The sequence below is a fragment of the Heterodontus francisci genome, chromosome 39 (assembly GCF_036365525.1).
Source record: "Heterodontus francisci isolate sHetFra1 chromosome 39, sHetFra1.hap1, whole genome shotgun sequence".
NCBI classification, from domain to species: domain Eukaryota; kingdom Metazoa; phylum Chordata; class Chondrichthyes; order Heterodontiformes; family Heterodontidae; genus Heterodontus; species Heterodontus francisci.
The window spans coordinates 11,250,120-11,320,735 of NC_090409.1; positions in this window are offsets into that span (position 1 = coordinate 11,250,120).

Below are 70,616 nucleotides of genomic sequence, written 5' to 3' on the forward strand. Positions count from 1 at the left end.
CCCTACCACGTACCTATACTAGGGGCAATTTATGATGGCCAATTAACCTATCAACCTGCAAGTCTTTGGCATGTGGGAGGAAACCGGAGCAACGGGAGGAAACCCACGCAGACACAGGGAGAACTTGCAAACTCCGCACAGGCACGACCCAGAATCGAACCCGGTTCCCTGGAGCTGTGAGGCTGCGGTGCTAACCACTGCGACAATGAGCCCACCCCCCAGTGTGTGCCTGTGTTACTGGGTATCAGTGTATGTCTCTGTTACTTGGTGTCAGTGTATGTCTGTGTTACTTGATGTAAGTGTGTGTCTGTGTTACTGGGTGTCAGTGTGTGTCTGTGTTACTTGGTGTAAGTCTGTGTCTTTGTTACTTGGTGTCCGTGTGTGTCTGTGTTACCTGGTGTCAGTGTATGTCTTTGTTACTTGATGTCAGTGGATGTCAAAATACTTGGTGTAAGTGGATGTCTTTGTTACTTGGTGTAATTGACTGTCTTTGTTACTTGGTGTCAGTGTATGTCTGTGTTACTTGGTGTAAGTGTGTGTCTTTTTTACCTGGTGTAAGTGTATGTCTTTGTTACTTGGTGTCAGTGGATGTCAAAATACTTGGTGTAAGTGTATGTCTTTGTTACTTGGTGTAATTGTCTGTCTTTGTTACTTGGTGTCAGTGTATGTCTGTGTTACTAGGTGTAAGTGTGTGTCTTTGTTCCTGGGCATCAGTGTATGTCTTTGTGACTTGGTATTAGTGTATGTCTTTGTGACTTGGTGTCAGTGTATGTCTGTGTTACTTGGTGTAAGTGTGTGTCTTTGTTACCTGGTGTAAGTGCATGTCTTTGTTACTTGGTGTCAGTGTATGTCTTTGTTGCTTGGTGTCAGTGTGTGTCAGTATTACTGGGCATCAGTGTATGTCTTTGTGACTTGGTATCAGTGCTTGTCTTTGTGACTTGGTGTCAGTGTATGTCTTTTTTACTGGGTGTCAGTGGATGTCAAAATACTTGGTGTAAGTGTATGTCTTTGTTACTTGATGTAATTGTCAGTCTTTGTTACTTGGTGTCAGTGTATGTCTGTGTTCCTCGGTGTAAGTGTGTTTCTTTGTTACTGGGCATCAGTGTATGTCTTTGTGACTTGGTATCAGTGAATGTCTTTGTGACTTGGTGTCAGTGTATGTCTTTTTTACTGGGTGTCAGTGGATGTCAAAATACTTGGTGTAAGTGTATGTCTTTGTTACTTGATGTAATTGTCAGTCTTTGTTACTTGGTGTCAGTGTATGTCTGTGTTCCTCGGTGTAAGTGTGTTTCTTTGTTACTGGGCATCAGTGTATGTCTTTGTGACTTGGTATCAGTGAATGTCTTTGTGACTTGGTGTCAGTGTATGTCTTTTTTACTGTGTGTCAGTGGATGTCAAAATACTTGGTGTAAGTGTATGTCTTTGTTACTTGATGTAATTGTCTGTCTTTGTTACTTGGTGTCAGTGTATGTCTGTGTTACTAGGTGTAAGTGCGTGTCTTTGTTACTGGGCATCAGTGTATGTCTTTGTGACTTGGTATTAGTGTATGTCTTTGTGACTTGGTGTCAGTGTATGTCTTTGTTACTGTGTATCAGTGTTTCTCTCTGTTACTGGGTCTCAGTGTGTGTTTGTTTGTGTTGCTGGGTGTCAGTGTGTGTCTGTGACACTAGGTGTCAGTATTTAGTTTTGTTTGGAGATACAGCACTTAAATAGGCCCTTCGGCCCACTGAGTCTGTGCCGATCAACAACCACCCATTTATACTAATCCTACACTGATCCCGTATTCCTATCACATCCCCACCTATCCCTATATATTTCCCTACCACGTACCTATACTAGGGGCAATTTATGATGGCCAATTAACCTATCAACCTGCAAGTCTTTGGCATGTGGGAGGAAACCGGAGCACCGGGAGGAAACCCACGCAGACACAGGGAGAACTTGCAAACTCCGCACAGGCAGGACCCAGAATCGAACCCGGTTCCCTGGAGCTGTGAGGCTGCGGTGCTAACCACTGCGCCAATGTGCCCACCCCCCAGTGTGTGCCTGTGTTACTGGGTATCAATGTATGTCTCTGTTACTTGGTGTCAGTGTATGTCTGTGTTACTTGGTGTAAGTGTGTGTCTTTGTTACCTGGTGTAAGTGTATGTCTTTGTGACTTGGTATCAGTGCATGTCTTTGTGACTGGGTATCAGTGTATGTCTCTGTTACTTGGTGTCAGTGTTTGTCTGTGTTACTTGGTGTAAGTGTGTGTCTTTGTTACCTGGTGTAAGTGTATGTCTTTGTTACTTGGTGTCAGTGTATGTCTTTGTTACTTGGTGTCAGTGTGTGTCTGTGTTACTGGGCATCAGTGTATGTCTTTGTGACTTGGGATCAGTGCATGTCTTTGTGACTTGGTGTCAGTGTATGTCTTTTTTACTGGGTGTAAGTGTTTGTCTGCGTTACTGGGTATCAGTGTATGTCTTTGTTACTTGGTGTCAGTGGATGTCAAAATACTTGGTGTCAGTGTATGTCTTTGTTACTTGGTGTAATTGTCTGTCTTTGTTACTTGGTGTAAGTGTGTGTCTTTGTTCTTGGGCATCAGTGTATGTCTTTGTGACTTGGTGTCAGTGTATGTCTTTGTTACTGTGTATCAGTGGTTCTCTGTGTTACTGGTGTCAGTGTGTGTTTGTTTGTGTTACTGGGTGTCAGTGTGTGTCTGTGACACTAGGTGTCAGTATGTAGTTTAGTTTAGAGATACAGCACTTAAACAGGCCCTTCGGCCCACCGAGTCTGTGCCGACCATCAACAACCCGCTTATACTAATCCTACACTACTCCCGTATTCCTATCACATCCCCACCTATCCCTATATATTTCCCTACCACCTACCTATACTAGGGGCAATTTATGATGGCCAATTAACCTATCAACCTGCAAGTCTTTGGCATGTGGGAGGAAACCGGAGCACCGGGAGGAAACCCACGCAGACACAGGGAGAAATTGCAAACTCCGCACAGGCAGGACCCAGAATCGAACGCGGTTCCCTGGAGCTGTGAGGCTGCGGTGCTAAACACTGCGCCAATGTGCCCACCCCCCAGTGTGTGCCTGTGTTACTGGGTATCAGTGTATGTCTCTGTTACTTGGTGTCAGTGTATGTCTGTGTTACTTGGTGTCAGTGTATGTCTTTGTTACTGTGTATCAGTGTTTCTCTCTGTTACTGGGTCTCAGTGTGTGTTTGTTTGTGTTGCTGGGTGTCAGTGTGTGTCTGTGACACTAGGTGTCAGTATTTAGTTTTGTTTGGAGATACAGCACTTAAATAGGCCCTTCGGCCCACTGAGTCTGTGCCGATCAACAACCACCCATTTATACTAATCCTACACTGATCCCGTATTCCTATCACATCCCCACCTATCCCTATATATTTCCCTACCACGTACCTATACTAGGGGCAATTTAAGATGGCCAATTAACCTATCAACCTGCAAGTCTTTGGCATGTGGGAGGAAACCGGAGCACCGGGAGGAAACCCACGCAGACACAGGGAGAACTTGCAAACTCCGCACAGGCAGGACCCAGAATCGAACCCGGTTCCCTGGAGCTGTGAGGCTGCGGTGCTAACCACTGCGCCAATGTGCCCACCCCCCAGTGTGTGCCTGTGTTACTGGGTATCAATGTATGTCTCTGTTACTTGGTGTCAGTGTATGTCTGTGTTACTTGGTGTAAGTGTGTGTCTTTGTTACCTGGTGTAAGTGTATGTCTTTGTGACTTGGTATCAGTGCATGTCTTTGTGACTGGGTATCAGTGTATGTCTCTGTTACTTGGTGTCAGTGTTTGTCTGTGTTACTTGGTGTAAGTGTGTGTCTTTGTTACCTGGTGTAAGTGTATGTCTTTGTTACTTGGTGTCAGTGTATGTCTTTGTTACTTGGTGTCAGTGTGTGTCTGTGTTACTGGGCATCAGTGTATGTCTTTGTGACTTGGGATCAGTGCATGTCTTTGTGACTTGGTGTCAGTGTATGTCTTTTTTACTGGGTGTAAGTGTGTGTCTGCGTTACTGGGTATCAGTGTATGTCTTTGTTACTTGGTGTCAGTGGATGTCAAAATACTTGGTGTCAGTGTATGTCTTTGTTACTTGGTGTAATTGTCTGTCTTTGTTACTTGGTGTAAGTGTGTGTCTTTGTTCTTGGGCATCAGTGTATGTCTTTGTGACTTGGTGTCAGTGTATGTCTTTGTTACTGTGTATCAGTGGTTCTCTGTGTTACTGGTGTCAGTGTGTGTTTGTTTGTGTTACTGGGTGTCAGTGTGTGTCTGTGACACTAGGTGTCAGTATGTAGTTTAGTTTAGAGATACAGCACTTAAACAGGCCCTTCGGCCCACCGAGTCTGTGCCGACCATCAACAACCCGCTTATACTAATCCTACACTACTCCCGTATTCCTATCACATCCCCACCTATCCCTATATATTTCCCTACCACCTACCTATACTAGGGGCAATTTATGATGGCCAATTAACCTATCAACCTGCAAGTCTTTGGCATGTGGGAGGAAACCGGAGCACCGGGAGGAAACCCACGCAGACACAGGGAGAAATTGCAAACTCCGCACAGGCAGGACCCAGAATCGAACGCGGTTCCCTGGAGCTGTGAGGCTGCGGTGCTAAACACTGCGCCAATGTGCCCACCCCCCAGTGTGTGCCTGTGTTACTGGGTATCAGTGTATGTCTCTGTTACTTGGTGTCAGTGTATGTCTGTGTTACTTGGTGTAAGTGTGTGTCTGTGTTACTGGGTGTCAGTGTGTGTCTGTGTTACTTGGTGTAAGTCTGTGTCTTTGTTACTTGGTGTCCGTGTGTGTCTGTGTTACCTGGTATCAGTGTATGTCTTTGTTACTTGGTGTCAGTGGATGTCAAAATACTTGGTGTAAGTGGATGTCTTTGTTACTTGGCGTAATTGTCTGTCTTTGTTACTTGGTGTCAGTGTATGTCTGTGTTACTTGGTGTAAGTGTGTGTTTTTGTTTCCTGGTGTAAGTGTATGTCTTTGTTACTTGGCGTCAGTGGATGTCAAAATACTTGGTGTAAGTGTATGTCTTTGTTACTTGGTGTAATTGTCTGTCTTTGTTACTTGGTGTCAGTGTATGTCTGTGTTGCTAGGTGTAAGTGTGTGTCTTTGTTACTGGGCATCAGTGTATGTCTTTGTGACTTGGTATTAGTGTATGTCTTTTTTACTGGGTGTCAGTGTGTGTCTGTGTTACTTGGTGTCAGTGTATGTCTTTGTTACTGTGTATCAGTGTTTCTCTGTGTTACTGGGTGTCAGTGTGTGTTTGTTTGTGTTACTGGGTGTCAGTGTGTGTCTGTGACACTAGGTGTCAGTATGTAGTTTAATTTAGAGATACAGCACTTAAACAGGCCCTTCGGCCCACCGAGTCTGTGCCGACCATCAACAACCCGTTTATACTAATCCTACACTACTCCCGTATTCCTATCACATCCCCACCTATCCCTATATATTTCCCTACCACCTATCTATACTAGGGGCAATTTATGATGGCCAATTAACCTATCAACCTGCAAGTCTTTGGCATGTGGGAGGAAACCGGAGCACCGGGAGGAAACCCACGCAGACACAGGGAGAAATTGCAAACTCCGCACAGGCAGGACCCAGAATCGAACCCGGTTCCCTGGAGCTGTGAGGCTGCGGTGCTAACCACTGCGCCAATGTGCCCACCCCCCAGTGTGTGCCTGTGTTACAGGGTATCAATGTATGTCTCTGTTACTTGGTGTCAGTGTATGTCTGTGTTACTTGGTGTAAGTGTGTGTCTGTGTTACTGGGTGTCAGTGTGTGTCTGTGTTACTTGGTGTAAGTCTGTGTCTTTGTTACTTGGTGTCCGTGTGTGTCTGTGTTACCTGCTTTTAGTGTATGTCTTTGTTACTTGGTGTCAGTGGATGTCAAAATACTTGGTGTAAGTGGATGTCTTTGTTACTTGGTGTAATTGTCTGTCTTTGTTACTTGGTGTCAGTGTATGTCTGTGTTACTTGGTGTAAGTGTGTGTCTTTGTTACCTGGTGTAAGTGTATGTCTTTGTTACTTGGTGTCAGTGTATGTCTTTGTTACTTGGTGTCAGTGTGTGTCTGTGTTACTGGGCATCAGTGTATGTATTTGTGACTTGGTATCAGTGCATGTCTTTGTGACTTGGTGTCAGTGTATGTCTTTTTTACTGGGTGTAAGTGTGTGTCTGCGTTACTGCGTATCAGTGTATGTCTTTGTTACTTGGTGTCAGTGGATGTCAAAATACTTGGTGTCAGTGTATGTCTTTGTTACTTGGTGTAATTGTCTGTCTTTGTTACTTGGTGTAAGTGTGTGTCTTTGTTACTGGGCATCAGTGTATGTCTTTGTGACTTGGTATTAGTGTATGTCTTTGTGACTTGGTGTCAGTGTATGTCTTTTTACTGGGTGTCAGTGTGTGTCTGTGTTACTTGGTGTCAGTGTATGTCTTTGTTACTGTGTATCAGTGTTTCTCTCTGTTACTGTGTGTCAATGTGTGTTTGTTTGTGTTACTGGGTGTCAGTGTGTGTCTGTGACTCTAGGTGTCAGTATTTAGTTTAGTTTGGAGATACAGCACTTAAATAGGCCCTACGGCCCACTGAGTCTGTGCCGACCATCAACCACACATTTATACTAATCCTACACTGATCCCGTATTCCTATCACATCCCCACCTATCCCTATATATTTCCCTACCAAGCACCTATACTAGGGGCAATTTATGATGGCCAATTAACCTATCAACCTGCAAGTCTTTGGCATGTGGGAGGAAACCGGAGCACCGGGAGGAAACCCACGCAGACACAGGGAGAACTTGCAAACTCCGCACAGGCAGGACACAGAATAGAACCCGGTTCCCTGGAGCTGTGAGGCTGCGGTGCTAACCACTGCGCCAATGTGCACACCCCCCAGTGTGTGCCTGTGTTACTGGGTATCAGTGTATGTCTCTGTTACTTGGTGTCAGTGTACGTCTGTGTTACGTGGTGTAAGTGTGTGTCTTTGTTACCTGGTGTAAGTGTGTGTCTGTGTTACTTGGTGTAAGTCTGTGTCTTTGTTACTTGGTGTCCGTGTGTGTCTGTGTTACCTGGTATCAGTGTATGTCTTTGTTACTTGGTGTCAGTGGATGTCAAAATACTTGGTGTAAGTGGATGTCTTTGTTACTTGGTGTAATTGTCTGTCTTTGTTACTTGGTGTCAGTGTATGTCTGTGTTACTTGGTGTAAGTGTGTGTCTTTGTTTCCTGGTGTAAGTGTATGTCTTTGTTACTTGGTGTCAGTGGATGTCAAAATACTTGGTGTAAGTGTATGTCTTTGTTACTTGGTGTAATTGTCTGTCTTTGTTACTTGGTGTCAGTGTATGTCTGTGTTGCTAGGTGTAAGTGTGTGTCTTTGTTACTGGGCATCAGTGTATGTCTTTGTGACTTGGTATTAGTGTATGTCTTTTTTACTGGGTGTCAGTGTGTGTCTGTGTTACTTCGTGTCAGTGTATGTCTTTGTTACTGTGTATCAGTGTTTCTCTGTGTTACTGGGTGTCAGTGTGTGTTTGTTTGTGTTACTGGGTGTCAGTGTGTGTCTGTGACACTAGGTGTCAGTATGTAGTTTAGTTTAGAGATACAGCACTTAAACAGGCCCTTCGGCCCACCGAGTCTGTGCCGACCATCAACAACCCGTTTATACTAATCCTACACTACTCCCGTATTCCTATCACATCCCCACCTATCCCTATATATTTCCCTACCACCTATCTATACTAGGGGCAATTTATGATGGCCAATTAACCTATCAACCTGCAAGTCTTTGGCATGTGGGAGGAAACCGGAGCACCGGGAGGAAACCCACGCAGACACAGGGAGAAATTGCAAACTCCGCACAGGCAGGACCCAGAATCGAACCCGGTTCCCTGGAGCTGTGAGGCTGCGGTGCTAACCACTGCGCCAATGTGCCCACCCCCCAATGTGTGCCTGTGTTACAGGGTATCAATGTATGTCTCTGTTACTTGGTGTCAGTGTATGTCTGTGTTACTTGGTGTAAGTGTGTGTCTGTGTTACTGGGTGTCAGTGTGTGTCTGTGTTACTTGGTGTAAGTCTGTGTCTTTGTTACTTGGTGTCCGTGTGTGTCTGTGTTACCTGCTTTTAGTGTATGTCTTTGTTACTTGGTGTCAGTGGATGTCAAAATACTTGGTGTAAGTGGATGTCTTTGTTACTTGGTGTAATTGTCTGTCTTTGTTACTTGGTGTCAGTGTATGTCTGTGTTACTTGGTGTAAGTGTATGTCTTTGTTACTTGGTGTCAGTGTATGTCTTTGTTACTTGGTGTCAGTGTGTGTCTGTGTTACTGGGCATCAGTGTATGTATTTGTGACTTGGTATCAGTGCATGTCTTTGTGACTTGGTGTCAGTGTATGTCTTTTTTACTGGGTGTAAGTGTGTGTCTGCGTTACTGCGTATCAGTGTATGTCTTTGTTACTTGGTGTCAGTGGATGTCAAAATACTTGGTGTCAGTGTATGTCTTTGTTACTTGGTGTAATTGTCTGTCTTTGTTACTTGGTGTAAGTGTGTGTCTTTGTTACTGGGCATCAGTGTATGTCTTTGTGACTTGGTATTAGTGTATGTCTTTGTGTCTTGGTGTCAGTGTATGTCTTTTTACTGGGTGTCAGTGTGTGTCTGTGTTACTTGGTGTCAGTGTATGTCTTTGTTACTGTGTATCAGTGTTTCTCTCTGTTACTGTGTGTCAATGTGTGTTTGTTTGTGTTACTGGGTGTCAGTGTGTGTCTGTGACTCTAGGTGTCAGTATTTAGTTTAGTTTGGAGATACAGCACTTAAATAGGCCCTACGGCCCACTGAGTCTGTGCCGACCATCAACCACACATTTATACTAATCCTACACTGATCCCGTATTCCTATCACATCCCCACCTATCCCTATATATTTCCCTACCAAGCACCTATACTAGGGGCAATTTATGATGGCCAATTAACCTATCAACCTGCAAGTCTTTGGCATGTGGGAGGAAACCGGAGCACCGGGAGGAAACCCACGCAGACACAGGGAGAACTTGCAAACTCCGCACAGGCAGGACACAGAATAGAACCCGGTTCCCTGGAGCTGTGAGGCTGCGGTGCTAACCACTGCGCCAATGTGCACACCCCCCAGTGTGTGCCTGTGTTACTGGGTATCAGTGTATGTCTCTGTTACTTGGTGTCAGTGTATGTCTGTGTTACTTGGTGTAAGTGTGTGTCTGTATTACTGGGTGTCAGTGTGTGTCTGTGTTACCTGGTATCAGTGTATGTCTTTGTTACTTGGTGTCAGTGGATGTCAAAATAATTGGTGTAAGTGGATGTCTTTGTTACTTGGTGTAATTGTCTGTCTTTGTTACTTGGTGTCAGTGTATGTCTGTGTTACTTGGTGTAAGTGTGTGTCTTTGTTACCTGGTGTAAGTGTATGTCTTTGTTACTTGGTGTCAGTGTGTGTCTGTGTTACTGGGCATCAGTGTATGTCTTTGTGACTTGGTATCAGTGCATGTCTTTGTGACTTGGTATCAGTGTATGTCTTTTTTACTGGGTGTAAGTGTGTGTCTGCGTTACTGGGTATCAGTGTATGTCTTTGTTACTTGGTGTCAGTGGATGTCAAAATACTTGGTGTCAATGTATGTCTTTGTTACTTGGTGTAATTGTCTGTCTTTGTTACTTGGTGTAAGTGTGTGTCTTTTTTACTGGGCATCAGTGTATGTCTTTGTGACTTGGTATTAGTGTATGTCTTTGTGACTTGGTGTCAGTGTATGTCTTTTTACTGGGTGTCAGTGTGTGTCTGTGTTACTTGATGTCAGTGTATGTCTTTGTTACTGTGTATCAGTGTTTCTCTATGTTACTGTGTGTCAATGTGTGTTTGTTTGTGTTACTGGGTGTCAGTGTGTGTCTGTGACACTAGGTGTCAGTATTTAGTTTAGTTTGGAGATACAGCACTTAAATAGGCCCTTCGGCCCACTGAGTCTGTGCCGACCATCAACCACCCATTTATACTAATCCTACACTGATCCCGTATTCCTATCACATCCCCACCTATCCCTATATATTTCCCTACCAAGTACCTATACTAGGGGCAATTTATGATGGCCAATTAACCTATCAACCTGCAAGTCTTTGGCATGTGGGAGGAAACCGGAGCACCGGGAGGAAACCCACGCAGACACAGGGAGAACTTGCAAACTCCGCACAGGCAGGACACAGAATCGAACCCGGTTCCCTGGAGCTGTGAGGCTGCGGTGCTAACCACTGCGCCAATGTGCCCACCCCCCAGTGTGTGCCTGTGTTACTGGGTATCAGTGTATGTCTCTGTTACTTGGTGTCAGTGTATGTCTGTGTTACTTGGTGTAAGTGTGTGTCTGTGTTACTGGGTGTCAGTGTGTGTCTGTGTTACTTGGTGTAAGTCTGTGTCTTTGTTACTTGGTGTCCGTGTGTGTCTGTGTTACCTGCTTTTAGTGTATGTCTATGTTACTTGGTGTCAGTGGATGTCAAAATAATTGGTGTAAGTGGATGTCTTTGTTACTTGGTGTAATTGTCTGTCTTTGTTACTTGGTGTCAGTGTATGTCTGTGTTACTTGGTCTAAGTGTGTGTCTTTGTTTCCTGGTGTAAGTGTATGTCTTTGTTACTTGGTGTCAGTGTATGTCTTTGTTACTTGGTGTCAGTGTGTGTCTGTGTTACTGGGCATCAGTGTATGTCTTTGTGACTTGGTATCAGTGCATGTCTTTGTGACTTGCTGTCAGTGTATGTCTTATTTACTGGGTGTAAGTGTGTGTCTGCGTTACTGGGTATCAGTGTATGTCTTTGTTACTTGGTGTCAGTGGATGTCAAAATACTTGGTGTAAGTGTATGTCTTTGTTACTTGGTGTGAGTGTATGTCTTTGTTACTTGGTGTCAGCATGTGTCTTTGTTACTTGGTGTGAGTGTATGTCTTTGTTACTTGGTGTCAGTGTATGTCTTTGTTACTTGGTGTCAGTGTCTGTCTGTGTTACTGGGTGTACGTGTGTGTCTGCGTTACTTGGTGTCATTGTATGTCTGTGTTACTTGGTGCAAGTGTGTGTCTTTGTCAATGGGCATCAGTGTATGTCTTTGTGACTTGGTATCAGTGTATGTCTTTGTGACTTGGTGTCAATGTATGTCTTCTTTACAGGGTGTCAGTGTGTGTCTGTGTTACTTGGTGTCAGTGTATGTCTTTGTTACTTGGTGTCAGTGGATGTCAAAATACTTGGGGTTAGTGGATGTCTTTGTTACTTGGTGTAATTGTCTGTTTTTGTCACTTGGTGTCAGTGTATGTCTGTGTTATTTGGTGTAAGTGTGTGTCTTTGTTACTTGGTGTAAGTGTACGTCTTTGTTACTTGGTGTCAGTGTATGTCTTTGTTACTTGGTGTCAGTGTGGGTCTGTGTTACTGGGCATCAGTGTATGTATTTGTGACTTGGTATCAGTGTATGTCTTTGTGACTTGGTTTCAGTGTATGTCTTTTATACTGGGTGTAAGTGTGTGTCTGTGTTACTGGGTATCAGTGTCTGTCTTTTTTACTTGGTGTAAGTGTGTGTCTGTGTTACTGGGTATCAGTGCTTGTCTTTGTTACTTGGTGTCATTGTATGTCTGTGTTACTTGGTGTCAGTGTGTTTGTTTGTGTTACTGGGTGTCAGTGTATGTATTTGTTACTTGGTGTAAGTGTGTGTCTGTGTTACTGGGTATCAGTGTCTGTCTTTTTTACTTGGTGTAAGTGTGTGTCTGTGTTGCTGGGTATCAGTGCTTGTCTTTGTTACTTGGTGTCATTGTATGTCTGTGTTACTTGGTGTAAGTGTGTGTCTGTGTTACTGGGTATCAGTGTATGCCTTTATTACTTGGTGTCAGTGTGTGTCAAAATACTTGGTGTCAGTGTATGTCTTTGTTATTTGGTGTCATTGTCTGTCTTTGTTACTTGGTGTCAGTGGATGTCTGTGTTACTTGGTGTAAGTGTGTGTATTTGTTACTGGGCATCAGTGTATGTCTTTGTGACTTGGTATCAGTATATGTCTTTTTTACTTGGTGTAAGTGTGTGCCTGTGTTACTGGGTATCAGTGTATGTCTTTGTTACTTGGTGTCAGTGTATGTCTGTGTTACTTGGTGTAAGTGTGTGTCTGTGTTACTTGGTGTAAGTCTGTGTCTTTGTTACTTGGTGTCCGTGTGTTTCTGTGTTACCTGGTATCAGTGTATGTCTTTGTTACTTGGTGTCAGTTGATGTCAAAATACTTGGTATAAGTGTATGTCTTTGTTACTTGGTGTAATTGTCTGTCTTTGTTACTTGGTGTCAGTGTATGTCTGTGTTACTTGGTGTAAGTGTGTGTCTTTGTTAGGTGGTGTAAGGGTATGTCTTTGTTACTTGGTGTCAGTGTATGTCTGTGTTACTTGGTGTCATTGTATGTCTGTGTTACTTGGTGTAAGTGTGTGTCTGTGTTACTGGGTATCAGTGTATGCCTTTGTTACTTGGTGTCAGTGTGTGTCAAAATACTTGGTGTCAGTGTATGTCTTTGTTATTTGGTGTCAGTGTATGTCTGTCTTTGTTACTTGGTGTCAGTGGATGTCTGTGTTACTTGGTGTAAGTGTGTGTATTTGTTACTGGGCATCAGTGTATGTCTTTGTGACTTGGTATCAGTATATGTCTTTTTTACTTGGTGTAAGTGTGTGCCTGTGTTACTGGGTATCAGTGTATGACTTTGTTACTTGGTGTCAGTGTATGTCTGTGTTACTTGGTGTAAGTGTGTGTCTGTGTTACTTGGTGTAAGTCTGTGTCTTTGTTACTTGGTGTCCGTGTGTTTCTGTGTTACCTGGTATCAGTGTATGTCTTTGTTACTTGGTGTCAGTGGATGTCAAAATACGTGGTGTAAGTGTATGTCTGTGTTACTTGGTGTAAGTGTGTGTCTTTGTTAGGTGGTGTAAGGGTATGTCTTTGTTACTTGGTGTCAGTGTATGTCTTTGTTACTTGGTGTCAGTGTGTGTCTGTGTTACTGGGCATCAGTGTATGTCTTTGTGACTTGGTATCAGTGCATGTCTTTGTGACTTGGTGTCAGTGTATGTCTTTTTTACTGGGTGTAAGTATGTGTCTGCGTTACTGGGTATCAGTGTATGTCTTTGTTACTTGGTGTCAGTGTATGTCAAAATTCTTGGTGTAAGTGTATGTCTTTGTTACTTGGTTTAAGTGTATGTCTTTGTTACTTGGTGTCAGTGTATGTCTGTGTTGCTTGGTTTAAGTGTGTGTCTTTGTTAAAGGGCATCAGTGTCTGTCTTTGTGACTTGGTATTAGTGTATGTCTTTGTGACTTGGTATCAGTGTATGTCTTTGTGACTTGGTATCAGTGCATGTCTTTGTGACTTGGTGTCAGTGTATGTCTTATTTACTGGGTGTAAGTGTGTTTCTGCGTTACTGGGTATCAGTGTATGTCTTTGTTACTTGGTGTCAGTGGATGTCAAAATACTTGGTGTAAGTGTATGTCTTTGTTACTTGGTGTAATTGTCTGTCTTTGTTACTTGGTGTCAGCATGTGTCTTTGTTACTTGGTGTGAGTGTATGTCTTTGTTACATGGTGTCAGTGTATGTCTTTGCTACTTGGTGTCAGTGTCTGTCTGTGTTACCGGGTGTAAGTGTGTGTCTGCGTTACTTGGTGTCAGTGTATGTCTGTGTTACTTGGTGTAAGTGTGTGTCTTTGTCAATGGGCATCAGTGTATGTCTTTGTGACTTGGTATCAGTGTATGTCTTTGTGACTTGGTGTCAGTGTATGTCTTCTTTACAGGGTGTCAGTGTGTGTCTGTGTTACTTGGTGTCAGTGTATGCCTTTGTTACTGTGTATCAGTGTTTCTCTGTGTTACTGGGTGTCAGTGTGTGTTTGTTTGTGGTACTGGGTGTCAGTGTGTGTCTGTGACACTAGGTGTCAGTATATAGTTTAGTTTCGATAAACAGCACTTCAACAGGCCCTTCGGCCCACCGAGTCTGTGCCGACCATCAACCACCCATTTACACTAATCCTACACTAATCCCGTATTCCTATCAAATCCCCACCTATCCCTATATATTTCCCTACCACCTACCTACACTTTTGGCAATTTATGATGGCCAATTAACCTATCAACCTGCAAGTCTTTGGCATGTGGGAGGAAACCGGAGCACCGGGAGGAAACCCACGCAGACACAGGGAGAACTTGCAAACTCCGCACAGGCAGTACCCAGAATCGAACCCGGGTCCCTGGAGCTGTGAGGCTGCGGTGCTAACCACTGCGCCAATGTGCCCCCCACCCCCCGCCAGTGTGAGCCTGTGTTACTGGGTGTCTGTGTTACTTGGTGTAAGTCTGTGTCTTTGTTACTTGGTGTCCGTATGTGTCTGTGTTACCTGGTATCAGTGTATGTCTTTGTTACTTGGTGTCAGTGGATGTCAAAATACTTGGGGTTAGTGGATGTCTTTGTTACTTGGTGTAATTGTCTGTCTTTGTCACTTGGTGTAAGTGTACGTCTTTGTTACTTGGTGTCAGTGTATGTCTTTGTTACTTGGTGTCAGTGTGGGTCTGTGTTACTGGGCATCAGTGTATGTATTTGTGACTTGGTATCAGTGTATGTCTTTGTGACTTGGTTTCAGTGTATGTCTTTTTTACTGGGTGTAAGTGTGTGTCTGCGTTACTGGGTATCAGTGTGTGTCTTTGTTACTTGGTGTAAGTGTATGGCTTTGTTATATGGTGTCAGTGTATGTCTTTGTTACTTGGTGTCAGTGTGTGTCTGTGTTACAGGGTGTAAGTGTGTGTCTGCGTTACTGGGTATCAGTGTATGTCTGTGTTACTTGGTGCAAGTGTGTGTCTGTGTTACTGGGTGTCAGTGTGTGTCTTTGTTACTGGGTGTCATTGTATGTATTTGTTACTTGGTGTCAGTTTATGTCTGTGTTACTTGGTGTCAGTGTGTTTGTTTGTGTTACTGGGTGTCAGTGTATGTCTTTGTTACTTGGTGTCAGTGTGTGTCTGTGTTACTGGGTATCAGTGTCTGTCTTTTTTACTTGGTGTAAGTGTGTGTCTGTGTTACTGGGTATCAGTGCTTGTCTTTGTTACTTGGTGTCATTGTATGTCTGTGTTACTTGGTGTAAGTGTGTGTCTGTGTTACTGGGTATCAGTGTATGCCTTTGTTACTTGGTGTCAGTGTGTGTCTTTGTTACTTGGTGTCAGTGTATGTCTGTGTTACTTGGTGTAAGTGTGTGTATTTGTTACTGGGCATCAGTGTATGTCTTTGTGACTTGGTGTCAGTGTATGCCTTTTTTACCGGGTGTCAGTGTGTCTGTGTTACTTGGTGTCAGTGCATGTCTTTGTTACTGTGTATCAGTGTTTCTCTGTGTTACTGGGTGTCAGTGTCTGTTTGATTGTGGTACTGGGTGTCAGTGTGTGTCTGTGACACTAGTTGACAGTATTTAGTTTAGTTTCGAGAAACAGCACTTAAACAGGCCCTTCGGCCCACCGAGTCTGTGCCGACCATCAACCACCCATTTACACTAATCCTACACTAATCCCGTATTCCTATCACATCCCCACCTATCCCTATATATTTCCCCACCACCTACCTATACTTGGGGCAATTTATGATGGCCAGTTAACCTATCAACCTGCAAGTCTTCGGCATGTGGGAGGAAAACGGAGCACCGGGAGGAAACCCACGCAGACACAGGGAGAACTTGCAAACTCCGCAGAGGCAGTACCCAGAATCGAACCCGGGTCCCTGGAGCTGTGAGGCTGCGGTGCTAACCACTGCGCCAATGTGCCCCCACCCCCCGCCAGTGTGAGCCTGTGTTACTGGGTGTCTGTGTTACTTGGTGTAAGTCTGTGTCTTTGTTACTTGGTGTCCGTGTGTGTCTGTGTTACCTGGTGTATGTCTTTGTTACTTGGTGTCAGTGGATGTCAAAATACTTGGGGTTAGTGGATGTCTTTGTTACTTGGTGTAATTGTCTGTCTTTGTCACTTGGTGTAAGTGTACGTCTTTGTTACTTGGTGTCAGTGTATGTCTTTGTTACTTGGTGTCAGTGTGGGTCTGTGTTACTGGGCATCAGTGTATGTATTTGTGACTTGGTATCAGTGTATCTCTTTGTGACTTGGTTTCAGTGTATGTCTTTTTTACTGGGTGTAAGTGTGTGTCTGCGTTACTGGGTATCAGTGTGTGTCTTTGTTACTTGGTGTAAGTGTATGGCTTTGTTATATGGTGTCAGTGTATGTCTTTGTTACTTGGTGTCAGTGTGTGTCTGTGTTACAGGGTGTAAGTGTGTGTCTGCGTTACTGGGTATCAGTGTATGTCTGTGTTACTTGGTGCAAGTGTGTGTCTGTGTTACTGGGTGTCAGTGTGTGTCTTTGTTACTGGGTGTCATTGTATGTATTTGTTACTTGGTGTCAGTTTATGTCTGTGCTACTTGGTGTCAGTGTGTTTGTTTGTGTTACTGGGTGTCAGTGTATGTCTTTGTTACTTGGTGTCAGTGTGTGTCTGTGTTACTGGGTATCAGTGTCTGTCTTTTTTACTTGGTGTAAGTGTGTGTCTGTGTTACTGGGTATCAGTGCTTGTCTTTGTTACTTGGTGTCATTGTATGTCTGTGTTACTTGGTGTAAGTGTGTGTCTGTGTTACTGGGTATCAGTGTATGCCTTTGTTACTTGGTGTCAGTGTGTGTCTTTGTTACTTGGTGTCAGTGTATGTCTGTGTTACTTGGTGTAAGTGTGTGTATTTGTTACTGGGCATCAGTGTATGTCTTTGTGACTTGGTGTCAGTGTATGCCTTTTTTACAGGGTGTCAGTGTGTCTGTGTTACTTGGTGTCAGTGCATGTCTTTGTTACTGTGTATCAGTGTTTCTCTGTGTTACTGGGTGTCAGTGTCTGTTTGATTGTGGTACTGGGTGTCAGTGTGTGTCTGTGACACTAGGTGACAGTATTTAGTTTAGTTTCGAGAAACAGCACTTAAACAGGCCCTTCGGCCCACCGAGTCTGTGCCGACCATCAACCACCCATTTACACTAATCCTACACTAATCCCGTATTCCTATCACATCCCCACCTATCCCTAGAAATTTCCCCACCACCTACCTATACTTGGGGCAATTTATGATGGCCAGTTAACCTATCAACCTGCAAGTCTTCGGCATGTGGGAGGAAAACGGAGCACCGGGAGGAAACCCACGCAGACACAGGGAGAACTTGCAAACTCCGCACAGGCAGTACCCAGAATCGAACCCGGGTCCCTGGAGCTGTGAGGCTGCGGTGCTAACCACTGCGCCAATGTGCCCCCCACCCCCCGCCAGTGTGAGCCTGTGTTACTGGGTGTCTGTGTTACTTGGTGTAAGTCTGTGTCTTTGTTACTTGGTGTCCGTGTGTGTCTGTGTTACCTGGTATCAGTGTATGTCTTTGTTACTTGGTGTCAGTGGATGTCAAAATACTTGGGGTTAGTGGATGTCTTTGTTACTTGGTGTAATTGTCTGTCTTTGTCACTTGGTGTAAGTGTACGTCTTTGTTACTTGGTGTCAGTGTATGTCTTTGTTACTTGGTGTCAGTGTGGGTCTGTGTTACTGGGCATCAGTGTATGTATTTCTGACTTGGTATCAGTGTATGTCTTTGTGACTTGGTTTCAGTGTATGTCTTTTTTACTGGGTGTAAGTGTGTGTCTGCGTTACTGGGTATCAGTGTGTGTCTTTGTTACTTGGTGTAAGTGTATGGCTTTGTTATATGGTGTCAGTGTATGTCTTTGTTACTTGGTGTCAGTGTGTGTCTGTGTTACAGGGTGCAAGTGTGTGTCTGTGTTACTGGGTGTCAGTGTGTGTCTTTGTTACTGGGTGTCATTGTATGTATTTGTTACTTGGTGTCAGTTTATGTCTGTGCTACTTGGTGTCAGTGTGTGTGTCTGTGTTACTGGGTATCAGTGTCTGTCTTTTTTACTTGGTGTAAGTGTGTGTCTGTGTTACTGGGTATCAGTGCTTGTCTTTGTTACTTGGTGTCATTGTATGTCTGTGTTACTTGGTGTAAGTGTGTGTCTGTGTTACTGGGTATCAGTGTATGCCTTTGTTACTTGGTGTCAGTGTGTGTCTTTGTTACTTGGTGTCAGTGTATGTCTGTGTTACTTGGTGTAAGTGTGTGTATTTGTTACTGGGCATCAGTGTATGTCTTTGTGACTTGGTGTCAGTGTATGCCTTTTTTACAGGGTGTCAGTGTGTCTGTGTTACTTGGTGTCAGTGCATGTCTTTGTTACTGTGTATCAGTGTTTCTCTGTGTTACTGGGTGTCAGTGTCTGTTTGATTGTGGTACTGGTTGTCAGTGTGTGTCTGTGACACTAGTTGACAGTATTTAGTTTAGTTTCGAGAAGCAGCACTTAAACAGGCCCTTCGGCCCACCGAGTCTGTGCCGACCATCAACAACCCATTTACACTAATCCTACACTAATCCCGTATTCCTATCACATCCCCACCTATCCCTATATATTTCCCCACCACCTACCTATACTTGGGGCAATTTATGATGGCCAGTTAACCTATCAACCTGCAAGTCTTCGGCATGTGGGAGGAAAACGGAGCACCGGGAGGAAACCCACGCAGACACAGGGAGAACTTGCAAACTCCGCACAGGCAGGACCCAGAATCGAACCAGGGTCCCTGGAGCTGTGAGGCTGCGGTGCTAACCACTGCGCCAATGTGCCCACCCCCCAGTGTGTGCCTGTGTTACTGGGTATCAGTGTATGTCTTTGTTACTTGGTGTCAGTGTATGTCTGTGTTACTTGGTGTAAGTGTGTGTCTGTGTTACTTGGTGTAAGTCTGTGTCTTTGTTACTTGGTGTCCGTGTGTGTCTGTGTTACCTGGTATCAGTGTATGTCTTTGTTACTTGGTGTCAGTGGATGTCAAAATACTTGGTGTAAGTGTATGTCTTTGTTACTTGGTGTAATTGTCTGTCTTTGTTACTTGGTGTCAGTGTATGTCTGTGTTACTTGGTGTAAGTGTGTGTCTTTGTTACTTGCTGTAAGGGTATGTCTTTGTTACTTGCTGTCAGTGTATGTCTTTGTTACTTGGTGTCAGTGTGTGTCTGTGTTACTGGGCATCAGTGTATGTCTTTGTGACTTGGTATCAGTGTATGTCTTTGTGACTTGGTGTCACTGTATGTCTTTTTTACTGGGTGTAAGTATGTGTCTGCGTTACTGGGTATCAGTGCATGTCTTTGTTACTTGGTGTCAGTGGATGTCAAAATACTTGGTGTAAGTGTATGTCTTTGCTACTTGGTGTAATTGTCTGTCTTTTTTACTTGATGTCAGTGTATGTCCGAGTTACTTGGTGTAAGTGCATGTCTTTGTTACTTGGTGTAAGTATAATTCTTTGTTACTTGGTGTCAGTGTATGTCTTTGTTACTTGGTGTCAGTGTGTGTCTGTGTTACTGAGCATCAGTGTATGTCTTTGTGACTTGGTATCAGTGTATGTCTTTGTTACTTGGTGTAAGTGTGTGTCTGTATACTGGGTATCAGTGTCTGTCTTTGTTACTTGATGTCAGTGTATGTCAAAATACTTGGTGTAAGTGTGTGTCTTTGTTACTTGGTGTAATTGTTTGTCTTTGTTACCTGGTGTCAGTGTATGTCTGTGTTACTTGGTGAAAGTGTGTGCCTGTGTTACTGAGTATCAGTGTATGTCTTTGTTACTTGGTGTCAGTGTATGTCTGTGTTACTTGGTGTAAGTGTGTGTCTGTGTTACTGGGTATCATTGTCTGTCTTTGTTACTTGGTGTAAGTGTGTGTCTGCGTTACTTGTTGCACCTGTGTGACTGTGTTACTGGGTATCTGTGTATGTCTTTGTGACTTGGTGTCAGTGTATGTCTTTGTTACTGGGTGTCAGTGTGTGTCTTTGTTACATGGTGTAAGTGTGTGTCTGTGTTACTGGGTATCAGTGTATGACTTTGTTACTTGGTGTAAATGTGTGTCTGTGTTACTTGGTGTCAGTGTATGTCTTTGTTACTTGGTGTAAGTGTGTGTTTGTATTACTTGGTCTAATTGTATGTCTGTGTTACTGGGTATCAGTGTATGACTTTGTTACTTGGGGTAAGTGTGTGTCTGTGTTACTGGGTTTCAGTAGATGTCTTTGTTACTTGGTGTCAGTGTTTGTCTTTGTTAGTTTGTGGAAGTGTGTGTCTGTGTTACTGGGTATCAGTGTATGTCTTTGTGACTTGGTGTCAGTGTATGTCTTTGTTACATGGTGTCAATGTATGTCTTTGTTACTTGTTGTAAGTGTGTGTCTGTGTTACTGGGTATCAGTGTATATCTTTGTTACTTGTTGTCATTGTATGTCTTTGCTACTTGGTGTCAGTGCATATCTGTGTTACTGGGTATCAGTGCATGTCTTTATTAAATGGTGTCTGTGTATGTCTGTGTTACTTGGTGTAAGTGTGAGTGTTTGTTACTTGGTGTAATTGTATGTCTTTGTTACTTGGTGTCAGTGTATGTGTGTGTTACTTGGTGTAAGTGAGTGTCTTTGTTTCATGGTGTAAGTGTATGTCATTGTTACTTTGTGTCAGTGTATGTCTGTGTTACTTGGTGTAAGTGTATGTCTTTGTTACTTGGTGTCTGTGTTTGTCTCTGTTACTTTTTGGAAGTGTGTCTCTGTGTTACTGGGTATCAGTGTATGTCTCTGTGTCTTGGTGTCAGTGTATGTCTTTGTTACTTGGTGCAATTGTATGTATTTGTTACTTGGTGTCAGTGTATGTTTTTTGTTACTTGGTGTAAGTGTGTGTTTGTGTTACTTGGTGTAAGTGTATGTCTTTGTTACTTGGTGCAAGTGTGTTTGTGTTACTTGGTGTAAGTGTATGCCTTTGTTACTTGGTGTCAGTGTATGTCTTTGTTACTTGGTGGAAGTTTGTGTCTGTGTTACTGGGTATCAGTTTATGTCTGTGTTACTTGGTGTAAGTGTGTGTCTTTGTTACTTGGTGTGATTGTATGTCTTTGTTACTTGGTGTCAGTGTATGTCTTTGTTACTTGGTGTAAGTGTGTGTTTGTATTACTTGGTCTAATTGTATGTCTGTGTTACTGGGTATCAGTGTATGTCTTTGTTACTTGGTGTCAGTGTATGTCTGTGTTACTTAGTGTAAGTGTCTGTCTGTGTTACTGGGTATCAGTGTATGTCTTTGAGACTTGGTGTCAGTGTATGTCTTTGTTATTGGGTGTCAGTGTGTGTCTTTGTGACTTGGCGTCAGTGTATCTCTTTGTTACTTGGTGTAAGTGTGTGTCTGTGTTACTGGGTATCAGTGTATGTCTTTGTTACTTGGTGTCAGTGTCTGTCAAAATACTTGGTGTAAGTGTATGTCTTTGTTACTTGGTGTCAGTGTATGTCTTGGTTACTGGGTGCCAATGTATGTCTTTGTGACTTGGTGTCAGAGTATGTCTTTGTTACTGGGTGTCAGTTTATGTCTTTGTTACTTGGTGTCAGTGTATGTCTGTGTTACTTGATGTAAGTGTGTGTCTTTGTTACTTGGTGGCAGTGTATGACTTTGTTACTTGGTGTAAGTGTATGTCTTTGTTACTTGGTGTCAGTGTATGTCTGTGTTACTTGTTGTAAATGTGTGTCTGTGTTACTGGGTATCAGTGTATATCTTTGTTTCTTGTTGTCATTGTATGTCTTTGCTACTTGGTGTCAGTGCATATCTGTGTTACTGGGTATCAGTGCATGTCTTTATTAAATGGCGTCAGTGTATGTCTGTGTTACTTGGTGTAAGTGTGAGTGTTTGTTACTTGGTGTAATTGTGTGTCTTTGTTACTTGGTGTCAGTGTATGTGTGTGTTACTTGGTGTAAGTGAGTGTCTTTGTTACATGGCGTAAGTGTATGTCATTGTTACTTTGTGTCAGTGTATGACTGTGTTACTTGGTGTAAGTGTATGTCTTTGTTACTTGGTGTCTGTGTTTGTCTTTGTTACTTTTTGGAAGTGTGTCTCTGTGTTACTGGGTATCAGTGTATGTCTCTATGACTTGGTGTCAGTGTATGTCTTTGTTACTTGGTGTAATTGTATGTCTTTGTTACTTGGTGTCAGTGTATGTCTTTGTTACTTGGTGTAAGTGTGTGTTTGTGTTACTTGGTGTAAGTGTATGTCCTTGTTACTTGGTGCAAGTGTGTTTGTGTTACTTGGTGTAAGTGTATGCCTTTGTTACTTGGTGTCAGTGTATGTCTTTGTTACTTGGTGGAAGTTTGTGTCTGTGTTACTGGGTATCAGTTTATGTCTGTGTTACTTGGTGTAAGTGTGTGTCTTTGTTACTTGGTCTAATTGTATGTCTGTGTTACTGGGTATCAGTGTATGTCTTTGTTACTTGGTGTCATTGTATGTCTGTGTTACTTGGTGTAAGTGTGTGTCTGTGTTACTGGGTATCAGTGTATGTCTTTGTGACTTGGTGTCAGTGTATGTCTTTGTTATTGGGTGTCAGTGTGTGTCTTTGTGACTTGGTGTCAGTGTATGTCTTTGTTACTTGGTGTAAGTGTGTGTCTGTGTTACTGGGTATCAGTGTATGTCTTTGTTACTTGGTGTCAGTGTCTGTCAAAATACTTGGTGGAAGTGTATGTCTTTGTTACTTGGTGTAATTGTTTGGCTTTGTTACTTGTTGTCAGTGTATGTCTGTTTTACTGGGTGTCAGTGTGTGTCTGTATTACTTGGTGTACGTGTGTGTCTTTGTCACTTGGTGTCCGTGTGTGTCTGTGTTACTGGGTGTCAGTGTATGTCTTTGTTACTGGGTGTCAGTGTATGTCTTTGTTACTTGGTGTAAGTGTGTGTCTGTGTTACTGGGCATCAGTGTCTGTCTTTGTTACTTGGTGTAAGTGTGTGTCTGTGTTACTGGGTATCAGTGCATGTCTTTGTTACTTGGTGTCAGTGTATGTCTGTGTTACTTGGTGTAAGTGTATGTCTGTGTTACTTGGTGTAAGTGTATGACTTTGTTACTTGGTGTAATTGTATGTCTTTGTTACTTGGTGTCAGTGTATGTCTGTGTTACTTGGTGTAAGTGTATGACTTTGTTACTTGGTGTAAGTGTGTGTCTGTGTTACTTGGTGTAAGTTTGTGTCTGTGTTACTTGGTATCAGTGTATGTCTTTGATACTTGGTGTAAGTATGTGTCTGTGTTACTGGGTAACGATGTATGTCTTTGTTACTTGGTGTCAGTGTATGTCTTTGTTACTTGGTGTAAGTGTGTGTCTTTGTTACTTGGTGTAATAGTATGTCTTTGCTACTTGGTGTCAGTGTATGTCTTTGCTACTTGGTGTAAGTGAGTGTTTGTGTTACTTGGTGTAAGTGTGTGTCTGTGTCACTTGGTATCAGTGTATGTCTTTGTTACTTGGTGTAAGAGTGTGTCTGTGTTACTGGGTAACAGTGTATGTCTTTGTTACTTGGTGTCAGTGTATGGCTGTGTTATTTGGTGTAAGTGTGTGTCTTTGTTGCTTGGTGTAATTTTATGTCTTTGTTACTTGGTGTCAGTGTGTGTCTGTGTTACTGGGTATCAGTGTATGTCTTTGTTACTTGGTGTCAGTGTATGTCTTTGTGACTTGGTGTCAGTGTATGTCTTGGTTACTGGGTGCCAATGTATGTCTTTGTGACTTGGTGTCAGAGTATGTCTTTGTTACTGGGTGTCAGTTTATGTCTTTGTTACTTGGTGTCAGTGTATGTCTGTGCTACTTGGTGTAATTGTGTGTCTTTGTTACTTGGTGTCAGTGTATGACTTTGTTACTTTGTGTAAGTGTGTGTCTGTGTTACTGGGTTTCAGTAGATGTCTTTGTTACTTGGTGTCAGTGTTTGTCTTTGTTACTTTGTGGAAGTGTGTGTCTGTGTTACTGGGTATCAGTGTATGTCTTTGTGACTTGGTGTCAGTGTATGTCTTTGTTACTTGGTGTAATTGTATGTCTTTGTTACTTGGTGTCAGTGTATGTCTTTGTTACTTGGTGTAAGTGTGTGTTTGTGTTACTTGGTGTAAGTGTATGTCTTTGTTACTTGGTGCAAGTGTGTTTGTGTTACTTGGTGTAAGTGTATGCCTTTGTTACTTGGTGTCAGTGTATGTCTTTGTTACTTGGTGGAAGTTTGTGTCTGTGTTACTGGGTATCAGTTTCTGTCTGTGTTACTTGGTGTAAGTGTGTGTCTTTGTTACTTGGTCTAATTGTATGTCTGTGTTACTGGGTATCAGTGTATGTCTTTGTTACTTGGTGTCAGTGTATGTCTGTGTTACTTGGTGTAAGTGTGTGTCTGTGTTACTGGGTATCAGTGTATGTCTTTGTGACTTGGTGTCAGTGTATGTCTTTGTTATTGGGTGTCAGTGTGTGTCTTTGTGACTTGGTGTCAGTGTATGTCTTTGTTACTTGGTGTAAGTGTGTGTCTGTGTTACTGGGTATCAGTGTATGTCTTTGTTACTTGGTGTCATTGTATGTCTGTGTTACTTGGTGTAAGTGTGTGTCTGTGTTACTGGGTATCAGTGTAAGTCTTTGTGACTTGGTGTCAGTGTATGTCTTTGTTATTGGGTGTCAGTGTGTGTCTTTGTGACTTGGTGTCAGTGTATGTCTTTGTTACTTGGTGTAAGTGTGTGTCTGTGTTACTGGGTATCAGTGTATGTCTTTGTTACTTGGTGTCAGTGTCTGTCAAAATACTTGGTGTCAGTGTATGTCTTTGTTACTTGGTGTAATTGTATGTCTTGGTTACTTGGTGTCAGTGTATGTCTTTGTTACTTGGTGTAAGTGTGTGCTGGTGTTACTTGGTGTAAGTTATGTCTTTGTTACTTGGTGCAAGTGTGTTTGTGTTACTTGGTGTAAGTGTATGCCTTTGTTACTTGGTGTCAGTGTATGTCTTTGTTACTTGGTGGAAGTTTGTGTCTGTGTTACTGGGTATCAGTTTATGTCTGTGTTACTTGGTGTAAGTGTGTGTCTTTCTTACTTGGTGTAATTGTATGTCTTTGTTACTTGGTGTCAGTGTATGTCTTTGTTACTTGGTGTAAGTGTGTGTTTGTATTACTTGGTCTAATTGTATGTCTGTGTTACTGGGTATCAGTGTATGTCTTTGTTACTTGGTGTCAGTGTATGTCTGTGTTACTTGGTGTAAGTGTGTGCCTGTGTTACTGGGTATCAGTGTATGTCTTTGAGACTTGGTGTCAGTGTATGTCTTTGTTATTGGGTGTCAGTGTGTGTCTTTGTGACTTGGTGTCAGTGTATCTCTTTGTTACTTGGTGTAAGTGTGTGTCTGTGTTACTTGGTATCAGTGTATGTCTTTGTTACTTGGTGTCAGTGTCTGTCAAAATACTTGGTGTAAGTGTATGTCTTTGTTACTTGGTGGAATTGTTTGGCTTTGTTACTTGGTGTCAGTGTATGTTTGTTTTACTGGGTGTCAGTGTGTGTCTGTATTACTTGGTGTACGTGTGTGTCTTTGGTACTTGGTGTCCGTGTGTGTCTGTGTTACTGGGTGTCAGTGAATGTCTTTGTTACTGGGTGTCAGTGTATGTCTTTGTTACTTGGTGTAAGTGTGTGTCTGTTTTACTGGGTATCAGTGTCTGTCTTTGTTACTTGGTGTAAGTGTGTGTCTGTGTTACTGGGTATCAGTGCATGTCTTTGTTACTTGGTGTCAGTGTATGTTTGTGTTACTTGGTGTAAGTGTGTGTCTTTGTTACTTGGTGTAAGTGTATGCCTTTGTTACTTGGTGTAAGTGTGTGTCTGTGTTACTGGGTATCAGTGTCTGTCTTTGTTACTTGGTGTAAGTGTGTGTCTGTGTTACTTGGTGTAAGTGTGTGTCTGTGTTACTTGGTATCAGTGTATGTCTTTGTTACTTGATGTATGTGTGTGTCTGTGTTACTGGGTAACAGTGTATGTCTTTGTTACTTGGTGTGTGTGTGTCTGTGTTACTTGGTATCAGTGTATGTCTTTGTTATTTGGTGGAAATGTGTTTCTGTGTTACCGGTTAACAGTGTATGTCTTTGTTACTTGGTGTCAGTGTATGTCTGTGTTACTAGGTGTAAGTGTGGGTCTTTGTTACCTGGTGTAATTGTATGTCTTTGTTACTTGGTTTCAGTGTATGTCTTTCTTACTTGGTGTAAGTGAGTGTTTGTGTTACTTGGTGTAAGTGTGTGTCTGTGTTACTGGGTATCAGTGTATGTCTTTGTTACTTGGTGTAAGTGTGTGTCTGTGTTACTGGGTATCAGTGTATGTCTTTGTTACTTGGTGTAAGTGTATGTCTTTGTTACGTGGTGGAAGTGTGTCTCTGTGTTACTGGGTATCATAGTATGTCTTTGTGACTTGGTGTCAGTGTATGTCTTTGTTACTTGGTGTAATTGTATGTCTTTGATACTTGGTGTCAGTGTATGTCTTTGTTACTTGGTGTAAGTGTGTGATTATGTTACCTGGTGTAAGTGTATGTCTTTGTTACTCGGTGTAAGTGTGTTTGTGTTACTTGGTGTAAGTGTATGTCTTTGTTACTTGGTGTCAGTGTATGTCTTTGTTACTTGGTGGAAGTGTGTGTCTGTGTTACTGGGTATCAGTGTATGTCTGTGTTACTTGCTGTAAGTGTGTGTCTTTGTTACTTGGTGTAATTGTATGTCTTTGTTACTTGGTGTAAGTGTGTGTCTGTGTTACTGGGTATCAGTGTATGTCTTTGTTACTTTGTGTCAGTGTATGTCTTTGTTACTTGGTGTAAGTGTGTGTCTGTGTTACTGGGTATCAGTGTATGTCTTTGTTACTTTGTGTCAGTGTATGTCAAAATACTTGGTGTAGGTGTATGTCTTTGTTACTTGGTGTAATTGTCTGTCTTTGTTACTTGGTGTCAGTGTATGTCTGTGTTACTTGGTGTAAGTGTGTGTCTTTGTTACTGGGTGTAAGTGTATGCCTTTGTTACTTGGTGTCAGTGTATGTCTTTGTTACTTGGTGTCAGTGTGTGTCTGTGTTGCTGGGTATCAGTGTTTGTATTTGTGACTTGGTATCAGTGTATGTCTTTGTTACTTGGTGTCAGTGTTTCTCTGTGTTACTGGGTGTCATTGTGTGTTTGTTTGTGTTACTGGGTGTCAGTGTGTGTCTGTGACACTAGGTGTTAGTATTTAGTTTAGTTTAGAGATACAGCACTAAAACAGGCCCTTCGGCCCACCGAGTCTGTGCCGACCATCAATGTCACATTTATACTAATCCTACACTAACTCCCTATTCCTATCACGTCCCCAACTGTCCCTATATATTTCCGTACCACCTACCTATACTAGGGGCAATTTATGATGGCCAATTAACCTATCAACCTGCAAGTCTTTGGCATGTGGGAGGAAACGGGAGCACCCGGAAGAAACTCAGGCAGACAGAGTGAGAACTTGAAATCTCTGCACAGGCAGTACCCAGAATCGAACCCGGGTCCCTGGAGCTGTGAGGCTGTGGTGCTAACCAATGCGCCAATGTGCCAGCGTTACTGGGTATCAGCGTATGTCTTTGTTACTTGGTGTCAGTGTATGTCTGTGTTACTTCGTGTCAGTGTGTGTCTGTGTTACTGGGTATCAGTGTATTTCTTTGTTACTTGGTGTTAGTGTGTGTCTGTGTTACTGGGTATCAGTGTATGTCTTTGTTACTTGGTGTCAGTGTCTGTCTGCGTTACTTGGTGTAAGTGCGTTTCTTTGTTACTTGGTGTAATTGTATGTCTTTGTTACTTGGTGTCAGTGTATGTCTGTGTTACTTGGCGTAAGTGTATGTCTTTGTTACTTGGTGTCAGTGTATGTCTTTGTTACTTGGTGTAAGTGTGTGTCTGTGTTACTGGGTATCAGTGTATGTCTTTGTTACTTGGTGTCAGTGTATGTCTTTGCGACTTGGTGTCAGTGTATGTCTTTGTTACTGGGTGTCAGCGTATGTCTTTGTGACTTGGTGTCGGTGTATGTCTTTGTTACTGGGTATCAGTTTATGTCTTTGTTACTTGGTGTCAGTGTATGTCTTTGTTACTTGGTGTCAGTGTATGTCTGTTTTACTTGGTGTAAGTGTGTGTCTTTGTTACTTGGTGTAAGTGTGTGTCTGTGTTACTGGGTATCAGTGTATGTCTTTGTTACTTGGTGTCAGTGTATGTCTTTGTTACTTGGTGTAAGAGTGTGTTTGTGTTACTTGGTGTAAGTGTATGTCTTTGTTACTGGGTGCAAGTGTGTTTGTGTTACTTGGTGTAAGTGTATGCCTTTGTTACTTGGTTTCAGTGTATGTCTTTGTTACTTGGTGGAAGTTTGTGTCTGTGTTACTGGGTATCAATTTATGTCTGTGTTACTTGGTGTAAGTGTGTGTCTTTGTTACTTGGTGTAATTGTATGTCTTTGTTACTTGGTGTCAGTGTATGTCTTTGTTACTTGGTGTAAGTGTGTGTTTGTATTACTTGGTATAATTGTATGTCTGTTTTACTGGGTATCAGTGTATGTCTTTGTTACTTGGTGTCAGTGTATGTCTGTGTTACTTGGTGTAAGTGTGTGGCTGTGTTACTGGGTATCAGTGTATGTCTTTGTGACTTGGTGTCAGTGTATGTCTTTGTTATTGGGGGTCAGTGTGTGTCTTTGTGACTTGGTGTCTGTGTATGTCTTTGTTACTTGGTGTAAGTGTATGTCTTTGTTACTTGGTGGAAGTGTGTCTCTGTGTTACTGGGTATCAGAGTATGTCTTTGTGACTTGGTGTCAGTGTATGTCTTTGTTACTTGGTGTAATTGTATGTCTTTGATACTTGGTGTCAGTGTATGTCTTTGTTACTTGGTGTAAGTGTGTGATTATTTTACCTGGTGAAGTGTATGTCTTTGTTACTCGGTGTAAGTGTGTTTGTGTTACTTGGTGTAAGTGTATGTCTTTGTTACTTGGTGTCAGTGTATGTCTTTGTTACTTGGTGGAAGTGTGTGTCTGTGTTACTGGTTATCAGTGTATGTCTGTGTTACTTGCTGTAAGTGTGTGTCTTTGTTACTTGGTGTAATTGTATGTCTTGGTTACTTGGTGTAAGTGTGTGTCTGCGTTACTGGGTATCAGTGTATGCCTTTGTTACTTTCTGTCAGTGTATGTCTTTGTTACTTGGTGTAAGTGTGTGTCTGTGTTGCTGGGTATCAGTGTTTGTCTTTGTGACTTGGTATCAGTGTATGTCTTTGTTACTGGGTGTCAGTGTTTCTCTGTGTTCCTGGGTGTCATTGTGTGTTTGTTTGTGTTACTGGGTGTCAGTGTGTGTCTGTGACACTAGGTGTCAGTATTTAGTTTAGTTTCGAGACACAGCACTTCAACAGGCCCTTCGGACCACCGAGTCAGTGCCGACCATCAACCACACATTTATACTAATCCTACACTAACTCCCTATTCGTATCACATCCCCAACTGTCCCTATATATTTCCGTACCACCTACCTATACTAGGGGCAATTTATGATGGCCAATTAACCTATCAACCTGCAAGTCTTTGGCATGTGGGAGGAAACCGGAGCACCCGGAAGAAACTCAGGCAGACAGGGTGAGAACTTGAAATCTCCGCACAGGCAGTACCCAGAATCGAACCCGGGTCACTGGAGCTGTGAGGCTGTGGTGCTAACCAATGCGCCAATGTCCCCCCCCCCCCTCCCAGTGTGTGCCTGCGTTACTGGGTGTCAGTGTATGTCTTTGTTACTTGGTGTCAGTGTATGTCTGTCTTACTTGGTGTAAGTGTGTGACTGTGTTACTGGGTATCAGTGTCTGTCTTTGTTACTTGGTGTTAGTGTGTGTCTGTGTTACTGGATATCAGTGTATGTCTTTGTTACTTGGTGTCAGAGTCTGTCTGCGTTACTTGGTGTAAGTGTGTTTATTTGTTACTTGGTGTAATTGCATGTCTTTGTTACTTGGTGTCAGTGTATGTCTGTGTTACTTGGTGTAAGTGTATGTCTTTGTTACTTGGTGTCAGTGTATGTCTTTGTTACTTGGTGTAAGTGTGTGTCTGTGTTACTGGGTATCAGTGAATGTCTTTGTTACTTGGTGTCAGTGCATGTCTTTGCGACTTGGTGTCAGTGTATGTCTTTGTTACTGGGAGTCAGCGTATGTCTTTGTGACTTGGTGTCAGTGTATGTCTTTGTTACAGGGTATCAGTTTATGTCTTTGTTACTTGGTGTCAGTGTATGTCTTTGTTACTTGGTGTAAGTGTGTGTCTTTGTTACTTGGTGTCAGTGTATGTCTTTGTTACTTGGTGTCAGTGTATGTCTGTGTTACATGGTGTCAATGTGTGTCTTTGTTACTTGGTGTAAGCGTACGTCTTTGTTAGTTGGTGTCAGTGTATATCTTTGTTAGTTGATGTTAGTGTGTGTCTGTGTTACTGGGTATCAGTGTATGTCTTTGTGACTTGTTATCAGTGTATGTCTTTGTGACTTTTTGTCAGTGTATGTCTTTGTTACTGGGTGTCAATGTGTGACTGTGTTACTTGGTGTCAGTGTCTGTCTTTGTTGCTGTGCATCAGTGGTTCTCTGTGTTACTGGGTGTCATTGTGTGTTTGTTTGTGTTACTGGGTGTCAATGTGTGTCTGTGACACTAGATGTCAGTATTTAGTTTAGTTTCGAGACACAGCACTTAAACATGCCCTTCGGCCCACCGAGTCAGTGCCGACCATCAACCACCCATTCATACTAATCCTACACTAATCCCTTATTCCTATCACATCCCCAACTGTCCCTATATATTTCCGCACCACCTACCTATACAAGGGGCAATTTATGATGGCCAATTAACCTATCAACCTGCAAGTCTTTGGCATGTGAGAGGAAACCGGAGCACCCGGAAGAAACTCACGCAGACAGAGTGAGAACTTGCAAACTCCGCACAGGCAGTACCCAGAATCGAACCCGTGTCCCTGGAGCTGTGAGGCTGCGGTGCTAACCAATGCGCCAATGTGCCCCCCCCCCCACCCCAGTGTGTGCCTGCGTTACTGGGTATCAGTGTATGTCTTTGTTAATTGGTGTCAGTGTATGTCTGTGTTACTTGGTGTAAGTGTGTGTCTGTGTTACTGGGTATCAGTGTCTGTCTTTGTTACTTGGTGTTAGTGTGTGTCTGTGTTACTGGGTATTAGTGTATGTCTTTGTTACTTGGTGTCAGTGTATGTCTGTGTTACTTGGTGTAAGTGCGTTTCTTTGTTACTTGGTGTAATTGTATGTCTTTGTTACTTGGTGTCAGTGTATGTCTGTCTCACTTGGTGTAAGTGTATGTCTTTGTTACTTGGTGTAAGTGTATGTCTTTGTTACTTGGTGTAAGTGTGTGTTTGTGTTACTGGGTATCAGTGTATGTCTTTGTTACTTGGTGTCAGTGTATGACTTTGCGACTTGGTGTCAGTGTATGTCTTTGTTACTGGGTGTCAGCGTATGTCTTTGTGAAATGGTGTCAGTATATGTCTTTGTTACTGGGTGTCAATTTATGTCTATGTTACTTGGTCTCAGTGTCTGTCTTTGTTACTTGGTGTCAGTGTAAGTCTGTGTTACTTGTTGTAAGAGTGTGTCTTTGTTACTTGGTGTAAGTGTGTGTCTGTGTTACTGGGTATCAGTGTATATCTTTGTTACTTGGTGTAAGTGTATGTCTTTGTTACTTGGTGTAAGTGTGTGTCTGTGTTACTGGGTATCAGTGTATATCTTTGTTACTTGGTGTCAGTGTATGTCTTTGTTACTTGGTGTAAGTGTGTGTTTGTGTTACTTGGTGTAAGTGTATGTCTGTGTTACTGGGTATCAGTGTATGTCTTTGTTACTTGGTGTCAGTGTATGTCTGTGTTACTTGGTGTAAGTGTGTGTCTGTGTTACTGGATATCATTGTATGTCTTTGTTACTTGGTGGAAGTTTGTGTCTGTGTTACTGGGTATCAGTTTATGTCTGTGTTACTTGGTGTAAGTGTGTGTCTTTGTTACTTGGTGTAATTGTATGTCTTTGTTACTTGGTGTCAGTGTATGTCTTTGTTACTTGGTGTAAGTGTGTGTTTGTATTACTTGGTCTAATTGTATGTCTGTGTTACTGGGTATCAGTGTATGTCTTTGTTACTTGGTGTCAGTGTATGTCTGTGTTACTTGGTGTAAGTGTGTGTCTGTGTTACTGGGTATCAGTGTATGTCTTTGTGACTTGGTGTCAGTGTATGTCTTTGTTATTGGGGGTCAGTGTGTGTCTTTGTGACTTGGTGTCTGTGTATGTCTTTGTTACTTGGTGTAAGTATGTGTTGTGTTACTGGGTATCAGTGTATGTCTTTGTTACTTGGTGTCAGTGTCTGTCAAAATACTTGGTGTAAGTGTATGTCTTTGTTACTTGGTGTAATTGTTTGGCTTTGTTACTTGGTGTCAGTGTATGTCTGTTTTACTGGGTGTCAGTGTGTGTCTGTATTACTTGGTGTACGTGTGTGTCTTTGTTACTTGGTGTCCGTGTGTGTCTGTGTTACTGGGTGTCAGTGTATGTCTTTGTTACTGGGTGTCAGTGTATGTCTTTGTTACATGGTGTAAGTGTGTGTCTTTGTTACTTGGTGTCAGTGTATGTCTTTGTTACTTGGTGTCAGTGTATGTCTGTGTTAGTTTATGTCAGTGTGTGTCTGTGTTACTGGGTATCAGTGTATGTCTTTGTGACTTGTTATCAGTGTATGTCTTTGTGACTTTTTGTCAGTGTATGTCTTTGTTACTGGGTGTCAATGTGTGACTGTGTTACTTGGTGTCAGTGTCTGTCTTTGTTGCTGTGCATCAGTGGTTCTCTGTGTTACTGGGTGTCAGTGTGTGTTTGTTTGTGTTACTGGGTGTCAATGTGTGTCTGTGACACTAGGTGTCAGTATTTAGTTTAGTTTCGAGACACAGCACTGAAACATGCCCTTCGGCCCACCGAGTCAGTGCCGACCATCAACCACCCATTCATACTAATCCTACACTAATCCCCTATTCCTATCACATCCCCAACTGTCCCTATATATTTCCGCACCACCTACCTATACAAGGGGCAATTTATGATGGCCAATTAACCTATCAACCTGCAAGTCTTTGGCATGTGGGAGGAAACCGGAGCACCCGGAAGAAACTCACGCAGACAGAGTGAGAACTTGCAAACTCCGCACAGGCAGGACCCAGAATCGAACCCGTGTCCCTGGAGCTGTGAGGCTGCGGTACTAACCAATGCACCAATGTGCCCCCCACCACCCCAGTGTGTGCCTGCGTTACTGGGTATCAGTGTATGTCTTTGTTACTTGGTTTCAGTGTATGTCTGTGTTACTTGGTGTAAGTGTGTGTCTGTGTTACTGGGTATCAGTGTCTGTCTTTGTTACTTGGTGTTAGTGTGTGTCTGTGTTACTGGGTATTAGTGTATGTCTTTGTTACTTGGTGTCAGTGTATGTCTGTGTTACTTGGTGTAAGTGCGTTTCTTTGTTACTTGGTGTAATTGTATGTCTTTGTTACTTGGTGTCAGTGTATGTCTGTCTCACTTGGTGTAAGTGTATGTCTTTGTTACTTGGTGTCAGTGTATGTCTTTGTTACTTGGTGTAAGTGTGTGTCTGTGTTACTGGGTATCAGTGTCTGTCTTTGTTACTTGGTGTAAGTGTGTGTCTTTGTTACTTGGTGTAAGTGTATGCCTTTGTTACTTGGTGTAAGTGTGTGTCTGTGTTACTGGGTATCAGTGTCTGTCTTTGTTACTTGGTGTAAGTGTGTATCTGTGTTACTTGGTATCAGTGTATGTCTTTGTTACTTGATGTATGTGTGTGTCTGTGTTACTGGGTAACAGTGTACGTCTTTGTTACTTGGTGTAAGTGTGTGTCTGTGTTACTTGGTATCAGTGTATGTCTTTGTTACTTGGTGTAAGTGTGTTTCTGTGTTACCGGTTAACAGTGTATGTCTTTGTTACTTGGTGTCAGTGTATGTCTGTGTTACTTGGTGTAAGTGTATGTCTTTGTTACTTGGTGTAAGTGAATGTTTGTGTTACTTGGTGTAAGTCTGTGTCTGTGTCTCTTGGTATCAGTGTCTGTCTTTGTTACTTGGTGTAAGTGTGTGTCTGTGTTACTGGGTATCAGTGTATGTCTTTGTTACTTGGTGTAAGTGTGTGTCTGTGTTACTGGGTATCAGTGTATGTCTTTGTTACTTGGTGTCAGAGTATGTCTTTGTTACTTGGTGTAAGTGTATGTCTTTGTTACTTGGTGGAAGTGTGTCTCTGTGTTACTGGGTATCAGAGTATGTCTTTGTGACTTGGTGTCAGTGTATGTCTTTGTTACTTGGTGTAATTGTATGTCTTTGATACTTGGTGTCAGTGTATGTCTTTGTTACTTGGTGTAAGTGTGTGATTATGTTACCTGGTGTAAGTGTATGTCTTTGTTACTCGGTGTAAGTGTGTTTGTGTTACTTGGTGTAAGTGTATGTCTTTGTGACTTGGTGTCAGTGCATGTCTTTGTTACTTGGTGGAAGTGTGTGTCTGTGTTACTGGGTATCAGTGTATGTCTGTGTTACTTGCTGTAAGTGTGTGTCTTTGTTACTTGGTGTAATTGTATGTCTTTGTTACTTGGTGTAAGTGTGTGTCTGCGTTACTGGGTATCAGTGTATGTCTTTGTTACTTTCTGTCAGTGTATGTCTTTGTTACTTGGTGTAAGTGTGTGTCTGTGTTGCTGGGTATCAGTGTTTGTCTTTGTTACTGGGTGTCAGTGTTTCTCTGTGTTCCTGGGTGTCATTGTGTGTTTGTTTGTGTTACTGGCTGTCAGTGTGTGTCTGTGACACCAGGTGTCAGTATTTAGTTTAGTTTCGAGACACAGCACTTAAACAGGCCCTTCGGGCCACCGAGTCTGTGCCGACCATCAACCACACATTTATACTAATCCTACACTAACTCTCTATTCCTATCACATCCCCAACTGTCCCTATATATTTCCGTACCACCGACCTATACTCGTGGCAATTTATGATGGCCAATTAACCTATCAACCTGCAAGTCTTTGGCATGTGGGAGGAAACCGGAGCACCCGGAAGAAACTCAGGCAGACAGAGTGAGAACTTGAAATCTCCGCACAGGCAGTACCCAGAATCGAACCCGGGTCCCTGGAGCTGTGAGGCTGTGGTGCCAACCAATGCGCCAATGTTCCCGCCCCCCCAGTGTGTGCCAGCGTTACTGGGTATCAGTGTATGTCTTTGTTACTTGGTGTCAGTGTATGTCTGTGTTACTTGGTGTCAGTGTGTGTCTGTGTTACTGGGTATCAGTGTATGTCTTTGTTACTTGGTGTTAGTGTGTGTCTGTGTTACTGGATATCAGTGTATGTCTTTGTTACTTGGTGTCAGAGTCTGTCTGCGTTACTTGGTGTAAGTGCGTTTATTTGTTACTTGGTGTAATTGTATGTCTTTGTTACTTGGTGTCAGTGTATGTCTGTGTTACTTGGTGTAAGTGTATGTCTTTGTTACTTGGTGTCAGTGTATGTCTTTGTTACTTGGTGTAAGTGTGTGTCTGTGTTACTGGGTATCAGTGTATGTCTTTGTTACTTGGTGTCAGTGTATGTCTTTGCGACTTGGTGTCAGTGTATGTCTTTGTTACTTGGAGTCAGCGTATGTCTTTGTGACTTGGTGTCAGTGTATGTCTTTGTTACTGGGTATCAGTTTATGTCTTTGTTACTTGGTGTCAGTGTATGTCTTTGTTACTTGGTGTAAGTGTGTGTCTTTGTTACTTGGTGTCAGTGTATGTCTTTGTTACTTGGTGTCAGTGTATGTCTGTGTTAGTTTATGTCAGTGTGTGTCTGTGTTACTGGGTATCAGTGTATGTCTTTGTGACTTGTTATCAGTGTATGTCTTTGTGACTTTTTGTCAGTGTATGTCTTTGTTACTGGGTGTCAATGTGTGACTGTGTTACTTGGTGTCAGTGTCTGTCTTTGTTGCTGTGCATCAGTGGTTCTCTGTGTTACTGGGTGTCAGTGTGTGTTTGTTTGTGTTACTGGGTGTCAATGTGTGTCTGTGACACTAGGTGTCAGTATTTAGTTTAGTTTCGAGACACAGCACTGAAACATGCCCTTCGGCCCACCGAGTCAGTGCCGACCATCAACCACCCATTCATACTAATCCTACACTAATCCCCTATTCCTATCACATCCCCAACTGTCCCTATATATTTACGCACCACCTACCTATACAAGGGGCAATTTATGATGGCCAATTAACCTATCAACCTGCAAGTCTTTGGCATGTGGGAGGAAACCGGAGCACCCGGAAGAAACTCACGCAGACAGAGTGAGAACTTGCAAACTCCGCACAGGCAGGACCCAGAATCGAACCCGTGTCCCTGGAGCTGTGAGGCTGCGGTACTAACCAATGCACCAATGTGCCCCCCACCACCCCAGTGTGTGCCTGCGTTACTGGGTATCAGTGTATGTCTTTGTTACTTGGTTTCAGTGTATGTCTGTGTTACTTGGTGTAAGTGTGTGTCTGTGTTACTGGGTATCAGTGTCTGTCTTTGTTACTTGGTGTTAGTGTGTGTCTGTGTTACTGGGTATTAGTGTATGTCTTTGTTACTTGGTGTCAGTGTATGTCTGTGTTACTTGGTGTAAGTGCGTTTCTTTGTTACTTGGTGTAATTGTATGTCTTTGTTACTTGGTGTCAGTGTATGTCTGTCTCACTTGGTGTAAGTGTATGTCTTTGTTACTTGGTGTCAGTGTATGTCTTTGTTACTTGGTGTAAGTGTGTGTCTGTGTTACTGGGTATCAGTGTATGTCTTTGTTACTTGGTGTCAGTGTATGACTTTGCGACTTGGTGTCAGTGTATGTCTTTGTTACTGGGTGTCAGCATATGTCTTTGTGAAATGGTGTCAGTGTATGTCTTTGTTACTGGGTGTCAGTTTATGTCTATGTTACTTGGTCTCAGTGTATGTCTTTGTTACTTGGTGTCAGTGTAAGTCTGTGTTACTTGTTGTAAGAGTGTGTCTTTGTTACTTGGTGTAAGTGTGTGTCTGTGTTACTGGGTATCAGTGTATGTCTATGTTACTTGGTGTCAGTGTCTGCCTGTGTTACTTGGTGTAAGTGTGTGTCTTTGTTACTTGGTGTCAGTGTATGTCTTTGTTACTTGGTGTCAGTGTGTGTCTTTGTTACTTGGTGTAAGCGTATGCCTTTGTTACTTGGAGTCAGTGTCTGTCTTTGTTAGTTAGTGTCAGTGTGTGCCTGTGTTACTGGGTATCAGTGTATGTCTTTGTGACTTGGTATCATTGTATGTCTTTGTGACTTGCTGTCAGTGTATGTCTTTGTTACTGGGTATCAGTGTGTGTCTGTGTTACTTTATGTCAGTGTGTGTCTGTGACACTAGGTGTCAGTATTTAGTTTAGTTTAGAGATACAGCACTTGAACAGGCCCTCCGGCCCACCGAGTCCGTGCCGACCATCAACCACCCATTTATACTATTCCTACACGAATCCCGTATTCCTATCACATCCCCACCAGTCCCTATATATTTCCCTACCACCTACCTATACTAGGGGCAATTTATGATGACCAATTACCTATAAACCTGCAAGTCTTTGGCATGTGGGAGGAAACCGGAGCACCCGGAGGAAACTCACGCAGACACAGGGAGGACGTGCAAACTCCGCACAGGCAGTACCCAGAATCGAACCCGGTTCCCTGGAGCTGTGAGGCTGCGGTGCTAACCACTGCGCCAATGTGCCCCCCTCCCCGCCCCAGTGTGTGCCTGTGTTACTCAGTATCAGTGTATGTCTTTGTTACTTGGTGTCAGTGTATGTCTGTGTTACTTGGTGGAAGTGTGTGTCTGTGTTACTGGGGGTCAGTGTGTGTTTCTAACTGGGTGTCATTGTGTGTGTTACTGGGTGTCAGTGTGTGTCTGTGTTACTGGGTATCAGTCTATGTGTTTGTGACTTGGTGTCAGTGTATGTGTTTGTTACTGGTGTCAGTGTATGCCTTTGTTACTTGGTGTAATTGTGTGTCTGTGTTACTGGGTATCAGTGTATGTCTTTGTTACTTGGTGTCAGTGCATGTCTTTGTTACTTGGTGTCAGTGTATGTCTTTGTTACTTGGTGTAAGTGTGTGTCTTTGTTACTTGGTGTCAGTGTGTGTCTGTGTTCCTGGGTGTCACTGTATGTCTTTGTTACTTGGTGTCAGTGTGTGTCTGTGTTACTGGGTGTCAGTGTGTTTGTTTGTGTTACTGTGTGTCAGTTTGTGTCTGTGTTACTTGGTGTCAGTGTATGTCTGTGTTACTTGGTGTAAGTGTGTGTCTTTGTTACTGGGTGTCAGTGTGTGTCTGTGTTACCGGGTGTCAGTGTATGTCTTTGTTACTGGGTGTCAGTGTATGTCTTTGTTACCTGGTGTAAGTGTGTGTCTGTGTTACTGGGTGTCAGTGTCTGTCTTTGTTACTTGGTGTAAGTGTGTGTCTGTGTTACTGGGTATCAGTGTATGTCTTTGTTACTTGGTGTCAGTGTATGTCTGTGTTACTTGGTGTAAGTGTGTGTCTGTGTTACTGGGTGTCAGTGTGTGTCTGTGTTACTTGGTGTAAGTGTGTGTCTTTGTTACTTGGTGTCCGTGTGTGTCTGTGTTGCTGGGTGTCAGTGTATGTCTTTGTTACTGTGTGTCAGTGTATGTCTTTGTTACTAGGTGTATGTTTGTGTCTGTGTTACTGGGTATCAGTGTCAGTCTTTGTTTCTTGGTGTACGTGTGTATCTGTGTTACTGGGTATCAGTGTATGTCTTTGTTACTTGGTGTCAGTGCATGTCTGTCTTACTTGGTGTAAGTGTGTGTCTGTGTTACTGGGTATCTGTGGATGTCTCTGTTACATGGTGTCAATGTATGTCTTCGTTACTTGTTGCAAGTGTGTGTCTGTGTTACTTGGTATCAGTGTATATCTTTGTTTCTTGGTGTCATTGTATGTCTTTGCTACTTGGTGTCAGTGTATATCTGTGTTACTGGGTATCAGTGCATGTCTTCATTAAATGGTGTCAGTGTATGTCTGTGTTACTTGGTGTAAGTGTGTGTCTTTGTTGCTTGGTGTAATTGTATGTCTTTGTTACTTGGTGTCAGTGTATGTCTGTGTTACTTGGTGTAAGTGAGTGTCTTTGTTACATGGTGTAAGTGTATGTCATTGTTACTTTGTGTCTGTGTTTGTCTTTGTTACTTTTTGGAAGTGTGTCTCTGTGTTACTGGGTATCAGTGTATGTCTCTGTGACTTGGTGTCAGTGTATGTCTTTGTTACTTGGTGTAATTTTATGTCTTTGTTACTTGGTGTCAGTGTATGTCTGTGTTACTTGGTGTAAGCGTGTGTCTGTGTTACTGGGGGTCAGTGTGTGTTTCTAACTGGGTGTCATTGTGTGTGTTACTGGGTGTCAGTGTGTGTCTGTGTTACTGGGTATCAGTCTATGTCTTTGTTACTTGGTGTAAGTGTATGTCTTTGTTACTTGGTGTCAGTGTATGTGTTTGTGACTTGGTGTCAGTGTATGTGTTTGTTACTGGTGTCAGTGTATGCCTTTGTTACTTGGTGTAATTGTGTGTCTGTGTTACTGGGTATCAGTGTATGTCTTTGTTACTTGGTGTCAGTGCATGTCTTTGTTACTTGGTGTAAGTGTATGTCTTTGTTACTTGGTGTAAGTGTGTGTCTTTGTTACTTGGTGTCAGGGTATGTCTTTGTTACTTGGTGTAAGTGTGTGTCTTTGTTACTTGGTGTCAGTGTGTGTCTGTGTTCCTGGGTGTCACTGTATGTCTTTGTTACTTGGTGTCAGTGTGTGTCTGTGTTACTGGGTGTCAGTGTGTTTGTTTGTGTTACTGTGTGTCAGTTTGTGTCTGTGTTACTTGGTGTCAGTGTATGTCTGTGTTACTTGGTGTAAGTGTGTGTCTTTGTTACTGGGTGTCAGTGTGTGTCTGTGTTACTGGGTATCAGTGCATGTCTTCATTAAATGGTGTCAGTGTATGTCTGTGTTACTTGGTGTAAGTGAGTGTCTTTGTTACATGGTGTAAGTGTATGTCATTGTTACTTTGTGTCAGTGTATGTCTGTGTTACTTGGTGTAAGTGTATGTCTTTGTTACTTGGTGTCTGTGTTTGTCTTTGTTACTTTTTGGATGTGTGTCTCTGTGTTACTGGGTATCAGTGTATGTCTCTGTGACTTGGTGTCAGTGTATGTCTTTGTTACTTGGTGTAATTGTATGTCTTTGTTACTTGGTGTCAGTGTATGTCTTTGTTACTTGGTGTAAGTGTGTGTTTGTGTTACTTGGTGTAAGTGTATGTCTTTGTTACTTGGTGCAAGTGTGTTTGTGTTACTTGGTGTAAGTGTATGCCTTTGTTACGTGGTGTCAGTGTACGTCTTTGTTACTTGGTGGAAGTGTGTGTCTGTGTTACTGGGTATCAGTTTATGTCTGTGTTACTTGGTGTAAGTGTGTGTCTTTGTTACTTGGTGTCCGTGTGTGTCTGTGTTGCTGGGTGTCAGTGTATGTCTTTGTTATTGTGTGTCAGTGTATGTCTTTGTTACTTGGTGTATGTTTGTGTCTGTGTTACTGGGTATCAGTGTCAGTCTTTGATTCTTGGTGTACGTGTGTATCTGTGCTACTGGGTATCAGTGTATGTCTTTGTTACTTGGTGTCAGTGTATGTCTGTGTTACTTGGTGTAAGTGTGTGTCTGTGTTACTGGGTATCTGTGGATGTCTTTGTTACATGGTGTCAATGTATGTCTTCGTTACTTCTTGCAAGTGTGTGTCTGTGTTACTTGGTATCAGTGTATATCTTTGTTTCTTGGTGTCATTGTATGTCTTTGCTACTTGGTGTCAGTGTATATCTGTGTTACTGGGTATCAGTGCATGTCTTCATTAAATGGTGTCAGTGTATGTCTGTGTTACTTGGTGTAAGTGTGTGTCTTTGTTACTTGGTGTAATTGTATGTCTTTGTTACTTGGTGTCAGTGTATGTCTGTGTTACTTGGTGTAAGTGAGTGTCTTTGTTACATGGTGTAAGTGTATGTCATTGTTACTTTGTGTCAATGTATGTCTGTGTTACTTGGTGTAAGTGTATGTCTTTGTTACTTGGTGTCTGTGTTTGTCTTTGTTACTTTTTGGAAGTGTGTCTCTGTGTTAATGGGTATCAGTGTATGTCTCTGTGACTTGGTGTCTTTGTATGTCTTTGTTACTTGGTGTAATTGCATGTCTTTGTTACTTGGTGTCAGTGTATGTCTTTGTTACTTGGTGTAAGTGTGTGTTTGTGTTACTTGGTGTAAGTGTATGTCTTTGTTACTTGGTGCAAGTGTGTTTGCGTTACTTGGTGTAAGTGTATGCCTTTGTTACTTCATGTCAGTGTATGTCTTTGTTACTTGGTGGAAGTGTGTGTCTGTGTTACTGGGTGTCAGTGTGTTTGTTTGTGTTACTGTGTGTCAGTTTGTGTCTGTGTTACTTGGTGTCAGTGTATGTCTGTGTTACTTGGTGTAAGTGTGTGTCGTTGTTACTGGGTGTCAGTGTGTGTCTGTGTTACTGGGTGTCAGTGTATGTCTTTGTTACTGGGTGTCAGTGTATGTCTTTGTTACATGGTGTAAGTGTGTGTCTGTGTTACTGGGTATCAGTGTCTGTCTTTGTTACTTGGTGTAAGTGTGTGTCTGTGTTACTGGGTATCAGTGCATGTCTTTGTTACTTGGTGTCAGTGTATGTTTGTGTTACTTGGTGTAAGTGTGTGTCTTTGTTACTTGGTGTAAGTGTATGCCTTTGTTACTTGGTGTAAGTGTGTGTCTGTGTTACTGGGTATCAGTGTATGTCTTTGTGACTTGGTGTCAGTGTATGTCTTTGTTATTGGGTGTCAGTGTGTGTCTTTGTGACTTGGTGTCAGTGTATGTCTTTGTTACTTGGTGTAAGTGTGTGTCTGTGTTACTGGGTATCAGTGTATGTCTTTGTTACTTGGTGTCAGTGTCTGTCAAAATACTTGGTGTAAGTGTATGTCTTTGTTACTGGGTATCAGTGTCGGTCTTTGTTACTTGGTGTAAGTGTGTGTCTTTGTTACTTGGTGGAAGTGTGTGTCTGTGTTACTGGGTATCAGTGTATGTCTTTGTGACTTGGTGTCAGTGTATGTCTTTGTTATTGGGTGTCAGTGTGTGTCTATGTGACTTGGTGTCAGTGTATGTCTTTGTTACTTGGTGTAAGTGTGTGTCTGTGTTACTGGGTATCAGTGTATGTCTTTGTTACTTGGTGTCAGTGTCTGTCAAAATACTTGGTGTAAGTGTATGTCTTTGTTACTTGGTGTAATTGTCTGGCTTTGTTACTTGGTGTCAGTGTATGTCTGTTTTCCTGGGTGTCAGTGTGTGTCTGTATTACTTGGTCTACGTGTGTGTCTTTGTTACTTGGTGTCCGTGTGTGTCTGTGTTACTGGGTGTCAGTGTATGTCTTTGTTACTGGGTGTCAGTGTATGTCTTTGTTACATGGTGTAAGTGTGCGTCTGTGTTACTGGGTTTCAGTGTCTGTCTTTGTTACTTGGTGTCAGTGTATGTTTGTGTTACTTGGTGTAAGTGTGTGTCTTTGTTACATGGTGTAAGTGTATGCCTTTGTTACTTGGTGTAAGTGTGTGTCTTTGTTACTTGGTGTCAGTGTATGTCTTTGTTACTTGGTGTAAGTGTGTGTCTTTGTTACTTGGTGTCAGTGTGTGTCTGTGTTCCTGGGTGTCACTGTATGTCTTTGTTACTTGGTGTCAGTGTGTGTCTGTGTTACTGGGTGTCAGTGTGTTTGTTTGTGTTACTGTGTGTCAGTTTGTGTCTGTGTTACTTGGTGTCAGTGTATGTCTGTGTTACTTGGTGTAAGTGTGTGTCGTTGTTACTGGGTGTCAGTGTGTGTCTGTGTTACTGGGTGTCAGTGTATGTCTTTGTTACTGGGTGTCAGTGTATGTCTTTGTTACATGGTGTGTCTGTGTTACTGGGTATCAGTGTCTGTCTTTGGTACTTGGTGTAAGTGTGTGTCTGTGTTACTGGGTATCAGTGCATGTCTTTGTTACTTGGTGTCAGTGTATGTTTGTGTTACTTGGTGTAAGTGTGTGTCTTTGTTACTTGGTGTAAGTGTATGCCTTTGTTACTTGGTGTAAGTGTGTGTCTGTGTTACTGGGTATCAGTGTCGGTCTTTGTTACTTGGTGTAAGTGTGTGTCTTTGTTACTTGGTGTAAGTGCGTGTCTGTGTTACTTGGTGTCAGTGTATGTCTTTGTTACATGATGTATGTGTGTGTCTGTGTTACTGGGTAACAGTGTATGTCTTTGTTACTTGGTGTAAGTGTGTGTCTGTGTTACTTGGTATCAGTGTATGTCTTTGTTACTTGATGTAAGTGTGTTTCTGTGTTACCGGTTAACAGTGTATGTCTTTGTTACTTGGTGTCAGTGTATGTCTGTGTTACTTGGTGTAAGTGTGTGTCTTTGTTACCTGGTGTAATTGTATGTCTTTGTTACTTGGTGTCAGTGTATGTCTTTGTTACTTGGTGTAAGTGAGTGTTTGTGTTACTTGGCGTAAGTGTGTCTCTGTGTTACTGGGTATCAGAGTATGTCTTTGTGACTTGGTGTCAGTGTATGTCTTTGTTACTTGGTGTAATTGTATGTCTTTGTTACTTGGTGTCAGTGTATGTGTTTGTGACTTGGTGTCAGGGTATGTGTTTGTTACTGGTGTCAGTGTATGCCTTTGTTACTTGGTGTAATTGTGTGTCTGTGTTACTGGGTATCAGTGTATGTCTTTGTTACTTGGTGTCAGTGCATGTCTTTGTTACTTGGTGAAAGTGTATGTCTTTGTTACTTGGTGTAAGTGTGTGTCTTTGTTACTTGGTGTCAGTGTATGTCTTTGTTACTTGGTGTAAGTGTGTGTCTTTGTTACTTGGTGTCAGTGTGTGTCTGTGTGCCTGGGTGTCACTGTATGTCTTTGTTACTTGGTGTCAGTGTGTGTCTGTGTTACTGGGTGTCAGTGTGTTTGTTTGTGTTACTGTGTGTCAGTTTGTGTCTGTGTTACTTGGTGTCAGTGTATGTCTGTGTTACTTGGTGTAAGTGTGTGTCGTTGTTACTGGGTGTCAGTGTGTGTCTGTGTTACTGGGTGTCAGTGTATGTCTTTGTTACTGGGTGTCAGTGTATCTCTTTGTTACTTGGTGTAAGTGTGTGTCTGTGTTACTGGGTGTCAGTGTCTGTCTTTGTTACTTGGTGTAAGTGTGTGTCTGTGTTACTGGGTATCAGTGTATGTCTTTGTTACTGTGTGTCAGTGTATGTCTGTGTTACGTGGTGTAAGTGTGTGTCTGTGTTACTGGGTGTCAGTGTGTGTCTGTGTTACTTGGTGTAAGTGTGTGTCTTTGTTACTTGGTGTCCGTGTGTGTCTGTGTTACTGGGTGTCAGTGTATGTCTTTGTTACTGTGTGTCAGTGTATGTCTTTGTTACTCGGTGTATGTTTGTGTCTGTGTTACTGGGTATCAGTGTCAGTCTTTGTTTCTTGGTGTACGTGTGTATCTGTGTTACTGGGTATCAGTGTATATCTTTGTTTCTTGGTGTCATTGTATGTCTTTGCTACTTGGTGTCAGTCTATATCTGTGTTACTGGGTATCAGTGCATGTCTTCATTAAATGGTGTCAGTGTATGTCTGTGTTACTTGGTGTAAGTGTGTGTCTTTGTTACTTGGTGTAATTGTATGTCTTTGTTACTTGGTGTCAGTGTATGTCTGTGTTACCTGGTGTAAGTGTATGTCTTTGTTACTTGGTGTCTGTTTTTGTCTTTGTTACTTTTTGGAAGTGTGTCTCTGTGTTACTGGGTATCAGTGTATGTCTCTGTGACTTGGTGTCAGTGTATGTCTTTGTTACTTGGTGTAAGTGTGTGTCTGTGTTGCTGGGTATCAGTGTTTGTCTTTGTTACTGGGTGTCAGTGTTTCTCTGTGTTCCTGGGTGTCATTGTGTGTTTGTTTGTGTTACTGGCTGTCAGTGTGTGTCTGTGACACCAGGTGTCAGTATTTAGTTTAGTTTCGAGACACAGCACTTAAACAGGCCCTTCGGACCACCGAGTCTGTGCCGACCATCAACCACACATTTATACTAATCCTACACTATCTCCCTATTCCTATCACATCCCCAACTGTCCCTATATATTTCCGTACCACCGACCTATACTCGTGGCAATTTATGATGGCCAATTAACCTATCAACCTGCAAGTCTTTGGCTTGTGGGAGGAAACCGGAGCACCCGGAAGAAACTCAGGCAGACAGAGTGAGAACTTGAAATCTCCGCACAGGCAGTACCCAGAATCGAACCCGGGTCCCTGGAGCTGTGAGGCTGTGGTGCCAACCAATGCGCCAATGTTCCCGCCCCCCCCCCCAGTGTGTGCCAGCGTTACTGGGTATCAGTGTATGTCTTTGTTACTTGGTGTCAGTGTATGTCTGTGTTACTTGGTGTCAGTGTGTGTCTGTGTTACTGGGTATCAGTGTATGTCTTTGTTACTTGGTGTTAGTGTGTGTCTGTGTTACTGGATATCAGTGTATGTCTTTGTTACTTGGTGTCAGAGTCTGTCTGCGTTACTTGGTGTAAGTGCGTTTATTTGTTACTTGGTGTAATTGTATGTCTTTGTTACTTGGTGTCAGTGTATGTCTGTGTTACTTGGTGTAAGTGTATGTCTTTGTTACTTGGTGTCAGTGTATGTCTTTGTTACTTGGTGTAAGTGTGTGTCTGTGTTACTGGGTATCAGTGTATGTCTTTGTTACTTGGTGTCAGTGTATGTCTTTGCGACTTGGTGTCAGTGTATGTCTTTGTTACTTGGAGTCAGCGTATGTCTTTGTGACTTGGTGTCAGTGTATGTCTTTGTTACTGGGTATCAGTTTATGTCTTTGTTACTTGGTGTCAGTGTATGTCTTTGTTACTTGGTGTAAGTGTGTGTCTTTGTTACTTGGTGTCAGTGTATGTCTTTGTTACTTGGTGTCAGTGTATGTCTGTGTTAGTTTATGTCAGTGTGTGTCTGTGTTACTGGGTATCAGTGTATGTCTTTGTGACTTGTTATCAGTGTATGTCTTTGTGACTTTTTGTCAGTGTATGTCTTTGTTACTGGGTGTCAATGTGTGACTGTGTTACTTGGTGTCAGTGTCTGTCTTTGTTGCTGTGCATCAGTGGTTCTCTGTGTTACTGGGTGTCAGTGTGTGTTTGTTTGTGTTACTGGGTGTCAATGTGTGTCTGTGACACTAGGTGTCAGTATTTAGTTTAGTTTCGAGACACAGCACTGAAACATGCCCTTCGGCCCACCGAGTCAGTGCCGACCATCAACCACCCATTCATACTAATCCTACACTAATCCCCTATTCCTATCACATCCCCAACTGTCCCTATATATTTCCGCACCACCTACCTATACAAGGGGCAATTTATGATGGCCAATTAACCTATCAACCTGCAAGTCTTTGGCATGTGGGAGGAAACCGGAGCACCCGGAAGAAACTCACGCAGACAGAGTGAGAACTTGCAAACTCCGCACAGGCAGGACCCAGAATCGAACCCGTGTCCCTGGAGCTGTGAGGCTGCGGTACTAACCAATGCACCAATGTGCCCCCCACCACCCCAGTGTGTGCCTGCGTTACTGGGTATCAGTGTATGTCTTTGTTACTTGGTTTCAGTGTATGTCTGTGTTACTTGGTGTAAGTGTGTGTCTGTGTTACTGGGTATCAGTGTCTGTCTTTGTTACTTGGTGTTAGTGTGTGTCTGTGTTACTGGGTATTAGTGTATGTCTTTGTTACTTGGTGTCAGTGTATGTCTGTGTTACTTGGTGTAAGTGCGTTTCTTTGTTACTTGGTGTAATTGTATGTCTTTGTTACTTGGTGTCAGTGTATGTCTGTCTCACTTGGTGTAAGTGTATGTCTTTGTTACTTGGTGTCAGTGTATGTCTTTGTTACTTGGTGTAAGTGTGTGTCTGTGTTACTGGGTATCAGTGTATGTCTTTGTTACTTGGTGTCAGTGTATGACTTTGCGACTTGGTGTCAGTGTATGTCTTTGTTACTGGGTGTCAGCATATGTCTTTGTGAAATGGTGTCAGTGTATGTCTTTGTTACTGGGTGTCAGTTTATGTCTATGTTACTTGGTCTCAGTGTATGTCTTTGTTACTTGGTGTCAGTGTAAGTCTGTGTTACTTGTTGTAAGAGTGTGTCTTTGTTACTTGGTGTAAGTGTGTGTCTGTGTTACTGGGTATCAGTGTATGTCTATGTTACTTGGTGTCAGTGTCTGCCTGTGTTACTTGGTGTAAGTGTGTGTCTTTGTTACTTGGTGTCAGTGTATGTCTTTGTTACTTGGTGTCAGTGTGTGTCTTTGTTACTTGGTGTAAGCGTATGCCTTTGTTACTTGGAGTCAGTGTCTGTCTTTGTTAGTTAGTGTCAGTGTGTGCCTGTGTTACTGGGTATCAGTGTATGTCTTTGTGACTTGGTATCATTGTATGTCTTTGTGACTTGCTGTCAGTGTATGTCTTTGTTACTGGGTATCAGTGTGTGTCTGTGTTACTTTATGTCAGTGTGTGTCTGTGACACTAGGTGTCAGTATTTAGTTTAGTTTAGAGATACAGCACTTGAACAGGCCCTCCGGCCCACCGAGTCCGTGCCGACCATCAACCACCCATTTATACTATTCCTACACTAATCCCGTATTCCTATCACATCCCCACCAGTCCCTATATATTTCCCTACCACCTACCTATACTAGGGGCAATTTATGATGACCAATTACCTATAAACCTGCAAGTCTTTGGCATGTGGGAGGAAACCGGAGCACCCGGAGGAAACTCACGCAGACACAGGGAGGACGTGCAAACTCCGCACAGGCAGTACCCAGAATCGAACCCGGTTCCCTGGAGCTGTGAGGCTGCGGTGCTAACCACTGCGCCAATGTGCCCCCCTCCCCGCCCCAGTGTGTGCCTGTGTTACTCAGTATCAGTGTATGTCTTTGTTACTTGGTGTCAGTGTATGTCTGTGTTACTTGGTGGAAGTGTGTGTCTGTGTTACTGGGGGTCAGTGTGTGTTTCTAACTGGGTGTCATTGTGTGTGTTACTGGGTGTCAGTGTGTGTCTGTGTTAATGGGTATCAGTCTATGTGTTTGTGACTTGGTGTCAGTGTATGCGTTTGTTACTGGTGTCAGTGTATGCCTTTGTTACTTGGTGTAATTGTGTGTCTGTGTTACTGGGTATCAGTGTATGTCTTTGTTACTTGGTGTCAGTGCATGTCTTTGTTACTTGGTGTCAGTGTATGTCTTTGTTACTTGGTGTAAGTGTGTGTCTTTGTTACTTGGTGTCAGTGTGTGTCTGTTTTCCTGGGTGTCACTGTATGTCTTTGTTACTTGGTGTCAGTGTGTGTCTGTGTTACTGGGTGTCAGTGTGTTTGTTTGTGTTACTGTGTGTCAGTTTGTGTCTGTGTTACTTGGTGTCAGTGTATGTCTGTGTTACTTGGTGTAAGTGTGTGTCTTTGTTACTGGGTGTCAGTGTGTGTCTGTGTTACCGGGTGTCAGTGTATGTCTTTGTTACTGGGTGTCAGTGTATGTCTTTGTTACCTGGTGTAAGTGTGTGTCTGTGTTACTGGGTGTCAGTGTCTGTCTTTGTTACTTGGTGTAAGTGTGTGTCTGTGTTACTGGGTATCAGTGTATGTCTTTGTTACTTGGTGTCAGTGTATGTCTGTGTTACTTGGTGTAAGTGTGTGTCTGTGTTACTGGGTGTCAGTGTGTGTCTGTGTTACTTGGTGTAAGTGTGTGTCTTTGTTACTTGGTGTCCGTGTGTGTCTGTGTTGCTGGGTGTCAGTGTATGTCTTTGTTACTGTGTGTCAGTGTATGTCTTTGTTACTAGGTGTATGTTTGTGTCTGTGTTACTGGGTATCAGTGTCAGTCTTTGTTTCTTGGTGTACGTGTGTATCTGTGTTACTGGGTATCAGTGTATGTCTTTGTTACTTGGTGTCAGTGCATGTCTGTCTTACTTGGTGTAAGTGTGTGTCTGTGTTACTGGGTATCTGTGGATGTCTCTGTTACATGGTGTCAATGTATGTCTTCGTTACTTGTTGCAAGTGTGTGTCTGTGTTACTTGGTATCAGTGTATATCTTTGTTTCTTGGTGTCATTGTATGTCTTTGCTACTTGGTGTCAGTGTATATCTGTGTTACTGGGTATCAGTGCATGTCTTCATTAAATGGTGTCAGTGTATGTCTGTGTTACTTGGTGTAAGTGTGTGTCTTTGTTGCTTGGTGTAATTGTATGTCTTTGTTACTTGGTGTCAGTGTATGTCTGTGTTACTTGGTGTAAGTGAGTGTCTTTGTTACATGGTGTAAGTGTATGTCATTGTTACTTTGTGTCTGTGTTTGTCTTTGTTACTTTTTGGAAGTGTGTCTCTGTGTTACTGGGTATCAGTGTATGTCTCTGTGACTTGGTGTCAGTGTATGTCTTTGTTACTTGGTGTAATTTTATGTCTTTGTTACTTGGTGTCAGTGTATGTCTGTGTTACTTGGTGTAAGCGTGTGTCTGTGTTACTGGGGGTCAGTGTGTGTTTCTAACTGGGTGTCATTGTGTGTGTTACTGGGTGTCAGTGTGTGTCTGTGTTACTGGGTATCAGTCTATGTCTTTGTTACTTGGTGTAAGTGTATGTCTTTGTTACTTGGTGTCAGTGTATGTGTTTGTGACTTGGTGTCAGTGTATGTGTTTGTTACTGGTGTCAGTGTATGCCTTTGTTACTTGGTGTAATTGTGTGTCTGTGTTACTGGGTATCAGTGTATGTCTTTGTTACTTGGTGTCAGTGCATGTCTTTGTTACTTGGTGTAAGTGTATGTCTTTGTTACTTGGTGTAAGTGTGTGTCTTTGTTACTTGGTGTCAGGGTATGTCTTTGTTACTTGGTGTAAGTGTGTGTCTTTGTTACTTGGTGTCAGTGTTCCTGGGTGTCACTGTATGTCTTTGTTACTTGGTGTCAGTGTGTGTCTGTGTTACTGGGTGTCAGTGTGTTTGTTTGTGTTACTGTGTGTCAGTTTGTGTCTGTGTTACTTGGTGTCAGTGTATGTCTGTGTTACTTGGTGTAAGTGTGTGTCTTTGTTACTGGGTGTCAGTGTGTGTCTGTGTTACCGGGTGTCAGTGTATGTCTTTGTTACTGGGTGTCAGTGTATGTCTTTGTGACTTGGTGTAAGTGTGTGTCTGTGTTACTGGGTGTCAGTGGCTGTCTTTGTTACTTGGTGTAAGTGTGTGTCTGTGTTACTGGGTATCAGTGTATGTCTTTGTTACTGGGTGTCAGTGTGTGTCTGTGTTACTTGGTGTAAGTGTGTGTCTTTGTTACTTGGTGTCCGTGTGTGTCTGTGTTGCTGGGTGTCAGTGTATGTCTTTGTTACTGTGTGTCAGTGTATGTCTTTGTTACTAGGTGTATGTTTGTGTCTGTGTTACTGGGTATCAGTGTCAGTCTTTGTTTATTGGTGTACGTGTGCATCTGTGTTACTGGGTATCAGTGTATGTCTTTGTTACTTGGTGTCAGTGTATGTCTGTGTTACTTGGTGTAAGTGTGTGTCTGTGTTACTGGGTATCTGTGGATGTCTTTGTTACATGGTGTCAATGTATGTCTTCGTTACTTGTTGCAAGTGTGTGTCTGTGTTACTTGGTATCAGTGTATATCTTTGTTTCTTGGTGTCATTGTATGTCTTTGCTACTTGGTGTCAGTGTATATCTGTGTTACTGGGTATCAGTGCATGTCTTCATTAAATGGTGTCAGTGTATGTCTGTGTTACTTGGTGTAAGTGAGTGTCTTTGTTACATGGTGTAAGTGTATGTCATTGTTACTTTGTGTCAGTGTATGTCTGTGTTACTTGGTGTAAGTGTATGTCTTTGTTACTTGGTGTCTGTGTTTGTCTTTGTTACTTTTTGGAAGTGTGTCTCTGTGTTACTGGGTATCAGTGTATGTCTCTGTGACTTGGTGTCAGTGTATGTCTTTGTTACTTGGTGTAATTGTATGTCTTTGTTACTTGGTGTCAGTGTATGTCTTTGTTACTTGGTGTAAGTGTGTGTTTGTGTTACTTGGTGTAAGTGTATGTCTTTGTTACTTGGTGCAAGTGTGTTTGTGTTACTTGGTGTAAGTGTATGCCTTTGTTACTTGGTGTCAGTGTACGTCTTTGTTACTTGGTGGAAGTGTGTGTCTGTGTTACTGGGTATCAGTTTATGTCTGTGTTACTTGGTGTAAGTGTGTGTCTTTGTTACTTGGTGTCCGTGTGTGTCTGTGTTGCTGGGTGTCAGTGTATGTCTTTGTTATTGTGTGTCAGTGTATGTCTTTGTTACTTGGTGTATGTTTGTGTCTGTGTTACTGGGTATCAGTGTCAGTCTTTGATTCTTGGTGTACGTGTGTATCTGTGCTACTGGGTATCAGTGTATGTCTTTGTTACTTGGTGTCAGTGTATGTCTGTGTTACTTGGTGTAAGTGTGTGTCTGTGTTACTGGGTATCTGTGGATGTCTTTGTTACATGGTGTCAATGTATGTCTTCGTTACTTCTTGCAAGTGTGTGTCTGTGTTACTTGGTATCAGTGTATATCTTTGTTTCTTGGTGTCATTGTATGTCTTTGCTACTTGGTGTCAGTGTATATCTGTGTTACTGGGTATCAGTGCATGTCTTCATTAAATGGTGTCAGTGTATGTCTGTGTTACTTGGTGTAAGGGTGTGTTTTTGTTACTTGGTGTAATTGTATGTCTTTGTTACTTGGTGTCAGTGTATGTCTGTGTTACTTGGTGTAAGTGAGTGTCTTTGTTACATGGTGTAAGTGTATGTCATTGTTACTTTGTGTCAATGTATGTCTGTGTTACTTGGTGTAAGTGTATGTCTTTGTTACTTGGTGTCTGTGTTTGTCTTTGTTACTTTTTGGAAGTGTGTCTCTGTGTTAATGGGTATCAGTGTATGTCTCTGTGACTTGGTGTCAGTGTATGTCTTTGTTACTTGGTGTAATTGCATGTCTTTGTTACTTGGTGTCAGTGTATGTCTTTGTTACTTGGTGTAAGTGTGTGTTTGTGTTACTTGGTGTAAGTGTATGTCTTTGTTACTTGGTGCAAGTGTGTTTGCGTTACTTGGTGTAAGTGTATGCCTTTGTTACTTCATGTCAGTGTATGTCTTTGTTACTTGGTGGAAGTGTGTGTCTGTGTTACTGGGTGTCAGTGTGTTTGTTTGTGTTACTGTGTGTCAGTTTGTGTCTGTGTTACTTGGTGTCAGTGTATGTCTGTGTTACTTGGTGTAAGTGTGTGTCGTTGTTACTGGGTGTCAGTGTGTGTCTGTGTTACTGGGTGTCAGTGTATGTCTTTGTTACTGGGTGTCAGTGTATGTCTTTGTTACATGGTGTAAGTGTGTGTCTGTGTTACTGGGTATCAGTGTCTGTCTTTGTTACTTGGTGTAAGTGTGTGTCTGTGTTACTGGGTATCAGTGCATGTCTTTGTTACTTGGTGTCAGTGTATGTTTGTGTTACTTGGTGTAAGTGTGTGTCTTTGTTACTTGGTGTAAGTGTATGCCTTTGTTACTTGGTGTAAGTGTGTGTCTGTGTTACTGGGTATCAGTGTATGTCTTTGTGACTTGGTGTCAGTGTATGTCTTTGTTATTGGGTGTCAGTGTGTGTCTTTGTGACTTGTTGTCAGTGTATGTCTTTGTTACTTGGTGTAAGTGTGTGTCTGTGTTACTGGGTATCAGTGTATGTCTTTGTTACTTGGTGTCAGTGTCTGTCAAAATACTTGGTGTAAGTGTATGTCTTTGTTACTGGGTATCATTGTCGGTCTTTGTTACTTGGTGTAAGTGTGTGTCTTTGTTACTTGGTGGAAGTGTGTGTCTGTGTTACTGGGTATCAGTGTATGTCTTTGTGACTTGGTGTCAGTGTATGTCTTTGTTATTGGGTGTCAGTGTGTGTCTATGTGACTTGGTGTCAGTGTATGTCTTTGTTACTTGGTGTAAGTGTGTGTCTGTGTTACTGGGTATCAGTGTATGTCTTTGTTACTTGGTGTCAGTGTCTGTCAAAATACTTGGTGTAAGTGTATGTCTTTGTTACTTGGTGTAATTGTCTGGCTTTGTTACTTGGTGTCAGTGTATGTCTGTTTTCCTGGGTGTCAGTGTGTGTCTGTATTACTTGGTCTACGTGTGTGTCTTTGTTACTTGGTGTCCGTGTGTGTCTGTGTTACTGGGTGTCAGTGTATGTCTTTGATACTGGGTGTCAGTGTATGTCTTTGTTACATGGTGTAAGTGTGTGTCTGTGTTACTGGGTTTCAGTGTCTGTCTTTGTTACTTGGTGTCAGTGTATGTTTGTGTTACTTGGTGTAAGTGTGTGTCTTTGTTACTTGGTGTAAGTGTATGCCTTTGTTACTTGGTGTAAGTGTGTGTCTTTGTTACTTGGTGTCAGTGTATGTCTTTGTTACTTGGTGTAAGTGTGTGTCTTTGTTACTTGGTGTCAGTGTGTGTCTGTGTTCCTGGGTGTCACTGTATGTCTTTGTTACTTGGTGTCAGTGTGTGTCTGTGTTACTGGGTGTCAGTGTGTTTGTTTGTGTTACTGTGTGTCAGTTTGTGTCTGTGTTACTTGGTGTCAGTGTATGTCTGTGTTACTTGGTGTAAGTGTGTGTCGTTGTTACTGGGTGTCAGTGTGTGTCTGTGTTACTGGGTGTCAGTGTATGTCTTTGTTACTGGGTGTCAGTGTATGTCTTTGTTACATGGTGTGTCTGTGTTACTGGGTATCAGTGTCTGTCTTTGTTACTTGGTGTAAGTGTGTGTCTGTGTTACTGGGTATCAGTGCATGTCTTTGATACTTGGTGTCAGTGTATGTTTGTGTTACTTGGTGTAAGTGTGTGTCTTTGTTACTTGGTGTAAGTGTATGCCTTTGTTACTTGGTGTAAGTGTGTGTCTGTGTTACTGGGTATCAGTGTCGGTCTTTGTTACTTGGTGTAAGTGTGTGTCTTTGTTACTTGGTGTAAGTGCGTGTCTGTGTTACTTGGTGTCAGTGTATGTCTTTGTTACATGATGTATGTGTGTGTCTGTGTTACTGGGTAACAGTGTATGTCTTTGTTACTTGGTGTAAGTGTGTGTCTGTGTTACTTGGTATCAGTGTATGTCTTTGTTACTTGATGTAAGTGTGTTTCTGTGTTACCGGTTAACAGTGTATGTCTTTGTTACTTGGTGTCAGTGTATGTCTGTGTTACTTGGTGTAAGTGTGTGTCTTTGTTACCTGGTGTAATTGTATGTCTTTGTTACTTGGTGTCAGTGTATGTCTTTGTTACTTGGTGTAAGTGAGTGTTTGTGTTACTTGGCGTAAGTGTGTCTCTGTGTTACTGGGTATCAGAGTATGTCTTTGTGACTTGGTGTCAGTGTATGTCTTTGTTACTTGGTGTAATTGTATGTCTTTGTTACTTGGTGTCAGTGTATGTGTTTGTGACTTGGTGTCAGGGTATGTGTTTGTTACTGGTGTCAGTGTATGCCTTTGTTACTTGGTGTAATTGTGTGTCTGTGTTACTGGGTATCAGTGTATGTCTTTGTTACTTGGTGTCAGTGCATGTCTTTGTTACTTGGTGAAAGTGTATGTCTTTGTTACTTGGTGTAAGTGTGTGTCTTTGTTACTTGGTGTCAGTGTATGTCTTTGTTACTTGGTGTAAGTGTGTGTCTTTGTTACTTGGTGTCAGTGTGTGTCTGTGTTCCTGGGTGTCACTGTATGTCTTTGTTACTTGGTGTCAGTGTGTGTCTGTGTTACTGGGTGTCAGTGTGTTTGTTTGTGTTACTGTGTGTCAGTTTGTGTCTGTGTTACTTGGTGTCAGTGTATGTCTGTGTTACTTGGTGTAAGTGTGTGTCGTTGTTACTGGGTGTCAGTGTGTGTCTGTGTTACTGGGTGTCAGTGTATGTCTTTGTTACTGGGTGTCAGTGTATCTCTTTGTTACTTGGTGTAAGTGTGTGTCTGTGTTACTGGGTGTCAGTGTCTGTCTTTGTTACTTGGTGTAAGTGTGTGTCTGTGTTACTGGGTATCAGTGTATGTCTTTGTTACTGTGTGTCAGTGTATGTCTGTGTTACGTGGTGTAAGTGTGTGTCTGTGTTACTGGGTGTCAGTGTGTGTCTGTGTTACTTGGTGTAAGTGTGTGTCTTTGTTACTTGGTGTCCGTGTGTGTCTGTGTTACTGGGTGTCAGTGTATGTCTTTGTTACTGTGTGTCAGTGTATGTCTTTGTTACTCGGTGTATGTTTGTGTCTGTGTTACTGGGTATCAGTGTCAGTCTTTGTTTCTTGGTGTACGTGTGTATCTGTGTTACTGGGTATCAGTGTATATCTTTGTTTCTTGGTGTCATTGTATGTCTTTGCTACTTGGTGTCAGTGTATATCTGTGTTACTGGGTATCAGTGCATGTCTTCATTAAATGGTGTCAGTGTATGTCTGTGTTACTTGGTGTAAGTGTGTGTCTTTGTTACTTGGTGTAATTGTATGTCTTTGTTACTTGGTGTCAGTGTATGTCTGTGTTACCTGGTGTAAGTGTATGTCTTTGTTACTTGGTGTCTGTTTTTGTCTTTGTTACTTTTTGGAAGTGTGTCTCTGTGTTACTGGGTATCAGTGTATGTCTCTGTGACTTGGTGTCAGTGTATGTCTTTGTTACTTGGTGTAATTGTATGTCTTTGTTACTTGGTGTCAGTGTATGTCTTTGTTACTTGGTGCAAGTGTGTGTTTGTGTTACTTGGTGTAAGTGTATGTCTTTGTTACTTGGTGCAAGTGTTTTTGTGTTACTTGGTGTAAGTGTATGCCTTTGTTACTTGGTGTCAGTGTATGTATTTGTTACTTGGTGGAAGTGTGTGTCTGTGTCACTGGGTATCCGTTTATGTCTGTGTTACTTGGTGTAAGTGTGTGTCTTTGTTACTTGGTGTAATTGTATGTCTTTGTTACTTGGTGTCAGTGTATGTCTTTGTTACCTGGTGCAAGTGTGTGTTTGTATTAATTGGTCTAATTGTATGTCTGTGTTACTGGGTATCAGTGTATGTCTTTGTTACTTGGTGTCAGTGTATGTCTGTGTTACTTGGTGTAAGTGTGTGTCTGTGTTACTGGGTATCAGTGTATGTCTTTGTGACTTGGTGTCAGTGTATGTCTTTGTTATTGGGTGTCAGTGTGTGTCTTTGTGACGTGGTGTCAGTGTATGTCTTTGTTACTTGGTGTAAGTGGGTGTCTGTGTTACTGGGTATCAGTGTATGTCTTTGTTACTTGGTGCCAGTGTCTGTCAAAATACTTGGTGTAAGTGTATGTCTTTGTTACTTGGTGTAATTGTCTGGCTTTGTTACTTGGTGTCAGTGTATGTCTGTTTTACTGGGTGTCAGTGTGTGTCTGTATTACTTGGTCTACGTGTGTGTCTTTGTTACTTGGTGTCCGTGTGTGTCTGTGTTACTGGGTGTCAGTGTATGTCTTTGTTTCTGGGTGTCAGTGTATGTCTTTGTTACTTGGTGTAAGTGTGTGTCTGTGTTACTGGGTATCAGTGTCTGTCTTTGTTACTTGGTGTAAGTGTGTGTCTGTGTTACTGGGTATCAGTGCATGTCTTTGATACTTGGTGTCAGTGTATGTTTGTGTTACTTGGTGTAAGTGTGTGTCTTTGTTACTTGGTGTAAGTGTATGCCTTTGTTACTTGGTGTAAGTGTGTGTCTGTGTTACTGGGTATCAGTGTCTGTCTTTGTTACTTGGTGTAAGTGTGTGTCTTTGTTACTTGGTGTAAGTGTGTGTCTGTGTTACTTGGTATCAGTGTATGTCTTTGTGACTTGATGTATGTCTGTGTCTGTGTTACTGGGTAACAGTGTATGTCTTTGTTACTTGGTGTAAGTGTGTGTCTGTGTTACCTGGTATCAGTGTCTGTCTTTGTTACTTGATGTAATTGTGTTTCTGTGTTACCGGTTAACAGTGTATGTCTTTGCTACTTGGTGTCAGTGTATGTATGTGTTACTTGGTGTAAGTGTGTGTCTTTGTTACCTGGTGTAATTGTATGTATTTTTTACTTGGTGTCAGTGTATGTCTTTGTTACTTGGTGTAAGTGAGTGTTTGTGTTACTTGGTGTAAGTCTGTGTCTGTGTCTCTTGGTATCAGTGTCTGTCTTTGTTACTTGGTGTAAGTGTGTGTCTGTGTTACTGGGTATCTGTGTATGTCTTTGTTACTTGGTGTAAGTGTGTGTCTGTGTTACTGGGTATCAGTGTATGTCTTTGTTACCTGGTGTCAGATTATGTCTTTGTTACTTGGTGTAAGTGAATGTCGTTGTTACTTGGTGGAAGTGTGTCTCTGTGTTACTGGGTATCAGAGTATGTCTTTGTGACTTGGTGTCAGTGTATGTCTTTGTTACTTGGTGTCAGTGTATGTCTTTGTTACTTGGTGTAAGTGTGTGATTATGTTACCTGGTGTAAGTGTATGTCTTTGTTACTCGGTGTAAGTGTGTTTGTGTTACTTGGTGTTAGTGTATGTCTTTGTTACTTGGTGTCAGTGGATGTCTTTGTTACTTGGTGGAAGTTTGTGTCTTTGTTACTGGGTATCAGAGTATGTCTGTGTTACTTGCTGTAAGTGTGTGTCTTTGTTACTTGGTGTAATTGTATGTCTTTGTTACTTGGTGTAAGTGTGTGTCTGTGTTACTGGGTATCAGTGTATGTCTTTGTTACTTTGTGTCAGTGTATGTCTTTGTTACTTGGTGTAAGTGTGTGTCTGTGTTACTGGGTATCAGTGCATGTCTTTGTTACTTTGTGTCAGTGTATGTCAAAATACTTGGTGTAGGTGTATGTCTTTGTTACTTGGTGTAATTGTCTGTCTTTGTTACTTGGTGTCAGTTTATGTCTCTGTTACTTGGTGTAAGTGTGTGTCTTTGTTACTGGGTGTAAGTGTATCCCTTTGTTACTTGGTGTCAGTGTCTGTCTTTGTTACTTGGTGTCAGTGTGTGTCTGTGTTGCTGGGTATCAGTGTTTGTCTTTGTGACTTGGGATCAGTGTTTGTCTTTGTGACTTGGTGTCAGTGTATGTCTTTGTTACTGGGTGTCAGTGTTTCTCTGTGTTACTGGGTGTCAGTGTGTGTTTGTTTGTGTTACTGGGTGTCAGTGTGTGTCTGTGACACTAGGTGTCAGTACTTAGTTTAGTTTCGAGATGCAGCAGTTAAACAGGCCCTTCGGCCCACCGAGTCTGTGCCGACCATCAACCACACATTTATACTAATCCTACACTAACTCCCTATTCCTATCACATCCCCAATTGTCCCTATATATTTCCGTACCACCGACCTATACTAGGGGCAATTTATGATGGCCAATTAACCTATCAACCTGCAAGTCTTTGGCATGTGGGAGGAAACCGGAGCACCCGGAAGAAACTCAGGCAGACAGAGTGAGAACTTGAAATCTCCGCACAGGCAGTACCCAGAATCGAACCCGGGTCCCTGGAGCTGTGAGGCTGTGGTGCTAACCAATGCGCCAATGTGCCCCCCCCCCCCACCCCGCCCAGTGTGTGCCAGCGTTACTGGGTATCAGCGTATGTCTTTGTTACTTGGTGTCAGTGTATGTCTGTGTTACTTGGTGTCAGTGTGTGTCTGTGTTACTGGGTATCAGTGTATGTCTTTGTTACTTGGTGTCAGTGTGTGTCTGTGTTACTGAGTATCAGTGTATGTCTTTGTTACTTGGTGTTAGTGTGTGTCTGTGTTGCTGGGTATCAGTGTATGTCTTTGTTACTTGGTGTCAGTGTCTGTCTTTGTTACTTGGTGTCAGTGTATGTCTGTTTTACTTGGTGTAAGTGTGTGTCTTTGTTACTTGGTGTAAGTGTGTGTCTGTGTTACTGGGTATCAGTGTATGTCTTTGTTACTTGGTGTCAGTGTATGTCTTTGTTACTTGGTGTAAGTGTGTGTCTGTGTTACTGGGTATCAGTGGATGTCTATGTTACTTGATGTCAGTGTATGTCTGTGTTACTTGGTGTAAGTGTGTGTCTTTGTTACTTGGTGTCAGTGTATGTCTTTGTTACTTGGTGTCAGTGTATGTCTGTGTTACATGGTGTAAGTGTGTGTCTGTGTTACTGGGTAACAGTGTATGTCTATGTTACTTGGTGTCAGTGTATGCCTGTGTTACTTGGTGTAATTGCATGTCTTTGTTACTTGGTGTCAATGTATGTCTGTCTCACTTGGTGTAAGTGTAAGTCTTTGTTACTTGGTGTCAGTGTATGTCTTTGTTACTTGGTGTAAGTGTGTGTCTGTGTTGCTGGTTATCAGTGTATGTCTTTGTTACTTGGTGTCAGTGTATGACTTTGCGACTTCGTGTCAGTGTATGCCTTTGTTACTGGGTGTCAGCGTAATGTCTTTGTGACTTGGTGTCAGTGTATGTCAGTGTAGTGGGGAAAGTCTTTGCTCGAGTCGCTCTGAACAGGCTCCAGAAGCTGGCCGAGCGCGTCTACCCTGAGGCACAGTGTGGCTTTCGTGCAGAGAGATCGACTATTGACATGCTGTTCTCCCTTCGTCAGATACAGGAGAAATGCCGTGAACAACAGATGCCCCTCTACATTGCTTTCATTGATCTCACCAAAGCCTTTGACCTCGTCAGCAGACGTGGTCTCTTCAGACTACTAGAAAAGATCGGATGTCCACCAAAGCTACTAAGTATCATCACCTCATTCCATGACAATATGAAAGGCACAATTAAACATGGTGGCTCCTCATCAGAGCCCTTTCCTATCCTGAGTGGTGTGAAACAGGGCTGTGTTCTCGCACCCACACTTTTTGGGATTTTCTTCTCCCTGCTGCTTTCACATGCGTTCAAATCCTCTGAAGAAGGAATTTTCCTCCACACAAGATCAGGTGGCAGGTTGTTCAACCTTGCCCGTCTAAGAGCGAAGTCCAAAGTACGGAAAGTCCTCATCAGAGAACTCCTCTTTGCTGACGATGCTGCTTTAACATCTCACACTGAAGAATGCCTGCAGAGTCTCGTCGACAGGTTTGCGTCTGCCTGCAATGAATTTGGCCTAACCATCAGCCTCAAGAAAACGAACATCATGGGGCAGGATGTCAGAAATGCTCCATCCATCAATATTGGCGACCACGCTCTGGAAGTGGTTCAAGAGTTCACCTACCTAGGCTCAACTATCACCAGTAACCTGTCTCTAGATGCAGAAATCAACAAGCGCATGGGTAAGGCTTCCACTGCTATGTCCAGACTGGCCAAGAGAGTGTGGGAAAATGGCGCACTGACACAGAACACAAAAGTCCGAGTGTATCAGGCCTGTGTCCTCAGTACCTTGCTCTACGGCAGCGAGGCCTGGACAACGTATGCCAGCCAAGAGCGACGTCTCAATTCATTCCATCTTCGCTGCCTTCGGAGAATACTTGGCATCAGGTGGCAGGACTATATCTCCAACACAGAAGTCCTTGAAGCGGCCAACACCCCCAGCTTATACACACTACTGAGTCAGCGGCGCTTGAGATGGCTTGGCCATGTGAGACACATGGAAGATGGCAGGATCCCCAAAGACACATTGTTCAGCGAGCTCGCCACTGGTATCAGACCCACCGGCCGTCCATGTCTCCGTTATAAAGACGTCTGCAAACGCGACATGAAATCGTGTGACATTGATCACAAGTCGTGGGAGTCAGTTGCCAGCATTCGCCAGAGCTGGCGGGCAGCCATAAAGACAGGGCTAAATTGTGGTGAGTCGAAGAGACTTAGTAGTTGGCAGGAAAAAAGACAGAGGCGCAAGGGGAGAGCCAACTGTGCAACAGCCCCAACAAACAAATTTCTCTGCAGCACCTGTGGAAGAGCCTGTCACTCCAGAATTGGCCTTTATAGCCACTCCAGGCGATGCTTCACAAACCACTGACCACCTCCAGGCGCGTATCCATTGTCTCTCGAGATAAGGAGGCCCAAAACAAAGAAAGAAAGTATGTCTTTGTTACTGGGTGTCAGTTTATGTCTATGTTACTTGGTCTCAGTGTATGTCTTTGTTACTTGGTGTCAGTGTATGTCTGTGTTACTTGTTGTAAGAGTGTGGCTTTGTTACTTGGTGTAAGTGTGTGTCTGTGTTACTGGGTATCAGTGTATGTCTTTGTTACTTGGTGTCAGTGTATGTCTTTGTTACTTGGTGTAAGTGTGTGTCTGTGTTACTGGGTATCAGTGTATGTCTATGTTACTTGGTGTCAGTGTATGCCTGTGTTACTTGGTGTAAGTGTGTGTCTTTGTTACTTGGTGTCAGTGTATGTCGGTGTTGCATGGTGTCAGTGTGTGTCTTTGTTACTTGGTGTAAGCGTATGCCTTTGTTACTTGGTGTCAGTGTCTGTCTTTGTTAGTTAGTGTCAGTGTGTGTCTGTGTTACTGGGTATCAGTGTCTGTCTTTGTGACTTGGTATCAGTGTATGTCTTTGTGACTTGCTGTCAGTGTATGTCTTTGTTACTGGGTATCAGTGTGTGTCTGTGTTACTTGGTGTCAGGGTATGTCTTTGTTGCTGCGCATAAGTGGTTCTCTGTGTTACTGGGTGTCAGTGTGTGTTTGTTTGTGTTAATGGGTGTCAGTGTGTGTCTGTGACACTAGGTGTCAGTATTTAGTTTAGTTTAGAGATACAGCACTTGAACAGGCCCTCCGGCCCACCGAGTCCGTGCCGACCATCAACCACCCATTTATACTATTCCTACACTAATCCCGTATTCCTATCACATCCCCACCAGTCCCTATATATTTACCTGCCACCTACCTAAACTAGGGGCAATTTATGATGACCAATTAACCTATAAACCTGCAAGTCTTTGGCATGTGGGAGGAAACCGGAGCACCGGGAGGAAACTCACGCAGACACAGGGAGGACGTGCAAACTCCGCACAGGCAGTACCCAGAATCGAACCCGGGTCCCTGGAGCTGTGAGGCTGCGGTGCTAACCATTGCGCCAATGTGCCCCCCCCCCACCCCGCCCAGTGTGTGCCTGTGTTACTTAGTATCAGTGTATGTCTTTGTTACTTGGTGTCAGTGTATGTATGTGTTACTTGGTGTAAGTGGGTGTCTGTGTTACTGGAGGTCAGTGTGTGTTTCTAACTGGGTGTCATTGTGTGTGTTACTGGGTGTCAGTGTGTGTCTATGTTAATGGGTATCAGTGTATGTCTTTGTTACTTTGTGTAAGTGTATGTCTTTGTTACTTGGTGTCAGTGTATGTGTTTGTGACTTGGTGTCAGTGTATGTGGTTGTTACTGGTGTCAGTGTATGCCTTTGTTACTTGGTGTAATTGTCTGTCTGGGTTACTGGGTATCAGTGTATATCTTTGTTACTTGGTGTCAGTGCATGTCTTTGTTACTTGGTGTAAGTGTATGTCTTTGTTACTTGGTGTAAGTGTGTGTCTTTGTTACTTGGTATCAGTGTATGTCTTTGTTACTTGGTGTAAGTGTGTGTCTGTGTTACTGGGAAACAGTGTATGTCTTTCTTACTTGGTGTCAGTGTATGTTTGTGTTACTTGGTGCAATTGTGTGTCTTTGTTACTTGGTGTAATTGTATGTCTTTGTTACTTGGTGTCATTGTATGTCTGTGTTACTTGGTGTAAGTGTATGTCTTTGTTACTTGTTGTCAGTGTATGTCTTTGTTACTGGGTGTCAGTGTCTGTTTTCGTTACTTGGTGTCAGTGTATGTCTTTGTTACTTGGTTTCAGTGTATGTCTTTGTTACTTGGTGTCAGTGTGTGTCTGTGTTACTTAGTATCAGTGTATGTCTTTGTTACTTGGTGTACGTGTGTGTCTGTGTTACTGGGAAACAGTGTATGTCTTTGTTACTTGGTGTCAGTGTATGTATGTGTTACTTGGTGTAAGTGTGTGTCTGTGTTACTGGAGGTCAGTGTGTATTTCTAACTGGGTGTCATTGTGTGTGTTACTGGGTGTCAGTGTGTGTCTATGTTAATGGGTATCAGTGTATGTCTTTGTTACTTGGAGTAAGTGTATGTCTTTGTTACTTGGTGTCAGTGTATGTGTTTGTGACTTGGTGTCAGTGTATGTGGTTGTTACTGGTGTCAGTGTATGCCTTTGTTACTTGGTGTAATTGTCTGTCTGTGTTACTGGGTATCAGTGTATATCTTTGTTACTTGGTGTCAGTGCATGTCTTTGTTACTTGGTGTAAGTGTATGTCTTTGTTACTTGGTGTAAGTGTGTGTCTTTGTTACTTGGTATCAGTGTATGTCTTTGTTACTTGGTGTAAGTGTGTGTCTGTGTTACTGGGAAACAGTGTATGTCTTTCTTACTTGGTGTCAGTGTATGTTTGTGTTACTTGGTGCAAGTGTGTGTCTTTGTTACTTGGTGTAATTGTATGTCTTTGTTACTTGGTGTCATTGTATGTCTGTGTTACTTGGTGTAAGTGTATGTCTTTGTTACTTGTTGTCAGTGTCTGTCTTTGTTACTGGGTGTCAGTGTCTGTTTTCGTTACTTGGTGTCAGTGTATGTCTTTGTTACTTGGTTTCAGTGTATGTCTTTGTTACTTGGTGTCAGTGTGTGTCTGTGTTACTTAGTATCAGTGTATGTCTTTGTTACTTGGTGTAAGTGTGTGTCTGTGTTACTGGGAAACAGTGTATGTCTTTGTTACTTGGTGTCAGTGTATGTTTGTGTTACTTGGTGCAAGTGTGTGCCTTTGTTACTTGGTGTAATTGTATGTCTTTGTTACTTGGTGTCATTGTATGTCTGTGTTACTCGGTGTAAGTGTATGTCTTTGTTACTTGGTGTCTGTGTATGTCTTTGTTACTGGGTGTCAGTGTCCGTCTTCGTTACTTGGTGTCAGTGTATGTCTTTGTTACTTGGTTTCAGTGTATGTCTTTGTTACTTGCTGTAAGTGTGTGTCTGTGCTACTGGGTATCAGTGTATATCTTTTTTACTTGGTGTAAGTGTGTGTCTGTGTTACTGGGTATCAGTGAATGTCTTTGCTACATGGTGACAGTGTATGTCTGTGTTACTTTGTGTAAGTGTGTGTCTTTGTTACTTGGTGTAATTATATGTCTTTGTTACTTGGTGTCAGTACAAGTCTGTGATACTTGGTGTAAGTGCATGTCTTTGTTACTTGGTGTCAGTGTATGCCTTTGTTACTTGGTATAAGTGTGTGTCTGTGTTACTTGGTGTAAGTGTGTGTCTGTGTTACTTAGTATCATTGTATGTCTTTGTTACTTGGTGTCAGTGTATGTCTGCGTTACATGGTGTAAGTGTGTGTCTTTGTTACTTGGTGTAATTGTATGTCTTTGTTACTTGGTGTCAGTGTATATTTTTGTTACTTGGTGTAAGTGAGTGTTTGTGTTGCTTGGTGTAAGTGTGTGTCTGTGTTACTTGGTATCAGTGTATGTCTTTGTTACTTGGTGTTAGTGTGTATCTGTGTTCCTGGGTAACAGTATATTTCTTTGTTACTTGGTGTCAGCGTATATCTGTGTTACTTGGTGTAAGTGTGTGTCTTTGTTACTTGGTGTCAGTTTATCTCTGTGTTACTTGGTGAAGTGCATGTCTTTGTTACTTGGTGTCAGTGCATGTCTTTGTTGCTTGGTGTAAGGGTGTGTCTGTGTTACTGGGTATCAGTGTATGTCTTTGTTACTTGGTGTCAGTGTATGTCTTTGTGAATTGGTGTCAGTGTATGTCTTTGCTACTGGGTGTCACTGTATGTCTTTGTGACTTTGTGTCAGTGTATGTCTTTGTTACAGGGTGTCAGTTTATGTCTTTGTTACTTGGTGTCAGTGTTTGTCTTTGTTACTTGGTGTCAGTGTTTGTCTTTGTTACTTGGTGTCAGTGTATGTCTGTGTTACTTGGTGTAAGTGTGTGTCTTTGTTACTTGGTGTAAGTGTGTGTCTGTGTCACTGGGTATCAGTGTATGTCTTTGTTACTTGGTGTCAGTGTATGTTGTTGTTACTTTGTGTAAGTGTGTGTCTGTGTTACTTGTTACCAGTGTATGTTTTTGTTACTTGGTGTAAGTGTGTGTCTGTGTTACTGGGTAACAGTATATTTCTTTGTTACTTGGTGTCAGCGTATGTCTGTGTTACTTGGTGTAAGTGTGTGTCTTTGTTACTTGGTGTAATTGTATGTCTTTGTTACTTGGTGTCTTTGTATGTCTTTGTTACTTGGTGTAAGTGTATGTCTTTGTTACTTGGTGTCAGTGTATGTCTTTGTGACTTGTTGTCAGTGTCTGTCATTGTTACTGGGTGTCAGTGTCTGTCTTCGTTACTTGGTGTCTTTGAATGTCTTTGTTACTTGGTGTAAGTGTATGTCTTTGTTACATGGTGTCACTGTATGTCTTTGTTACTTGGTGTAAGTGTGTGTCTGTGTTACTGGGTATCAGTGTATGTCTTTGTTACTTGGTGTCAGTGTATGTCTTTGCGACTTGGTGTCAGTGTATGTCTTTGTTACTGGGTGTCAGCGTATGTCTTTGTGACTTGGTGTCAGTGTATGTCTTTGTTACTGGGTGTCAGTGTATGTCTTTGTTTCTTGGTGTCTGTGTATGTCTTTGTTACTTGGTGTCAGTGTGTGTTTGTTTGTGTTACTGGGTGTCAGTGTTTGTCTGTGTTACTTGGTGTAAGTGTATGTCTTTGTTTCTTGGTGTCAGTGGATGTCTTTGTTACTTGGTGTCAGTGTTTGTCTTTGTTACTTGGTGTAAGTGTGTGTCTGTGTTACTGGGTATCAGTGCATGTCTTTGTTACTTGGTGTCTGTGTATGTCTTTGTTACTTGGTGTCAGTGTATGTCTGTGTTACTGGGTATCAGTGCATGTCTTTGTTACATGGTATCAGTGTATGTCGTTGTTACTTGTTGTAAGTGTGTGTCTTTGTTACTTGGTGTAATTGTATGTCTTTGTTACTTGGTGTCAGTGTATGTCTGTGTTACGTGGTGTAAGTGTATGTCTTTGTTACTTGGTGTGAGTGTATGTCTTTGTTACTTGGTGGCAGTGTGTGTCTCTGTTACTGGGTATCAGTGCATGTCATTGTTACATGGTGTCACTGTATGTCTGTGTTACTTGGTGTAAGTGTGTGTCTTTGTTACTTGGTGTGATTGTATGTCTTTGTTACTTGGTGTCAGTGTGTGTCTGTGTTACTGGGTATCAGTGTATGTCTTTGTGACTTGGTGTCAGTGCATGTCTTTGTTACTGGGTGTCAGTGTATGTCTTTGTTACTTGGTGTAAGTGTGTGTCTGTGTTACTGGGTATCTGTGTATGTCTTTGTGACTTGGTCTCAGTGTATGTCTTTGTTACTGGGTGTCAGTGTATGTCTTTGTGACTTGGTGTCAGTGTGTCTCTCTGTTAGTCTTTGTTACTTGGTGTCAGTGTCTGTCTGTGTATGTCTTTGTTACTGTGTGTCAGTGTTTCTCTATGTTACTGGGTGTCAGTGTGTGTTTGTTTGTGTTACTGGGTGTCAGTGTGTGTCTGTGTTACTTGGTGTAAGTGTATGTCTTTGTTTCTTGGTGTCAGTGGATGTCTTTGTTACTTGCTGTCAGTGTCTGTCTGTGTTACTGGGTATCAGTGCATGTCTTTGTTACATGGTGTCAGTGTATGTCTTTGTTACTTGGTGGCAGAGTGTGCCTGTGTTACTTGGTGTAATTGTGTGTCTGTGTTACTTGGTATCAGTGTATGTCTTTGTTACTTGGTGTAAGTGTGTGTCTGTGTTACTGGGTAAAAGTGTCTGTCTTTGTTACTTGGTGTCAGTGTATGTCTGTGTTACTTGGTGTAAGTGTGTGTCTTTGCTACTTGGTGTAATTGTATGTCTTTGTTACTTGGTGTCAGTGTATGTCTTTGTTACTAGGTGTAAGTGTGTGTCTGTGTTACTGGGTATCAGAGTATGTCTTTGTTACTTGGTGTATGTGTGTGTCTGTGTTACTGGGTATCAGTGTATGTGTTTGTGACTTGGTGTCAGTGTATGTCTTTGTTACTGGGTGTCAGTGTGTGTCTTTGTGACTTGGTGTCAATGTATGTCTTTGCTAGTTGGTGTAAGTGTATTTCTATGTTACTTGGTATCAGTGTATGTCTTTGTTACTTGGTGTCAGTGTATGTCAAAATAGTTGGTGTAATTGTCTGTCTTTATTACCTGGTGTCAGTGAATGTCTTTGTGACTTGGTGTCAGTGTATGTCTTTTTTACTGGGTGTCAGTGTGTGTCTGTGTTACTTGGTGTCAGTGCATGTCTTTGTTGCTTGGTGTAAGTGTGTGTCTGTGTTACTGGGTATCAGTGTATGTCTTTGTTACATGGTGTCACGGTATGTCTGTGTTACTTGGGTGTGTGTCTGTCATTGTTACTTGGTGTAAGTGAATGTCTTTGTGACTTGGTGTCAGTGTATGTCTTTTTTACTGGGTGTCAGTGTGATTCTGTGTTACTTGGTGTCAGTGCATGTCTTTGTTGCTTGGTGTAAGTGTGTGTCTGTGTTACTGGGTATCAGTGTATGTCTTTGTTACATGGTGTCACGGTATGTCTGTGTTACTTGGTGTAAGTGTGTGTCTTTGTTACTTGGTGTGCTTGTATGTCTTTGTTACTTGGTGTAAGTGTGTGTCTGTGTTACTGGGTATCAGTGCATGTCTTTGTGACTTGGTGTCAGTGCATGTCTTGGTTACTTGGTGTAAGTGTATGTCTTAGTGACTAGGTGTCAGTGTATGTCTTTTTTACTGGGTGTCAGTGTGTGTCTGTGTTACTTGGTTTCAGTGCATGTCTTTGTTGCTTGGTGTAAGTGTGTGTCTGTGTTACTGGGTATCAGTGTAAGTCTTTTTTACTTGGTGTCAGTGTATGTCTTTGTGAATTGGTGTCAGTGTATGTCTTTGTCACTGGGTGTCACTGTATGACTTTGTGACTTTGTGTCAGTGTATGTCTTTGTTACTGGGTGTCAGTTTATGTCTTTGTTACTTGGTGTCAGTGTATGTCTTTGTTACTTGGTGTCAGTGTATGTCTGTGTTACTTGGTGTAAGTGTGTGTCTTTGTTACTTGGTGTAAATGTGTGTCTGTGTCACTGGGTATCAGTGTCTGTCTTTGTTACTTGGTGTCAGTGTATGTCGTTGTTACTTGGTGTAAGTGTGTGTCTGTGTTACTTGGTATCAGTGTATGTTTTTGTTACTTGGTGTAAGTGTGTGTCTGTGTTACTGGGTAACAGTGTACGTCTTTGTTACTTGGTGTCAGCGTATGTCTGTGTTACTTGGTGTAAGTGTGTGTCTTTGTTACTTAGTGTAATTGTATGTCTTTGTTACTTGGTGTCATTGTATGTCTGTGTTACTTGGTGTAAGTGTATGTCTTTGTTCCTTGGTGTCAGTGTATGTCTTTGTGACTTGTTGTCAGTGTCTGTCTTTGTTACTGGGTGTCAGTGTCTGTCTTCGTTACTTGGTGTCAGTGTTTGTCTTTGTTACCGTTTGTCAGTGTCTGTCTTTGTGACTTGGTGTCAGTGTATGTCTGTGTTACTTGGTGTCAGTGTCTGTCTTTGTTACTTAATGCAAGTGTGTGTCTGTGCTACTGGGTATCTGTGTATATCTTTGTTACTTGGTGTAAGTGTGTGTCTGTGTTACTGGGTATCGGTGAATGTCTTTGCAACATGGTGACATTGCATGTCTGTGTTACTTGGTGTAATTGTGTGTCTTTGTTACTTGGTGTAATTGTATGTCTTTGTTACTTGGTGTCAGTGTATATCTGTGTTACTTGGTGTAAGTGTGTGTCTTTGTTACTTGGTGTAAGAGTGTGTCTGTGTTACTGGGTATCAGTGTATGTCTTTGTTACTTGGTGTCAGTGTATGTCGTTGTTACTTGGTGTATGTGTGTGTCTGTGTTACTGGGTGTCAGTGTATGTCTTTGTTACTTGGTGTCAGTGTATGTCTGTGTTGCTTTGTGTAAGTGTGTGTCTTTGTTACTTGGTGTAAGTGTATGTCTTTGTTACTTGGTGTCAGTGTATGTCTGTGTTACTTGGTGTCAGTGTATGTCTGTGTTACATTGTGGAAGTGTGTGCCTGTGTTACTGGGTATCAGTGTATGTCTTTGTGACTTGGAGTCAGAGTATGTCTTTGTTACTGGGTGTCAGTGTATGTCTTTGTGACTTGGTGTCAGTGTGTCTCTCTGTTAGTCTTTGTTACTTTGTGTCAGTGTCTGTCTTTGTATGTCTTTGTTACTGTGAGTCAGTGTTTCTCTATGTTACTGGGTGTCAGTGTGTGTTTGTTTGTGTTACTGGGTGTCAGTGTGTTTCCTGTGTTACTTGGTGTAAGTGTACGTCTTTGTTTCTTGGTGTCAGTGGATGTCTTTGTTACTTGGTGTCAGTGTTTGTCTTTGTTACTTGGTGTAATTGTGTGTCTGTGTTACTGGGTATCAGTGTATGTCTTTGTGACTTGGTGTCAGTGTATGTCTTTGTTACTGGGTGTCAGTGTATGTCTTTGGTACTTGTTGTAAGTGTGTGTCTGTGTTACTGGGTATCAGTGTATGTCTTTGTTTCTTGGTGTCAGTGTATGTCTTTGTTACATGGTGTCAGTGTATTTCTGTGTTACTTCGTGCAAGTGTGTGTCTTTGTTACTTGGTGTTATTGTATGTCTTTGTTACTTGGTGTAAGTGTGTGTCTGTGTTACTGGGTATCAGTGTATGTCTTTGTGACTTGGTGTCAGTGTATGTCTTTGTTACTGGGTGTCAGTGTATGTCTTTGTGACTTGGTGTCAGTGTGTGTCTCTGTTAGTCTTTGTTACTTGGTGTCAGTGTCTGTCTGTGTATGTCTTTGTTACTGTTTGTCACTGTTTCTCTATGTTACTGGGTGTCAGTGTGTGTCTGTTTGTGTTACTGGGTGTCAGTGTGTGTCTGTGTTACTTGGTGTAAGTGTATGTCTTTGTTTCTTGGTGTCAGTGGATGTCTTTGTTACTTGGTGTCAGTGTTTGTCTTTGGTACTTGGTGTAAGTGTGTGTCTGTGTCACTGGGTATCAGTGTATGTCTTTGATTCTTGGTGTCTGTGTATGTCTTTGTTACTTGGTGTCAGTGTATGTCTGTGTTACTGGGTATCAGTGCATGTCTTTGTTACATGGTGTCAGTGTATGTCTGTGTTACTTGGTGTAAGTGTGTGTCTTTGTTACTTAGTGGAAGTGTGTGTCTGTGTTACTTGGTGTAAGTGTGTGTCTGTGTTACTTGGTATCAGTGTATGTCTTTGTTACTTGGTGTAAGCGTGTGTCTGATTTACTGGGTAACAGTGTATGTCTTTGTTACTTGATGTCAGTGTATGTCAGTGTTACTTGGTGTAAGTGTGTGTCTTTGTTACTTGGTGTAATTGTATGTCTTTGTTATTTGGTATCAGTGTATGTATTTGTGACTTGGTGTCAGTGTATGTCTTTGTTACTGGGTGTCAGTGTGTGTCTTTGTGACTTGGTGTCAGTGTATGACTTTGTTACTTGGTGTAAGTGTGTGTCTGTGTTACTGGGTATCAGTGTATGTCTTTGTTACTTGGTGTATGTGTGTGTCTGTGTTACTGGGTATCAGTGTATGTCTTTGTGACTTGGTGTCAGTGTATGTCTTTATGACTTGGTATCTGTGTTTGTCTTTGTGACTTGGTGTCAGTGTATGTCTTTGTTACTGGGTGTCAGTGTGTGAATGTGTTAGTTGGTGTCAGTGTATGTCTATGTTCCTGTTTATTAGTGTTTCTCTGTGTTACTGGGTGTCAGTGTGTGTTTGTTTGTGTTACTGGGTGTCAGTGTATGTCTTTGTGACTTGGTGTCAGTGATGTCTTTGTTACTTGGTGTAAGTGCGTGTCTGCGTTACTTGGTATCAGTGTATGTCTTTGTTACTTGGTGTCAGTGTATGTCAAAATACTTGGTGTAAGTGTATGTCTTTGTTACTTGTTGTAATTGTCTGTCTTTTTACTTGGTGTCAGTGTCT